Source organism: Oncorhynchus keta, chromosome 2 (genome assembly GCF_023373465.1).
Source record: "Oncorhynchus keta strain PuntledgeMale-10-30-2019 chromosome 2, Oket_V2, whole genome shotgun sequence".
Classification (NCBI taxonomy): Eukaryota; Metazoa; Chordata; class Actinopteri; order Salmoniformes; family Salmonidae; genus Oncorhynchus; species Oncorhynchus keta.
Window position 1 is genome coordinate 34,035,090 of NC_068422.1, and position 72,089 is coordinate 34,107,178.

Here is a 72,089-nt window from a genome sequence, read left to right on the forward strand (position 1 = left end):
GAAGAGAGGGCTGAGAATGCACACTTGTGGGGCCCCAGTATTGAGGACTAGCGGGGTGGAGATGTTGTTTCCTACCCTCACCACCTGGGGGGCGGCCCGTCAGAAAGTCCATGACCCAGTTGCACAGGAAGGGGTCGAGACCGAGTGTCTCGAGCTTAATGTTGAGTTTGGAGGGTACTATGGTGTTAAATGCTGAGCTGTAATCGATGAACAGCATTCTTACATAGGTATTCCTCTTGTCCATATGGGTTAGGGCAGTGTGATTGCGATTGCGTCGTCTGTGGACCTATTTGGTCGGTAATCACGTTGGAGTGGGTCTAGCGTGTCAGGTAGGGTCTCTGTTTCATCCCCGTGTCAGCATTATTGTCGTTTCCGTTTACTCTGTACAGACGCTGTCCGTATTCTGTTCCTGTCCATGATTATTAAATGTTCACTCCCTGTACCCGCTTCTCGTCTCCAGCGTCGATCCTTATACAACAGCCTGATCAACTCTATTTGAAGAATATGTGTTGCACTGCATGAGGCAAATGTTGGTCACACCAGATACTGACTGGTTTTCTGATCTCCGCCCCAAACTCTTTTAAAGGTATCTGTGGACAACAGATGCACATCTATATTCCCAGTCATGTGAAATCCATAGATTAGGGCCTGATGAATTTATTTCAATTGACTGATTTCCTTATATGAACTGGAACTCAGCAAAATCTTTGAAATTGTTGCATGTTGCGTTTATATTTTTGTTCAGTGTAAATTCAAATCTTCATAGTGTTTTGAGTAGTTAATTATTATTTTTGCACTGTAGTGGGGCAGCTAACTACTGGAACTTCCCACAAATAGTTTTGAGGAAAAAAACACTTTTTGAAAGAAACTTTATATAAACAAGCTATATTTCTCTTAAGGGTAGCTTTACTGTAGCTCAACTATGGCGCTTTCACATTGATTCAGAGAAAATACTTATTACTCAAATATAAAGCTGTGAATTTCTTACGTCTCAACCTCTACCTCCGGAGGTAGCACACAACATTTGCCCAACAGTTGCCGCCCTCTAAGCAGGGAACTGTACACAGAATTGTCTCGTTGAACACAGCACTCACACAGTAAAAATTGTAATAGTAGAACAATGTTTTTGAAACAACTGAAATGTATAGATACTTTCCTCATATTTGAGACTTGTTTTATTACGTTTTTACCTGAAAATGCATAGCTAACGTTTCACCTGACGATAATGTATGATAGGATGTAACGTTAGCCAGCTTGCTATCGATAATGTTTCAACTCGGACTCACTAGCTAAAAAGATCCCTGCTAGCTAACGTTAGCTAGCTAGCCAATTAATTTAAGCTCGGACAAAGATATTGATATAACTAACACAGATTTGCAAGTTAAGTAGCTAGCTACATTTATGAGAACAGGCAACTTGTTTGGGTTAGCACCATAACTCAGGACCTGGAGGCAATTTGCCTGTAATGCCTGTAATGACAGTAATGGAAATGGGAGTCATGATCAAAATCAAACTTTATTTGTCACGGGCCGAATACTACATGTAGACCTTACCGTGAAATGCTTACTTACAAGCCCTTAACTAACAGTGCAGTTAACCAACAGTGCAGTTAAAGAAATAGTCAATAAAATATTTATCAGATAAACTAAAGTAAAAAAATATAAAAAGTAACACAATAAAATACAATGATGAGCCTATATACAGGGGGTACCGGTACCGAGTCAATGTGCGGGGTACAGGTTAGTCGAGGTAATTTGTAAATGTAGGTAGGGGTGAAGTAATGATGCATAGATAATAAAGAGCAAGTAGAAGCAGTGTACAAAACAAATGGAGGGGGGGGGTATCAATGTAAATAGTCCAGTGGCCATTTGATTAATAGTTCAGCCACGTTTCCTTTGCAATTAGCTTTTACCACATGTAATGATTTTCATGACATTGGTCAAACTTAAGTTTGGTTTGTTCTAATGTTGTAAGGTGGGCTTATTGTAGTTTTATATTTGTATGAGAGGAGTAATCATTCATTTTTTGATAAGCTAACATTACTAGATGAAGCATATTCTTAGCTTTAGCTAACGTTAGCTAGCTAGCTAGCAGTAACTGTGCTTTTGTTGTCTCTAAGCAAACATTTTACGAGTGTACGGCTGAGAAAATAAACCCTTTAAATGTCTGCACATGCTTATGAATTGTGTGTGTAATGTGGTTTGGTTGCATTATTCAAGAGTATACTATGGTGAAGATGAAAAGTTGCTTGCATAGTTGAATAGTTGGTTGAAAGCATGATTACTGGCTAGTGGCTTTTCTGAGTTATTTACGTTAAATTGCAAGAATTTCTGTTGCCAAGCCCTCGAACACTCTCTCGGCACATGCCATTCCTTTGTTTGTAAGATTATTATTTGTATTTTTTTTAAACAATACAAAACATACACATACAAATGACAACATAGACAGACGCACACAAACATCCACACGATCACCCCTGACAAGACTCATCTGTTTACACCCCCATCTCCTGCACCATTTTGTTTCTCTCCGTCGCCCACACACTTTCAACATTTAGATAATAAATTATCTTTCCATTGTATTTTTAAGTATACATTTTTTCAAGATGATTAACGAGAAAAGTATCCTCCAACCCATTGGGTATTTCACGGCACCCTCATGTCATGTCTTGAAATATGCAGACAGACGGATTATAAGTACATTTACATTGTAATACTTCCGACAGACAACTACTCCGCACTTCTAGCTCCACCCAGAACTTTTTGACTTTATAGCATTCCCAAAAGACATTGATTAATGAGTTATTGTTAGCTCTACACTTAACACATGACTCTGCCGTTGTGCCGTTTGTCTCTTGTGTAATACATTCTATACATTAGGTTATACTGGATTAAGAGTACATTTTAGTTAACTGTCATTTCGTTAGTTATATTCTAACAGTCCCTCCATCTTTTAAAGTCTAATAGTTATTTTTTTTCTAATAGATTGTCAGTTGGATAGACTCTCTGCAAGGTTTTGTATATCTTAGCTATCATATGAATATCCTTGTCTGACTCAAATAGGATTCGCTCAAGATTGCTCTGATGTCCAAAAGATTTCAAATCTAAATGTCTTGATATAGTTAGCCCAAAATTGCTTTTTAATTATGTAATGGAAATACATATATTTCCTATTACCAAGTCATTTACAGTTTCAATGCCTTTAGTTTTCCATGTGGACCAATTCAGCTGTGAATTCTGAAAAACTATCCAAGGATTGTTACATAGGGTTGTGTTTTTAGGGAGTGATATTGGTTCTTGTAAAATATGGTTAATTTTCTTCCATATTTTTATAGTGTTCTTAACTATGAAGTTGTTAATGTTCTTAGCTTTATTCTTTGAAAATAGACACGAGAAAAGATTCTGGGGATGAGCATGCGCATCTTCAATATGTACACATGGTCCTCTTTAGTGCATTTGACTTTATATGTTGCAAGGAAAAGCCCTGGGTGGCAAGTTGATTTATTTCCAAGTCTGGAAGGTTAAAACCCCAGATTTAGGAAGATGTAAAAATGTCATTTTTATTCTAGGAGTTTAATTTGCCCATAATAAAGTCTGTTATGAACAAGTAGACTTTTTGAAAGAATGTCTTGTAATTGGTATTACCGAGAATAAATATGAAAACTTTGGGAGCCATGCCATTCTGAAGAGATTTATTCTACCTGTGAGATTCCTGGGAAGATTGTTACACTTAACCCTTGTGTTGTGTTAAGTGTCAGAAATGACCCACCACTATGTTTATCAGCAGACCCCTAAATGAAATTTTTTCTATTTGAAATTTGCTGACTTTTCCTGGAGTGACCTCAACATTAGAAAAAGTGAAACATCGCCTTCGTTCATATTTCCATGAAAGCTGTACACCACCAAGGTACAAAGATTGTTTTAGGGTCATTTGTGACCCGGCAGTTATAAAATCATTTACACACCACAAAAACCACAAAGACACACATACACACAATGAGAATTTGAGATTGTGTGCTACTGATTGAATTCAGACAAAACTAAAACTTTCTTGTTTTATTTTTTTATTTTTTTTATTTCACCTTTATTTAACCAGGTAGGCTAGTTGAGAACAAGTTCTCATTTGCAACTGCGACCTGGCCAAGATAAAGCATAGCAGTGTGAACAGACAACACAGAGTTACACATGGAGTAAACAATTAACAAGTCAATAACACAGTAGAAAAAAAAGGGGAGTCTATATACAATGTGTGCAAAAGGCATGAGGAGGTAGGCGAATAATTACAATATTGCAGATTAACACTGGAGTGATAAATGATCAGATGATCATGTACAGGTAGAGATATTGGTGTGCAAAAGAGCAGAAAAGTAAATAAATAAAAACTGTGGGGATGAGGTAGGTGAAAATGGGTGGGCTATTTACCAATAGATTATGTACAGCTGCAGCGATCGGTTAGCTGCTCAGATAGCTGATATTTGAAGTTGGTGAGGGAGATAAAAGTCTCCAACTTCAGCGATTTTTGCAATTCGTTCCAGTCACAGGCAGCAGAGTACTGGAACGAAAGGCGGCCGAATGAGGTGTTGGCTTTAGGGATGATCAGTGAGATACACCTGCTGGAGCGCGTGCTATGGATGGGTGTTGCCATCGTGACCAGTGAACTGAGATAAGGCGGAGCTTTACCTAGCATGGCCTTGTAGATGACCTGGAGCCAGTGGGTCTGGCGACGAATATGTAGCGAGGGCCAGCCGACTTGAGCATACAAGTCGCAGTGGTGGGTAGTATAAGGTGCTTTAGTGACAAAACGGATGGCACTGTGATAAACTGCATCCAGTTTGCTGAGTAGAGTGTTGGAAGCAATTTTGTAGATGACATCACCGAAGTCGAGGATCGGTAGGATAGTCAGTTTTACTAGGGTAAGCTTGGCAGCGTGAGTGAAGGAGGCTTTGTTGCGGAATAGAAAGCCGACTCTTGATTTGATTTTCGATTGGAGATGTTTGATATGGGTCTGGAAGGAGAGTTTGCAGTCTAGCCAGACACCTAGGTACTTATAGGTGTCCACAAATTCAAGGTCGGAACCATCCAGTGTGGTGAAGCGAGTCGGGCATGCGGGTGCAGGCAGCGATCGGTTGAAAAGCATGCATTTGGTTTTACTAGCGTTTAAGAGCAGTTGGAGGCCACGGAAGGAGTGTTGTATGGCATTGAAGCTCGTTTGGAGGTTAGATAGCACAGTGTCCAATGACGGGCCGAAAGTATATAGAATGGTGTCGTCTGCGTAGAGGTGGATCAGGGAATCGCCCGCAACAAGAGCAACATCATTGATATATACAGAGAAAAGAGTCGGCCCGAGAATTGAACCCTGTGGCACCCCCATAGAGACTGCCAGAGGACCGGACAGCATGCCCTCCGATTTGACACACTGAACTCTGTCTGCAAAGTAATTGGTGAACCAGGCAAGGCAGTCATCCGAAAAACCGAGGCTACTGAGTCTGCCGATAAGAATATGGTGATTGACAGAGTCGAAAGCCTTGGCAAGGTCGATGAAGACGGCTGCACAGTACTGTCTTTTATCGATGGCGGTTATGATGTCGTTTAGTACCTTGAGTGTGGCTGAGGTGCACCCGTGACCGGCTCGGAAACCAGATTGCATAGCGGAGAAGGTACGGTGGGATTCGAGATGGTCAGTGACCTGTTTGTTGACTTGGCTTTCGAAGACCTTAGATAAGCAGGGCAGAATGGATATAGGTCTGTAACAGTTTGGGTCCAGGGTGTCTCCCCTTTGAAGAGGGGGATGACTGCGGCAGCTTTCAATCCTTGGGGATCTCAGACGATATGAAAGAGAGGTTGAACAGGCTGGTAATAGGGGTTGCGACAATGGCGGCAGATAGTTTCAGAAATAGAGGGTCCAGATTGTCAAGCCCAGCTGATTTATACGGGTCCAGGTTTTGCAGCTCTTTCAGAACATCTGCTATCTGGATTTGGGTAAAGGAGAACCTGGAGAGGCTTGGGCGAGGAGCTGCGGGGGGCCGGAGCTGTTGGTCGAGGTAGGAGTAGCCAGGCGGAAGGCATGGCCAGCCGTTGAGAAATGCTTGTTGAAGTTTTCGATAATCATGGATTTGTCGGTGGTGACCGTGTTCCCTAGCCTCAGTGCAGTGGGCAGCTGGAAGGAGGTGCTCTTGTTCTCCATGGACTTCACAGTGTCCCAGAACATTTTGGAGTTGGAGCTACAGGATGCAAACTTCTGCCTGAAGAAGCTGGCCTTAGCTTTCCTGACTGACTGCGTGTATTGGTTCCTGACTTCCCTGAACAGTTGCATATCGCGGGGACTGTTCGATGCTATTTGCAGTCTGCCACAGGATGTTTTTGTGCTGGTCGAGGGCAGTCAGCTCTGGAGTGAACCAAGGGCTGTATCTGTTCTTAGTTCTGCATTTTTTGAACGGAGCATGCTTATCTAAAACGGTGAGGAAGTTACTCTTAAAGAATGACCAGGCATCCTCAACTGACGGGATGAGGTCAATGTCCTTCCAGGATACCCGGGCCAGGTCGATTAGAAAGGCCTGCTCACAGACGTGTTTTAGGGAGCGTTTGACAGTGATGAGGGGTGGTCGTTTGACTGCGGCACCGTAGCGGATACAGGCAATGAGGCAGTGGTCGCTGAGATCCTGGTTGAAGACAGCGGAGGTGTATTTGGAGGGCCAGTTGGTCAGTATGACGTCTATGAGGGTGTGCATGTGCAACATCTCTCCTCCACGACCCCACACATGATTCAAGTTCACAGACAAAATAAACTTTTTATGAAAGCATTGTTTACTAATGGGAAATGCAGTCAGAGGCTATAAAGGTTCTGCAGATGACAGTCCCCCCCATTTCTCTCTTTGCTGAAGCCATGAGTGCACGTTTCAGTGCCCAACAGGTCATAAATCAGATTTTTTCAGATGTCCAGGAGGAACAAGAGAACAATGATTTAGAAGAGGAGGAGGTATGGGAAGAAAATGGGGAAGAATACAACCCAGAGCACGATGCATCATCTTCAGATGAAGAAGAAATCCCCCAAGCTGAATTTTTTTTTCTCGTCAAACCAGGGCAGGATGGCAGCACAAAATGTCAATAGGATGTCCCCAGTGCCCAAAAGACATGCAGTTGCCCATGTCTAGAACATCGCCTCAACATTCTACATGTTCATCATACCAGCCATGGAAAAAATCCTCCTGGAAATGACAAATTTTGAGGGTTTCCGTAAATACGGAGACACCTGGAAAAGGACGGATGAGATTGACCTGCGTGCCTACATGGGCTGCCAATCTTAGCGGGTGTGTATAGGTCCCGAGGTGAGACTAAATGTAGTCTCTGGGATGCAGAGAGGGGAAGGGCGATTTTCCATGCCACGATGCCACTGAAAGTCTTTCACACTTTCTCAAGAATGCTACGACTTGACAACCGTGAGTCAAGACCTGCAAGACGTGTGAGAGACAAACTGGTGGCCATTAGAGAGGTCTAGGAGAAGTGGGTGGAGCGTCTGCCATACCTCTACAACCCTGGGCCTGAAGTAACAGTGGATGAGCAACTGGTTCCATTCAGAGGGACATTTTTATTTTCATATCTGTATAATGTAAGTGATTTTCACTGTTAATTTTATTATGTATTGCTGTAATATCATTGATTTATGTGATTGTTTTCTGTGACACTGGTACTAATTACTGATAGTAATCTCTTTTGTCAAAAGGTCGCTGTACTTTCCAGCAGTACATGCCCAGCAAGCCAGCAAAGTATGGAATCAAGATATGGGTGGCATGTGACGCACAATCCAGCTATGCTTGGAAGATGCAAGTCTTCAGGGAAGCCAAACAGTGGAGGCCCGGAGAAGAACCAGGGCATGCGGGTTGTGCTTGATGTGACCGATGGACTGAGGGGGCACAATGTCACGTGTGACAATATCAGTGCGTTTGTGTTTCGTGTTTATTTACCTCTTGATTCTAGCCACCCCGGATCCGGGATCGTGAATACAGCCTCAAGCTCATTACCATAACGCAACGTTAACTATTCATGAAAATTGCAAATTAAATGAAATATATTTGCTCTCAAGCTTAGCCTTTTGTTAACAACACTGTCATCTCAGATTTTCAAAATATGCTTTTGAACCATAGCTAAACAAGCATTTGTGTAAGAGTATTGATAGCCTAGCATAGCATTTAGCCTAGCATTCAGCATGCAACATTTTCACAAAAACAAGAAAAGCATTCAAATAAAATCATTTACCTTTGAAGAACTTCAGATGTTTTCAATGAGGAGACTCTCAGTTAGATAGCAAATGTTCAGGTTTTACAAAAAGATTATTTGTGTAGGACAAATCGCTCCGTTTTGTTTATCACGTTTGGCTACGAAAAAAACCTGTATCCAGAAGTGTAATTCTCTAGGCAAGCTCATTAGCATAACGCAACGTTAACTATTCATGAAAATCGCAAATTAAATCAAATAAATATATTAGCTCTCAAGCTTAGCCTTTTGTTAACAACACTGTCATCTCAGATTTTCAAAATATGCTTTTGAACCATAGCTAAACAAGCATTTGTGTAAGAGTATTGATAACCTAGCATAGCATTAAGCCTGGCATTCAGCATGCAACATTTTCACAAAAACAAGAAAAGCATTCAAATAAAATCATTTACCTTTGAAGAACTTCAGATGTTTTCAATGAGGAGACTCTCAGTTAGATAGCAAATGTTCAGTTTTTACAAAAATATTATTTGTGTAGACAAATCGCTCCGTTTTCTTCATCACGTTTGGGTAAGAAAAAACCCGAAAATTAAGTCATTAAAACGCGAACTTTTTTCAAAATTAACTCCATAATATTGACAGAAACATGGCAAACGTTGTTTAGAATCAATCCTCAAGGTGTTTTTCACATATCTATTCGATGATAAGTCATTCGTGGCAGTTTAGTTTCTCCTCTGAAGAAATGGAACGCGCATGGACCTGGAGATTACGCAATAATTTCGACGCAGGACACCGGGCGGAGACCTGGTAAATGTAGTCTCTTATGGTCAATCTTCCAATGATATGCCTACAAATACGTCACAATGCTGCAGACACCTTGGGGAAACGACAGAAAGGGCACGCTCATTCCTGGCGCATTCACAGCCATATAAGGAGACATTGGAACACAGCGCCTTCAGAATCTGGGGCATTTCCTGTATGAAACTTCATCTTGGTTTCGCCTGTAGCATTAGTTCTGGGGCACTCACAGATAATATCTTTGCAGTTTTGGAAATGTTAGAGTTTTTTCTTTCCAAAGCTGTCAATTACATGCATTGTCGGGCATCTTTTCGTGACAAAATATGTTGTTTAAAACGGGAACGTTTTTTATCCAAAAATTAAAAGAGCGCCCCCTATCTCGAAGAAGTTAAAACACTTACTCCCTGAACTTGCTTCCCGACTCTCAGCGCACTCATTACAGAATAACACCTCACCTAAGGGAAGTTCAGGGAGTGAGTGTTTTAATAAATAGCATGAACACGAAACACAAACACACCGACATGAAAACAGAGTCAATAACACCTGAGGAAAGAACCAAGGGGAGTGACAGATATAGGTAAGATAATCAAGGAGGTGATGGAGTCCAGGTGAGAGGTAATCAGCAGCCTGATGACCTAGAGGCCGGAGAGGGAGTATACGTGACAGTTATTCTTTTTATTTTTCCTATTGCCATTATTTAATTTTTTTGCACGTTCATTTTACATTCTGTGATATTGATTCTTCTGAAATAGTTTTCAATATTGGTCAAGTATATCAGATCATCTGCAAATAAGTTTAGCTTATATTCAGGTTTACCAATACTGGTACCTGTTACGTTTGGGTCCTGTCTAATTCCTCACAATTTAGAATTCCTCACAATCAAATGTAGACCGCATTATCTTCCAAGAGAATTCTCTTCGATTATAATCACAGCCGTATATATCCCCCCCCAAGCAGACACATCGATGGCTCTGAACGAACTTTATTTAACTCTTTGCAAACTGGAAACCATTTATCCGGAGGCTGCATTCATTGTAGCTGGGGATTTTAACAAAGCTAATCTGAAAACAAGACTCCCTAAATTTTATCAGCATATCGATTGCGCAACCAGGGTGGTAAAAACCTTGGATCATTGTTACTCTAACTTCCGCGACGCATATAAGGCCCTGCCCCGCCCCCTTTCGGAAAAGCTGACCACGCCTCCATTTTGCTGATCCCTGCCTACAGGCAGAAACTAAAACAAGAGGCTCCCACGCTGAGGTCTGTCCAACGCTGGTCAGACCAAGCTGACTCCACACTCCAAGACTGCTTCCATCACGTGGACTGGGACATGTTTCGTATTGCGTCAGATAAAAATATTGACGAATACGCTGATTCGGTGTGCGAGTTCATTAGAACGTGCGTCGAAGATGTCGTTCCCATAGCAACGATAAAAACATTCCCTAACCAGAAACCGTGGATTGATGGCAGCATTCACGTGAAACTGAAAGCGCGAACCACTGCTTTTAATCAGGGCAAGTTGTCTGGTAACATGTCCGAATATAAACAATGCAGCTATTCCCTCCGCAAGGCTATTAAACAAGCTAAGCGTCAGTACAGAGACAAAGTGGAATCTCAATTCAATGGCTCAGGCACAAGAGGCATGTGGCAGGGTCTACAGTCAGTCACGGACCAGGATGTCTTACTCCCAGGCAGACTAAATAACTTTTTTGCCCGCTTTGAGGACAATACAGTGCCACCGACACGGCCTGCAACGAAAACATGCGGTCTCTCCTTCACTGCAGCCGAGGTGAGTAAGACATTTAAACGTGTTAACCCTCGCAAGGCTGCAGGCCCAGACGGCATCCCCAGCCGCGCCCTCAGAGCATGCGCAGACCAGCTGGCCGGTGTGTTTACGGACATATTCAATCAATCCCTATACCAGTCTGCTGTTCCCACATGCTTCAAGAGGGCGACCATTGTTCCTGTTCCCAAGAAAGCTAAGGTAACTGAGCTAAACGACTACCGCCCGTATCACTCACTTCCGTCATCATGAAGTGCTTTGAGAGACTAGTCAAGGACCATATCACCTCCACCCTACCTGACACCCTAGACCCACTCCAATTTGCTTACCGCCCAAATAGGTCCACAGACGATGCAATCTCAACCACACTGAACACTGCCCTAACCCACCTGGACAAGAGGAATACCTATGTGAGAATGCTGTTCATCGACTACAGCTCGGCATTCAACACCATAGTACCCTCCAAGCTCGTCATCAAGCTCGAGACCCTGGGTCTCGACCCCGCCCTGTGCAACTGGGTACTGGAGTTCCTGACGGGCCGCCCCCAGGTGGTGAGGGTAGGCAACAACATCTCCTGCCCGCTGATCCTCAACACGGGGCCCCACAAGGGTGCGTTCTGAGCCCTCTCCTGTACTCCCTGTTCACCCACGACTGCGTGGCCACGCACGCCTCCAACTCAATCATCAAGTTTGCGGACGACACAACAGTGGTAGGCTTGATTACCAACAACGACGAGACGGCCTACAGGGAGGAGGTGAGGGCCATCGGAGTGTGGTGTCAGGAAAATAACCTCACACTCAACGTCAACAAAACTAAGGAGATGATTGTGGACTTCAGGAAACAGCAGAGGGAACCCTATCCACATCGATGGAACAGTAGTGGAGAGGGTAGCAAGTTTTAAGTTTCTCGGCATACACATCACAGACAAACTGAATTGGTCCACTCACACAGACAGCATCGTGAAGAAGGCCCAGCAGCGCCTCTTTTCAACCTCAGGAGGCTGAAGAAATTCGGCTTGTCACCAAAAGCACTCACAAACTTCTACAGATGCACAATCGAGAGCATCCTGGCGGGCTGTATCACCGCCTGGTACGGCAACTGCTCCGCCCTCAACCGTAAGGCTCTCCAGAGGGTAGTGAGGTCTGCACAACACATCACCGGGGGCAAACTACCCGCCCTCCAGGACACCTACACCACCCGATGTTACAGGAAGGCCATAAAGATCATCAAGGACATCAACCACCCGAACCACTGCCTGTTCACCCCGCTATCATCCAGAAGGCGGGGTCAGTACAGGTGCATCAAAGCTGGGACCGAGAGACTGAAAAACAGCTTCTATCTCAAGGCCATCAGACTGTTAAACAGCCACCACTAACATTGAGTGGCTGCTGCCAACACACTGTCATTGACACTGACCCAACTCCAGCCACTTTAATAATGGGAATTGATGGGAAATGATGTAAATATATCACTAGCCACTTTAAACAATGCTACCTTATATAATGTTACTTACCCTACATTATTCATCTCATATGCATACGTATATACTGTACTCTACATCATTGACTGCATCCTTATGTAATACATGTATCACTAGCCACTTTAACTATGCCACTTTGTTTACTTTGTCTACATACTCATCTCATATGTATATACTGTACTCGATACCATCTACTGTATGCTGCTCTGTACCATCACTCATTCATATATCCTTATGTACATATTCTTTATCCCCTTACACTGTGTATAAGACAGTAGTTTTGGAATTGTTAGTTAGATTACTTGTTGGTTATCACTGCATTGCCAGAACTAGAAGCACAAGCATTTCGCTACACTCGCATTAACATCTGCTAACCATGTGTATGTGACAAATAAAATTAGATTTGATTTGATTTGATTTGAATTCTTTCTGCAATCAGTTCAATTGCCAGTGCAAACAGGAGGCGGGAGAAAGGAGATTTGTAAAGCAATTTCATCAGATAATGTACTACTTGTGTATATTTTTGCTTTAGGACATTTTATATAATATTTGTATTACATGTATTATTTCAGCTGGAAAGGCCATTCAAGAAGATCCAAAGCTTTTTGGCATCAGTACCCATTGTTGATAAATCTATATCTAGTTTTTTAGTGCATCGTATTAAACTGAAACAGGTTCTTGTATTTGTTTTTTTTAAATGTGTCTAATTTGAATAAAAACCTGTTTGATTGATACAGTGCATTCAGAAAGTATTCAGACCGCTTGACTTTTTCCAGATTTTGTTGCGTTACATCCTTATTCTAAAATGGATTAAATGATTTGTTTCCTCATCAATCTACACACAATACCCCATAATGACAGAGCGAAAACAGGTTTTTAGAAATGTACCTTATTTACATAAGTATTCAGACCCTTTGCTATGAGACTCGATATTGAGCTCAGGTGCATCGTGTTTTCGTTGATCATCTTTGAGCTGTTACAACTTGTTTTGGAGTCCACTTTTGGTAAATTAAATGAATTGAAATTATTTGGAAAGGCACACACCAAGCCATGAGGTCGATGAAATTGTACGTAGAGATCTGAGATAGGATTGTTATTAAACTTATGTATCTGTAACCAGCAAGGACTCTCCAAATGTTCCTGGTTTTAATACAACTGAAATAACAGTTTCATACATGGAACTAGGAAGTACTGAATTGAGTGACGTCTGTTGTCATTTATGTAAAGAAATATATCGGAAAGCCGTCCATTCCTGCTGATTTTCTCCGCTCAAATGTTTTAACAGTGTCTAATATTTATTTTTAGGTGATCTCTGTTTTTAGTGATTATCTTTTGTCTGTTGATAATTGCTTCAGGGTTGTTGAGTCTAAGAAAGCTGTAGGATCAGTCCAACTGTTGTATAATTCTGATTTATATAGAATTTCATGTCATGTATTTGTGAACCCAGTAAAATGAAAATGTAGTCAATTCTTGAATAGGTTTTCTTACTTTAAGAAAAAAAAGAGTAGTGTTTTCTAGTTAGTAGTATAATTAGTTGTAGAGATGACATTTTTAGCCTCTTTGGAGGTTCCTTGAATGTGACTCTTTTATTGCTACGTCTGTCAATCTTATCGAATGTATGATTTAGATTGCATGCTAAAATAATAGGTCCTGTTTAGATTTTATGTAATATAGTTAGAATTCTATCTAAACACACCAGATTTGCCCCTGAAGGGATATACAGTGAAATCGATGTGTATGTTTCATCATGTAAGGTACAATTCAACATTAGAAAATGTCCTTCTGGGTTTGTGTGCTGGGATATAAGGGAAAATGGTGTATTCTTATTTATCAGGATGTCTTTACCTCTGATGTTACTACAGTAAGTGGCAGCATAGGCCTGCCTCTCTAACTCAGCTCCTCTTTAAATATTAAATGTATCCTTTTTAAAATGTAACTCTTGCAGGAAAACCACATCTCTCTTTAAATGTTCAAGAACAATATGTTTCCCCCCCATCATGGAGCCCGTGCACATTCCATGTAATAAGATGGATTTTGTTGGTCTTTAATTGTATAAAACCTAAGTTAAACTTGTCTGTCATTGAAGAACCAGATAAAACATTTTAGCAGACATGTCATATGAGGGCGGTGGGCTTTCCATGGAATTGGAGAATCATAGTATGAATATATAGTTATTGTTTACATTACATATAGTATAGAGTGTTTTTTAGCATGTGGGCTGAGTAGACTTTCAACAGAAAACACACAAAAACATAGTGCAAAGTACTCTACTAATGTAACAAAATTATGTGGATTATGTCATTGTACATACATTGGAGAAGAACTGCCAATTAATTATTTTGGTCAATTTGTATTACCTTGTAAATTAAATTAAAATATAGTGGCTGGTGGGGGTCCACTTGGGGAGAGTGGTTCCACCAAGAGACTGGGAGTGAGATGAGTGGAGGCCCCAGACACACTTCAGAGAAGTGTCTGATACCCTCCCTGTCACCCCGTCCCAATCCCTCAGATAGAGCCCTTCTCCACTCTCACCAATAACCACGACATGGATTATTCAATTCATTTCCATCTAGTTATCTAAAAGGGATTGGACAGGTTTAAGCAAGCTTATCATCCACTGAGTGCATGGTAGGTTGGGTTTTGGGACAGACTGAGTCTAGGTTCCTGTCCCAATACGTTAGAAATGCATCCTTCCCTCAATAATTTCCCCGCCATCCATCATTCCTTCAATTCTGACCAGTTTCCCAGTCCCTGCAGATGAAAAACATGGATGGATGGTGTTCTCGGGGTGATGAGAGGTGTTGGGTTTGCGCCAGCTATAGCGTTTTCCTTGATGGCCAAAAAGCTCAATTTTAGTGTCATCTGACCAGAATACCTTCTTCCATATGTTTGGGGAGTCTCCCACATGCCTTTTGGCAAACACCCAATGTGTTTGCTTATTCTTTTCTAGAAGCAATGGCTTTTTTTCTGGCCACTATTCCGTAAAGCCCAGCTCTGTGGAGTGTATGACTCAAAGTGGACCTATAAACAGATACTCCAATCGCCGCTGTGGAGCTTTGCAGCTCTTTCTGTGTTATCTTTGGTCTCTTTGTTGCCTCTCTGATGAATGCCCTCCTTGCCTGGTCCATGTGTTTTGGTGGGAGGCCCTCTCTTGGGTGGTTTGTTGTGATGCCATATTCTTTCAATTTTTTAATAATGGATTTAATGGCACTCCATGGGATGTTCAAAGTTTGGCATATTTTTTTATAACCCAACCCTGATCTGTACTTCTCCACAACTTTGTCCCCGATCTGTTTGGAGAGGTCCTTGGTCTTCATTGTGCCGCTTGCTTGGTGGTGCCCCTTGCTTAGTGGTGTTGCAGACTCTGGGGCCTTTCAGAACAGGTGCAAAAGATCATGTGACAGATCATGTGACGCTTAGATTGCACACAGGTTGACTTTATTTAGTTAATTATGTAACTTCGAAAAGTAATTGGTTGCACCAGATCTAATTTACGGGCTTCATAGCAAAGGGGTGAATACAGATTACAGATGCACGCACCAATTTTGTGTTTTTTTTTTTTTTTTTTTTTTTTAAACAGGCAATTTTTTTCATTTCACTTCACCAATTTGGACTATTTTGTGTATGTCCATTACATGAAATCCAAATAAAAATCGACTTAATTTACAGGCTGTAATGCAGCAAACTAGGAAAAAGGCCAAGTGGGATGAATACTTTTGCAAGGCACTGTAAATGGTTTGACCATCCAGATCTGTTTGCAGTTGATTGATATCCAGATACAATGAGTCCCTGACGACCTCCACAGTCAGTCAGGAAGATCTGATCACAAACAGATCATAATGCGCATTTTAATCGTTTACACCTGTCAAATAAATTGGGCACAATCAGAATATGGACAAGATCAGGACAAATAACTTATGGCATCATGATGTGTTTTAAATAGATACATATTATTTTGAAGGAATATGTCAAATAATGTGCATACAAGGAGAGACCAGGAAATTGGTTCTCTTGTTGTGAGAATGATTCTCAGTACATTACATCACCTCCTGTTCCTATTACTGCTTTACAAAAAGTACAAATAACTTCCCTTTTATAGAAGCACAAATATTGGCCAAGCACTCAAATATTTGGTTTAAGCATAACTGTTTTATTAATCAACTGAACATCCTTGCGCCAACACATTAAACACCCATAGTGGCAATGAGTGAAAATAAGCCTTTCGTCGCCTGTTGCTAATTGAAAAGTTTGTTGTGTTAACAGTTGATCACAACCAGGCTGATTCGCAAATGTCTGCCCACACCCACAGCTCAGTAGAAGATGCTTAGTGGCTCTGGCTGTGAGAGGAGTCAACAAACTGAGCTGGGGAGAGCAAACACTGGCAGCACTCTAACAGTCAGGTCATTAGCCAGGTAATTGGTGTTTGTTTAAACCACTGCTAGTACAAACAAACTAATTAGATTAAGTCAGTAGACAACTTTTAATGGTTTAGTTTATTTGAAGTGATTTAGCAGCACATTTGAATCACTGATAGATGTGTTAATAGAGGGTGGGTGTCTGTTTGTGATTTAACCTTCGAATGAACCAGAAAAATCTGTACTCTTGGATTTTCACACAACTGAACTTGGTAATGGTAATGTTTGTATTAGATTTACGGTGGATCATGTTATTACAACCACACAGACAGGAATAATGATGAGCATGATCTTACGTCAAAGACATGTGCATATTGGAAATGATGTGCTGGTGAAGATGATGAAGAAGAAGAAGAAGAAGAAGAAGAAGAAGAAGAAGAAGAAGAAGAAGAAGAAGAAGAAGAAGAAGAAGAAGAAGAAGACAGGGTTTTAGGGATAGTGTTCATTAAATGACATGACCATGTCTCATCAAGGAATCTTTGAATCAACTGCTGCTGAAGACTCAGAGAGTAAATATATGTCATGTAATTGCTTGTAACTTCTGCAATTAAATGGTGCAGCGAGAAGTTGAACAAAAAAGTGGGAAGAACTTTCCAGTATGGTGGAGTGAGTGAGTAGCATGTGTTTTTGAACTCCTAGTAGTTGTGAATGTCTGTGGTCTTCAGTGGAAATATGTGGCCTAGGGCATTCTCTGGCAGTTCCCTAAGAACCATGAGGAGATCTAAAACCTTTACAGAAGAACTGTATGTTTACCTGTCCTACTAGGTCATCATGATTCATGCCTCATTCGTCACCTCTTTAATTTACAACATAGTTCAATAGGGTTATTATGGATGTATGCTATTATCATATCAAGTTCAGAATTCTTGTGTCTGAGTTGAACTCATTACCACTTAAGTAATGAGAGATGTCTATTAGATGTAGGCCTATTGGCTGAAACCAAATCATTTTTGTCACACTCATCATCACACCCATCATACTCACTAACCATGTTTCTGGGATGAGTCAAAAAACACTTCTTGCACTGTAAGAGTACACATTTCGGTTTATGTGCCATCCAATGTTTTTACCATTAGACAAAAATAAACTCCACAAAGAGCTTGTTATGAAACATGTATAAGAATATTATTTTTGACTTATCCCGGAAAGACAGTTTGCTGTTTGATTTGAAAAGCCTTTGTCAGAACAGGAAGCGTTGCTGTTTGATATGATTACAGTTGCTGTTTGATATTATTACAGTTGCTGTTTGATATGATTACAGTTGCTGTTTGATATGATTACAGTTGCTGTTTGATATGATTACAGTTGCTGCAGGTACCATAACGGTTCACTGAACGGTTGCATGACCCTCCTAGGTGGCATTTAATCCTATTACTGAATTTGGGGAAGAGATAATTACACTTATTTAGACTGGTTCACTTCTCAGGTCTGCTTCTGCAGCAGATGTAAGTGCCCAAACAGGATAGAGACAGGGCTTAAAGAACCAAACACAGCTCATCACAAATTGTCTTCACAGGGTTTGGTTTCTCATCATATGATTCCACTCCTCTTGTCTTCACAACACTTCATTTGTTTTACATTCAACTATTTGGGATCTGAGTACTTGACTATGTGTTTTGTCAACTGTCTCCAGAAATGAGCAGGACATTTTAATTTATTTAAAAGTATACTGTGAACAAAATTGAATCCTTCACAAATGGTACACACTTATCACATACTCCACACTTCTCAGAGTGATGCAGAAGCATTTCCCTCTTAGATGTTTTATGTCATTTTGACTTGATTGTAGGGGAAAGTTAAATCAGCAGGTGAAACAATAATAAAGTGTTTTCCCAGTCCCTATTTTGGTATAAAGTTGAGGGATGGGGCTGGAGAAATGTAACTACTCTCAAATTCATAGACAGGGGTATGGATGCAAGGACTGACCATCCATCCATGATATCAAAATGACAGTTTTAACTATGTTTTGAGGTTATAGTGTTTGTTAACATTGACTTAGTTTACGAACATTGGGGTAAAACAAGCTTATATTTTGGGTACTGATGGGGTACAACAGTTGAACTAAGCGCATGAGGCATTTGTAAGTTATAATGTATGCAGCAACTTGTGATTGCCCCTTTAACTGTGTGCATGCATGCAAGAGTGCGTGTGTGCATGCATGTGTGTGCGCACATCTGTGTGAGTGTGTGTGTGGAGCAGGAGGAGGAGTGACCATTACTCAGCTGGAGGGTTAGGTGTGGGGGGTGGGGCAGGAGGCGCCCTGTTGTTCATTGTTGGTGTGATTGGCAGTTCGGGACCCCAGCTGGCACTGAAGTAGCCATGGTAGGAGAGTCTCCCCACACCATAACCCCTAGCTTCACACACACAGACACATACACAGCATCCCCCTCCACTATCCCCTGTCCTGTCCCCCACCAGCGAGATTGAAAGGATGTCAATCAGGGGCCTGGGGCTGGGAGAATGGGCCCAGTGGCCAGCCCAGGCTGATGTCACCTCACGCTGAGTTTGATTGGCACGGCCAGAGCAGGGAGGATGGATGGAGCTGTCACAGGGGCTTGGTAATGGTGCCGTTGCTTCAAGGCCCCAGAGCCGCCGTTCTTTTCTCCCTAAGTGGATCAATGCTAAACAAATTAGCAGATAGTAGTCATATTTCTCATTCAGGGAGCTCCCACTTCTCCCAATGCAAGACATAAATCATACTGACTGACGTTGCCCTCAATGATGAAAGCTCCCTGTCAGGCTCAACTTGTGGCAGTTAAGAAATCTGTGCATTCTTTTTCTCCCTCTCTCCCTCTCTTTCTTCTGCTCTTTCGTCTTTGTTTTCTCAAGCAACCAAAAAAGGGAAAGAATGCATTGAATGGAAGTGTATGATTGGCCCCTTCGGGAATGTTCTCCAAGAGCAAAATGTATCTTTGTTGCAATTGTCCTTCCATTTTAAAAAGCTTTTCAAGAGGCCCAAGAAAGGATTGACTGTGTCAGCAGATCTCCTTTTGAAATATAAGTTGTTTGCTAAGAGGTTCTCTTCTTCACTTAGCCTGCCTCTGCCGAAGGGTTAACGTGCACATGGATGATGGCAAAGTGTGAAATCTGGGGTATAGACCCTGGTAGGTCAAGACTTGGAATTCCCTGGAAATGCTTAGTGGTCAGTGTCCCAGTCCCACCAGATCTAATACCTATGACTTGCAGAATCCATTCAATCAAAGGTCACCTCAAAGGTAGGGATCCTTTCTTTAAATTTTCTGTGACCAATCTCATGAATATCAAGTCATTTTAGGTATTAATTTCTTATTTATAGTATATATTCAGATAGATGGAATTGGTGTCTTCCACTCGGTACAGCAAAACAAACACACACACACACACAAAGAAACACACACACACACACTGACCACCCATGGCCACTTCAAGCAATCCCTTTAAAGCACACCCTGAGCGTGTATGCACCCAGATGTAATGGTTGTTTGAACTCTCCTTGACAGACGATTAATCTGTCTGTGCTCTTATTGCATTACAGAGAGGCAGAATGAATCCGAACAGAGAGAGAAGAGCACTCCTATGCCATCCATTAGATTAAGACAACATTGGCTAATTAAGTATCTCCGACCTATTACTCCCTCATTTAATCAACCATTATTTCTCTGGCCAAACTTCCTTCCTCTCCCCTTTCATATTGATGGTGGCCCTCTTGGGTGGTGGGCTGGCATGGCTCTCCCAATATAATTACCATGGGAGGGGATTCTAAGGGGAGCCAAGGGGGACCAGGGCCCTCCATGCATGCTGGCCCTGCATTGTTCAAGGCATTTCTTTTTAGCAGCTCATCTGTTCCTGTCAATTTAGTTTGGACCACCCCTTTCCTTACTCCGCAGTATTCATTAAGGGGCAATCAGCAGTTGGGCAGTTCCACGGGAACAGAGTGATGCTGAGACTCACTTTTTTCACTTTAAAATGTAAGCCAAACAAACACTATTGATTGCAAAGTTTAACAAACCTATTATGCAAAAGTCTACTTTTAACAATTGCCACTGAACATTTTACTAAAAAACATTTACTTGAGGAACAGTGCAGATGCAAAGTCTGGTAACAGAATGAGAGTAAAATCTCCCTCTGTTTTTTATGTGACCAATTACTGTGTCGGATATCTACACCAAATTAAGATTCATAGATGTCTGCAGAAAGAACTGTGTCAGCAATGACAAGTTTGAACAACTCTCTTTTAGTTATTGAAGTAAGTGAAGTGGAACAACACCCGGAAACATAATAATGGTAACAGAATGACATCATGGGTCCTTGATCTGTACTATACAAAAATGTATAATTATGCATAATCATTCTCTTCATGGTGATGTATCCTGAAAGGTACAAAGGTATAAAAATGTAATATCCTCCTTTGAATGTTTGGCTATTATTCAACACAATGGGTATTAATAGAATGAGCTCCACCCCCAAACAAGACCAAATTTGGCTGGTCCAGACCAGATCAAATCTGTACCAATCATATACGTCTATGTTTCACAAGTTTGGACATCACAGTACAGCACAGTAGAGAACAGTAGAGTACAGCATAGTATAGTAGAGTAGAGTTCAGTTCAGTATAGCATAGTAGAGTAGAATACAGTACAGTAAAGAAAAGAAAAGTATAGTAGTGAATAGTTCAATACAGCACACTACAGCACAGTAAAGTAGAGTTCAGTACACTACAGTAAAATAAAGAAAAGTAGAGTATAGTTCAGTACAGCATAGCACAGTGCAGCACAGCACAGTACAGTAGAGTACAGTAGAGTACAGCAAAGTAAAGAAATGTAGAGTATAGTTCAATACAGTAGAGTCCAGTCCAGTAGAGTAGTGTAGAGTATATTTAAACAATAAGGCCCAAGGGGGTGTGGTATATGGCCAATATACCACGGCTAAAGGCTGTTCTTACACACAAGGCAATGCAGAGTGCCTGGATACAGCCCTTAGCTGTGGTATATTGGCCATTTACCACAAACCCTGAGGTGCCTTATTGCTATTATAAACTGGTTACAAATGTAATTAGAGCATTAAAAATAATTGTTTTGTCATACCTGTGGTGTCAGCCAATCAGCATTCAGCACTCAAACCACCCAATTTATATTACATTATACTGTACTCTACTCATGTGTACTCTAATCTACTGTACTGAACTATACTCTAGTCTACTTTTCTTTACTTCACTGAACTGTATTGTACTCTACTGTGCTCTTCTGTACTGTGCTGTACTGTACTGTGCTTTACTGCAACTGTGGTTTGTGACTGCTATGATTTCCCATCGGGGCCAATTCAATTGCAGTCATTCTGTTACTGATTTTCTGTTACCGATTTGGTAACAGAGTGACGCGTTTAAATTTAAAAAAATATATAATTCATAAATAAAATTGTTATCAGTAAAAACACTGTAACTAATTGGTAGGTCTACCTTTACTTATTACTTCTGTGAACTTTCCTAGTCCTCCCACTTCATGAGGGAGAGGAATTTGAAAACATCTTAAAGATATGTGGGTTTTTGATAATAGAAAGACAAGACACCAGGCAATATTTCTTAGACTTAAAGATGGAAAATAATTTCTGCTTAACTAAATATACAGTAAATATGGATTATTAGTTGTCAGTGGTCTTTACTTCAATGAAAAGTATGAGCTGGTGCACACCCAGAGAAAAGGATTTAGTGTAGAGGTGCTGACTAATGGAGAATAAACTGGAAGCTATAAAAACAAAGAGATGTTTCGGTATCACAGTGCCTTTGGTAAAGAAGGCACAGTGATGCTGAAACGTTGGTGTTTTTTTTTTACCCAATAAATGACTGGGAGGTTATACAGACGGAGTGGTCTTTACTTCAACATCATTGTGTTTTGATGCATTTCAAACGTCTTTTAAGATTTGACGTAGTAGCTGTTTTTTAAAGATGCCCTTTTCCATCTGTGTAACTAGAAATCAAAGCCTTTGCTTATTTCAACTTTTTGGGGGTGGAAAATGGTTGAAAAGCATATGCCTTCATTTCCCAAAAATATAGACTCTAAGCTTTTATTGGACACAGAAAATGTCTATACTCCTATAAACTTCACATGTTGGTGCTCATTGGTCCTTTGACAGGGAAATGACCAGTTGCTACATACATTTTAGGACTTGTGAAGTAATGTTATGTACCCATTGATTCTTGAATAATATACGCCTCATGACCTTAGTTTAACTGTACTCCATCAGAAAGAAAAATATACATTTGTTTTACTCCTTTGTCTGTAGACAAAGTAAATGTAAACAAACATTATATAGCTTCAAAACATGGTTAAAACTATTATTTTGATATAATGGATGGTTAGTCCTTGCATCCATAGCTCTGTCTATATATTTGAGAGTGGTTACGTTTATCCAGCCACATCCCTCAGCTTTTACCGAAACAGGGGCGGGGAAATGCTTTGTTACTGTTTCAACTGCTGATTGCCCCTTTAATGTATTGACAAGTCATATATGCCGTTTCCAAGGAGACCCTAGTGCTCTTTGTTTAATCTTCATTTTATAACACATTTGAATGAGCTCAGTCTTTGTTTCTTTCTTAAATTATCTTACTCACAAGAATCCGAAGGCTTTGACATTTCTCATCAAACACTCATTTACTTGCTACATTTCTATTTTAGTGCAGCTCTTAATTGTGTTGCGATATAGATGAAATACTTATTGAATTAAATTGTTTTACTTCTACCAGGGTTGGGGTCAATTCTAAATTGAGTTGTGTATTGCTCTTTAATTCCAATGAAAGACTTCAATTTGAATAGAATTTGAATTGGCAACACCCCACAGGAAGCATATTTTGAATTGTATTTGAATTGAAGGAAGTGGAATTTAATTGAATGAAACTCAATCAAATGTAGGGCTTTATTCAACCTGCATCGCAGAAGTTTAGTTTTATAGCGTGACTGAAATGTAAAGGCAATGTAAATGTATTTTTAATCTGTCTGCATATTTCAAGACATGTCATATGAGGGTGCAGTGAGATACCCGATGGGTTGAACGATACTCTTTTCATCAATTATCTTGAAAAAAACGAATGCTTAAAAAATGGAAATCAACACCAATCCTCCATTGTTAAGACAATGGAAAAATCATACGCTTCATTATCTAAATATTGAAAGAGCGTGTGCAACGGAAAGAAAATTGTGCAATTTGAGGACGTGGCAGAGAGTAGTGCAGACACTGTAGATAAGGGTGAGAACAGGTGGGTCTGGGCAGGTGTGATGTTGTTGATGTTTGTGTGCATCTGTATGTTGTCTTTTGCATGTGTATGTTTTGTATTGTTCGAAATGATTTATATTGTTTTTTTAAAATTACAGCAATGTTCCCCCGTTAGCGGAGACTCCATTCAAGGTAAGCGCTGCATATGTCGGCTCAATTACAAATGACCTTCAAATGTTTATTGCGGAATCTGTAACGCTTCCTCGTTACAGATTGAATAGAGCCCTTAATTGTTTTACTTTTGAATTTGACCTCCCTCATTTATTCTACACAGTATACCAATACCATGTATAATACAGTATTTTTAAAACTCATTCTCCTAAAACAGGTTTTAAATCATTACAGTGCACTCTGGAAATATCCCTTTGTCATATTTGATTATTTGATGTATTCTTTGCATTTATGTCCAATTTAAATGTAAATGTATGGGTTGCGAAATTCAAAATTGACCCCATCCCTGAGATCTACTTTTACTGTCTTCTCCCTATTTTACAATCAAACAAATGAGATCAATGACATGTTTAGTCTCATCCTTTTAGCGGGTGGTCGTGTTGCTTACATTACCTGCCTACTGCTGTAGGTGTAGTAACTCCATACCCTCCATCATACACATACAGTAGCCTAAACCCACACCTGCTGTCTATCTTCACCTCCATTAGAGGTGTCTCTGGTTATTGTCCTCTCTTGTGAGTGTCTGTCTCTGTCTGGCCCTTGGTGTGTGGGGAAGGGTTAGGACTACGACTGACCTTCCTTAGCCTTTACTGCTGTTACCTGGATTTGACATACAACTGTGCCTGAGCTCTGTTGAGGAGCAAGTGCTGAAATGGCCAGGCAAAGAACAAATCGAAAGTGGTGGATAATGCAGGTCGCTCTAGTTGCAAATGAATAAATAGGGGAGGCAGTCTTAAAATCACCATGGCTGTTTATACCTGGTGCTATAATGTGTCCTTTGTCCTGATCGTGCCCAGACATGCGTCTACACATGGTATAAAAATGTGGCTCTTATCTGTCCAATGTGTCCACATATTGACCAGATTTCCTGGTCCCTCCCTGTATTTGAATGATTTGAGACACATTCTTTCAAAATATTTTATTTTTATTTTTTTTAAACACATATTTATCCCCTGAATCAATGATTTTAGAAGGCTGAATAATGACGATTAAATGGTTCATTTTCTGGATCCGACTACACTTGCAAAACATCCCGACACAACGTGTGCCTGACTGCTTCTGGACGTGGTCAGGAAGATTTGATCACAATCAGATCAAAATGTGTATTTTAATCTGTACACCGGTCTCAAAATGTTGGATGCATGTTAGCACCAGGTATAAACTATTTAATAAGTTGAGAACTGGGGTGTATGGTCAATCAACATCACATAATAATATAATATTTACCATTTAGCAGACGATTTCATCCAAAGCGACTTATAGTCATGCATGCACACATTTTATGTGTGGGTGGTCCCAGAAATCAAACTCACTATCCTGGTGTTGCAAGTGCCATGCTCTAACAACTGAGCTACAGAGGACCAATTTTAATTGTATGGGTTTAGACGCCATACGACATGGTCATGAATGGAGGGTCGTTAGGACCTAATGGCATTCAGGAATAAAGTTAAAAATCCCTTGCTCGTTAATTAGAGAGGGACCAGGGTTCATGTGCATGGCCTTAGAATGATTGACAGGGCAATGGGGTAGTGTGTGAGAACATGCCTGGTAATGAATGGGAGGTCCCAGACTTTTCATAAGCAGGTGTGTCTATGGAGTCTACCAATGTAGCCTGCTGTGGTGAGCTCCAAGAATGCATCACAATGGTCCATGGCAGAGCTATCTGTTAACAAATAGATGCCTCTGGTCCATGTAAGTCAGACCTCAATTTGCAAATCAAATGTATTTATAAAGCCACAAAGTGCTTATACAGAAACCCAGTCTAAAACCCCAAACAGCAAGCAATGCAGATGTAGAAGCACGGTGGAGAGGAAAACCTCTCTAGCAAGGCAGGAACATAGGAAGAAACCTAATGAGGAATCAGGCTCTGAGGGGTGGCCAGTCCTCTTCTGGCTGTGCCGTGTGGAGATTATAAGAGTACATGGCCATTCAGGCCAGATCGTTCTTCAAGCTTTTCAAAGATTCATAGATGACCAGCAGGGTCAAATAATAATCACAGTGGTTGTAGAGGGTGCAACAGGTCAGCACCTCAGGAGTACTGTAAATTTCAGTCAGTTGGCCATAGCCAAGCATTCAGAGGTCGAGACAGCAGGTGCGGTACAGAGGGAGAGAGGAAGGGAGAGAGGGGGGGGGGGAGTCGAAGACAGCAGGTCCGGGACGAGGTAGCACGTTCGGTGAACAGGTTAGGGTTCCATAGCTGCAAGTAGAACAGTTGAAACTGGAGCAGCAGCATGACCAGGTGGACTGGGGAAAGCCAGGAGTCATCAAGCTAGGTAGTCCTAGGACTCAGGTCCTCCAGGAGGGGAGGGAGAGAGGGAGGGAAGGAGAGAGAGAGATAATTAGAGGGAGTATACTTAAGTTCACACAGGACACCAGTTAAGACAAGAGAATTTCACCAGATAGGACAGACTGTCCCTAGCCCCCCAGCACATAGACTATTACAGCATAGATACCGAAGGCTGAGACAGGGGGTTTCGGGGGACGATACCCACGGACAAGGCCAACCATGATGGAAATAACCCCACCCACTTTGCGAAAGCACAGTCCCCACCCCACTAGAGGGATATCAACAGAGCACCAACTTACTAACCTGAGACAAAGCTGAGTATAGCCTCTCAGTCTCACTGGTCATCCCCAAAGCCAACACCTCCTTTGACCGCCTTTCCTTCCAGTTATCTGCTGCCAATGATTGGAACAAATTGCAAAAATCACTGAAGCTGGAGACTTATATCTCCCTCACTAAGTTCAAGCATCGGCTGTCAGAGCAGCTTACCGATCGCTGCAGCTGTACACAGCCCATCTGTAAATGGCCCATCGAACCAACTACCTACCTCATCCCCATATTTTTTTCTGCTCTTTTGCATATCAGTATTTCTACTTGCACATCCTCATCTGCACATGTATCACTCCAGTGTTAATTGCTAAATTGTAATTACTTCGCCACTATGGCCTATTTATTGCCTTACCTCCTTACTTCATTTGCACACACTGTATACAGATGTTCTATTGTGTTATTGACTGTACGTTTGTTTATCCCATGTGTTTATCCCATGTGTTTATCCCATGTGTTGTCGTTTTTGTCGCACTGCTTTGCTTTATCTTGGCCAGTTCGCAGTTCTAAATGAGCACTTGTTCTCAACTGGCCTACCTGGTTAAATAAAGGTGAAATTAAAAAATGTAAATAGCCAACGAAGATCTCCTCCACCACACAAGCCTGAGGGGGCACAAGACCGGACAGGAATATCACGTCAGGGACTCAACCAACTCAGGTCAAGTATAGATTTTTAAAATCCTGGCACGACTTGACACACCCTTACTAGGGATAGCATGGAAGAGCACTAGTAAGCCAGTGACACCATAATATGGTGTGAGGCAGAGAATCCCATTCGTCAGTTATCCGGCGCCAACAGAGATGGCCGCCTGGCTTCGCGTTCCTAGGAAACTATGCAGTTTTTTGTTTTTTCACGTGTTATTTCTTACATTAGTACCCCAGGTCATCTTAGGTTTCATTACATACAGTCGAGAAGAACTACTGAATATAAGATCAGTGTCAACTCACCATCAGTACGACCAAGAATATGTTTTTCGCAACGCGGATCCTGTGTTCTGCCTTTCAAACAGGACAACGGAAAGGATCCCATGCAGCGACCCAAAAAAACGACTCCGAAAAAGAGGGAAACGAGGCGGTCTTCTGGTCAGACTCCGGAGACGGGCACATCGTGCACCACTCCCTAGCATTCTTCTCGCCAATGTCCAGTCTCTTGACAACAAGGTTGATGAAAACCCGAGCAAGGGTAGCATTCCAGAGGGACATCAGAGACTGTAACGTTCTTTGCTTCACGGAAACATGGCTCACTGGAGAGACGCTATCGGAATCGGTGCAGCCAGCGGGTTTCTCCACAGCCGTATATATCCCTCCCCAAGCAGACATATCGATTTCTCTGAACGAACTTTATTTGACTCTTTGCAAACTGGAATCCATTTATCCGGAGTCTGCATTCATTGTAGCTGGGGATTTTAACAAGGCTAATCTGAAAACAAGACTCCCTAAATTTTATCAGCATATCGATTGCGCAACCAGGGGTGGAAAAACCTTGGATCATTGTTACTCTAACTTCCGCAACGCATATAAGGCCCTGCCCCACCCTGCTTTCGGAAAAGCTGACCACGACTCAATTTTGTTGATCCCTGCCTACAGACAGAAACTAAAACAAGAGGCTCCCACGCTGAGGTCTGTCCAACGCTGGTCCGACCAAGCTGACTGTTTCGTATTGCGTCAGATAACAATATTGACGAATACGCTGATTCGGTGTGCGAGTTCATTAGAACGTGCGTTGAAGATGTCGTTCCCATAGCAACGATTAAAACATTCCCTAACCAGAAACCGTGGATTGATGGCAGCATTTGCGTGAAACTGAAAGCGTGAACCACTGCTTTTAATCAGGGCAAGGTGACTGGTAACATGACCGAATACAAACAGTGCAGCTATTCCCTCCGCAAGGCTATCAAACAAGCTAAGCGTCAGTACAGAGACAAAGTAGAATCACAATTCAACGGCTCAGACACAAGAGCCATGTGGCAGGGTCTACAGTCAATCACGGACTACAAGAAGAAATCCAGCCCAGTCACGGACCAGGATGTCTTGCTCCCAGGCAGACTAAATAACCTTTTTGCCCGCTTTGAGGACAATACAGTGCCACTGACACGGCCTGCAACGAAAACATGCAGACTCTCCTTCACTGCAGCCGAGGTGAGTAAGACATTTAAACGTGTTAACCCTCGCAAGGCTGCAGGCCCAGACGGCATCCCCAGCCACGCCCTCAGAGCATGCGCAGACCAGCTGGCCGGTGTGTTTACGGATATATTCAATCAATCCCTATACCAGTCTGCTGTTCCCACATGCTTCAAGAGGGCCACCATTGTTCCTGTTCCCAAGAAAGCTAAGGTAACTGAGCTAAACGACTACCGCCCCGTAGCACTCACTTCCGTCATCATGAAGTGCTTTGAGAGACTAGTCAAGGACCATATCACCTCCACCCTACCTGACACCCTAGACCCACTCCAATTTGCTTACCGCCCAAATAGGTCCACAGACGATGCAATCACAACCACACTGCACACTGCCCTAACCCATCTGGACAAGAGGAATACCTACGTGAGAATGCTGTTCATCGACTACAGCTCGGCATTCAACACGATAGTACCCTCCAAGCTCGTCATCAAGCTCGAGACCCTGGGTCTCGACCCCGCCCTGTGCAACTGGGTACTGGACTTCCTGACGGGCCGCCCCCAGGTGGTGAGGGTAGGCAACAACATCGCCACCCCGCTGATCCTCAACACTGGGGCCGCACAAGGGTGCGTTCTGAGCCCTCTCCTGTACTCCCTGTTCACCCACGACTGCGTAGCCACGCACGCCTCCAACTCAATCATCAAGTTTGCGGACGACACAACAGTGGTAGGCTTGATTACCAACAACGACGAGACGGCCTACAGGGAGGAGGTGAGGGCCCTCGGAGTGTGGTGTCAGGAAAATAACCTCACACTCAACGTCAACAAAACTAAGGAGATGATTGTGGACTTCAGGAAACAGCAGAGGGAACACCCCCCTATCCACATCGATGGAACAGTAGTGGAGAGGGTAGCAAGTTTTAAGTTCCTTGGCATACACATCACAGACAAACTGAATTGGTCCACTCACACAGACAGCATCGTGAAGAAGGCGCAGCAGCGCCTCTTCAACCTCAGGAGGCTGAAGAAATTTGGCTTGTCACCAAAAGCACTCACAAACTTCTACAGATGCACAATCGAGAGCATCCTGGCGGGCTGTATCACCGCCTGGTACGGCAACTGCTCCGCCCACAACTGTAAGGCTCTCCAGAGGGTAGTGAGGTCTGCACAACGTATCACCGGGAGCAAACTACCTGCCCTCCAGGACACCTACACCACCTAATGTTACAGGAAGGCCATAAAGATCATCAAGGACATCAACCACCCGAGCCACTGCCTGTTCACCCCGCTATCATCCAGAAGGCGAGGTCAGTACAGGTGCATCAAAGCTGGGACCGAGAGACTGAAAAACAGCTTCTATCTCAAGGCCATCAGACTGTTAAACAGCCACCACTAACATTGAGTGGCTGCTGCCAACACACTGACACTGACTCAACTCCAGCCACTTTAATAATGGGAATTGATGTAAATGATGTAAATATATCACTAGCCACTTTAAACAATGCTACCGTTTGACAAGCATTTCGCTACACTCGCATCAACATCTGCTAACCATGTGTATGTGACAAATACAATTTGATTTGATGTTACTTACCCTACATTATTCATCTCATATGCATACGTATATACTGTACTCTATATCATCGACTGCATCCTTATGTAATACATGTATCACTAGCCACTTTAACTATGCCACTTTGTTTACATACTCATCTCATATGTATATACTGTACTCGATAACATCTACTGTATCTTGCCTATGCTGCTCTGTACCCTCTCTCATTCATATATCCTTATGTACATATTCTTTATCCCCTTACACTGTGTATAAGACAGTAGTTTTGGAATTGTTAGTTAGATTACTTGTTGGTTATTACTGCATTGTCAGAACTAGAAGCACAAGCATTTCGCAACACTCGCATTAACATCTGCTAACCATGTGTATGTGACAAATCAAATTTGATTTGATTTGAGAGAGGGGAGCCGGCCAGGAAGAGGCAGCAAGGGCGGTTTGTCATTCCAGTGCCTTGCCGTTCACCTTCACACCCCTGGGTCTTCCACATTGTCATCGATAACCAATAGTACAACCTTAACGGAAACTTTAAAGATTTAACTTCACCAGAGCCTCTTACAACCATGCAGCCACATTCAGACTAGATACAGTACCTTCTATGCATAGCTACCATAGATAGTAGTCTGGTCTTCATTTTTACCATACTTTTTTTATTGGTCATTTGCACTGATATTCTGTCACAGTGACCAAGCTGACATACAACACAAACATCACAGACTGGGAGCACCTCATGGGCACTTAGGGGTAACGCAGTAGATAGTATGCAGAGATATTGTAGCTGGTAATCCTCTGGCTGACGGATCACTCCCTGCAGATTTCCCCAAAGGCAGCTCGGGGGTTCGAATATTGGCCTGCCTTTCTAACCTCGAAGCTACTGCCGCCCCTATTCATTTTGCTCTGTCCTCACTCCCTTGCCTTTGTTCAACCATTTGACTTGGCTTAGCAACCCTTCCCTCAAAGTATTTAACTTAGAAATGTGGGTGAAACTATCCCTTAATATCTCACCCCTAGCGGTTAAGCCTAGCAGTTAAGAGTGTTGGGCCAGTAACTGTTAGGTAGCTGGTACAAATCCCAGAGCCAGGTGGAAAAATATGACACATTTAGGTTTTTAATGCATTCAGTTTGGCAACTGATTGGCTACACGTTTTACTCTCTCTTTTGCAGTGGAAGAGATGGACCAGGAAACGCTCTTGCTTTTGAACGACTCATCTAAAGAAGACCATAAAAGCCTTAACACAGTGAGCATTCTGTATTCTTTTATACACGAGGGGAGGTCCAAACCTGTTTAAAGATTTGTTGTGCATTTTGAAAACTGATTGTTAGAAGGAATTTATAATTCATTGAATACTTTCTGCTCACAACAGAGTCAAATGTGAGAGGGCAGCCCAGGTGACCAAGTGGCTGAACAACATCTGGCCGGCAAACCAGGTTGCGGAGTACATGAAGGAGACCGCGATCCAGTGGGTTCAGTGGACCAAACAGAATGAGGCCAAGACAGTTGAGATAGTCCAAGAGTATCCACATCTGTTGGATACTCCAGGCGTGGTGGGTTCATTTTTTAAAACAAAAACATTAGACTTGATTTCTGTTTGCTGTGATTAACTAGCCTGGCTGACGCGGCCCACGTGACTCACAGCGCAGGGAGAGCTGTGACCACACTGGTCTGGAAAGGAGGCTTGTTGTTAATGCAATATTCGCAAAGAAATTGTGTGACGGGGTTCTCTCAAATCTGATTTTTCCTTGGGTTGAGACCTCTCATTGTTCGGATTTGAAAATCTAACCATTTTATAGAAGGGGGCGTCGCTGTGTGGCTGTGCCTGTTTGAGTGAGAGACACAGAGAGCCAACCAGTGAAAGCACAGCCCCCTTGATTATTGACACATTTCAGACTCTGAAGTCAGGAGGACATCAATAGTTAGGTGTTAGGTAGACTAGTGATTAACTGCAATTGAAAAGTCATTGTTTGTCTGGCTACAGCATAACACAATTTGAAGTCATATGGGGCAGAGTCTTACAAGCATTAGAAATAGCATTGTTACAAATGTTATATTTTCGGGATTGTGAAAAGTGCTTTATGAATGAAATACAGTTATTAAGTAATGAGTCATTAATCCATGTCCTTAGTAGTGACCTTCAAATGTGATATTTTACACTTGTTCTGTGTAACAATGTTTTAACTCGACCCAAATGTAGACCATTATTGCATGGCGAAACAGCATGATGTGTGTGTGTGCTGTCACCTAAGATAGCCGAAGTGTGCCAGTGAATGTGAATATCTAATGATTCGCTCTGGCACTGTCTGGTAGACAGATCTGTGTTAATACAGACACACGCACACATGTTTAGTTTTTCTCCAATTGCAATCTGAGTGTGCACATCAAGTTCAACTGAAAGGGAAAGGGAAGGGGGGATACCTAGTCAGTTGTACAAATGAATGTCTTCAACTGAGATGTGTCTTCCCCATTTAACCGAACCCCTCTGAATTAGGCTTTAGTCTGACGTATGGACTGTTTGGTTCATTAAATAATATAAATAAATTCTAATAATCTATATTTTATGAAATCTTATCTTGTGAAATAATACATATTTAGACAATAGGGCTTTGTTTCAATGTGCTATTTAAAAATATATATATTCTTGTAAATTCTCTGATGTTCTAAAATGCAGGCAATAGAAATTAATTATTTTAAATTCAATAGTGTACCTTGATTGTGAGTGTAGGAAAGGAAGGGGGTGGAATGGTAGAGAAGGCAAAAATATTCAAGCTAAATTGAAATTAGGATGACACTGACATAACCCAAGGATTACATAAATAATTACCCAGCTGCTGGGTCAATCCCCCAACCCAACACACCGGGTTGTTTTAACCCAGCAATCTAGTCTAATTTACCCAGCAGTTGGGTCAAGCGCTAAACTCAAGGCTCTGGCTTAGAAGCACAACCCAAACCTGCTGGGTTGAATTAACCCAATGCTGTTTTTTTTCCAATATTGACCAAGTGCTGGTTTATCGAAAATACACAAAATTGATTATTTTTAATCCAGCATTTTTTAGAGTAACAATAATGAATTTCGGAACAGTACTATGAATTGCCATATAATTAGGCATAACTCAATTCCTACCTTTTAAGATGCCAAAATGTTAATTGTTTTCAGTATCCTAATTTAGTTTTGTTTTCTGATTGTTTCAGTGCGTTCAACAAGCTTTGGACGAAGGACTTCCACAGGGCCGCCATCTCCAAAATTCACTCAAAAAGGCAACAATTATGAACTGGGTTTGATTTAATTTTTGTTGTTTTATTTATAAAATGTTTGTTAATTATCTTTTAAACTTCCATTGGTTCATATATTGCTCAGTTATCACTTGGCTCATGTAAATCATTCTGTATTTATCCCTATAAACTCCAACAACATCCCCATAGCGTTCACATTTCTCTCATGTAAATGTTGTAGCTACATAAAAAGAATAAACAATTTATTTGGGAAATATCCAGTCTTTGCTATTTTATTCATTACCATGCTGGATTTGTTAAAGACATTGAATACATGTTGCTTAGTATATTTACTACATTTTACATGCTTGGTTTTTGTCTCTGTGAAGTAAGTTAATTTAAAGTTATGTGATTTGGTTTATATAGATACAATAACCAAAAACCTGATGTAATTTGCATATTGTGCAACAGAATTTTCACCACAAGTTTTCCAAAATTGTATATATAAATGCAACACGCAACAATTTCAACAATTTTACTGAGTTACATTTCATAGGAGTAAATCAGACAATTGAAATAAATGAATTAGGCCCTAATATATGGATTTCACATGACTGGGCAGGGACGCATCCATGGGTGAGCCTGGGAAGGCATAGGCCCATCCACTTGGAGCAAGGTCCACACACTGAGGAGCCAGGCCCAGCCAATCAAAATTATTTTTTCCCCCACAAAGTGCTTTATTACAGAGAGAGATACTCTTGAGGCCGCAGATAAAGATGCCGGATGTGGAGGCCTTGGGCTGGCGTGGTTACACGTGGTCTGCGGTTTTGAGGCCGGTTGGATGTAGTGTCAAATTCTCTAAAACGACGTTGGGGGTGGCTTATGGTAGAGAAATGAACATTGAATTCTCTGGCAACAGCTCTGTTGGACATTCCTTCAGTCAGCATGCCAATTGCACGCTCCCTCAAAACTTGAGACATCTGTGGCATTGTGTTGTGTGACAAAACTGCACATTTTAAGAGTGGCCTTTTATTGTCCCCAGCACAAGGTGAACCTGTGTAATGATCATGCTGTTTAAACAGCTTCTTGATATGACACCTGTCAGGTGGATGGATTATCTTGGCAAAGGAGAAATACTCACTAAAAGGGATGAAAACAAATTTGTGAACAACATTTTAGAGAAATAAGCTTTATGTGTGTAACATTTTGAGGAATTTTTATTTCAGCTCGGGAAACATGGGACCAACACTTTACATGTTGCATTTATATTTTCGTTCAATATAATTAGCATGTGAAAATGTGAGCTTGCTGCAAATTTGCAGCAAATTGGCCAAAGGTTTGCCACAACTGTTTGCCAGAGCTCTGGCTTGCATTGTGACATCACTAAAATATTCCAAAACATGCATTTGCAATAAAGTAAAGTAAAGTAAAACTGCTAAAAATGTGGCAAAGAAATGTACTTTATGTCCTGAGTTGGGGCAAATCCAACTCAACACATCACTGAGTACCACTCTTCATATTTTCAAGCATGGTGGTGGCTGCATAATGTTATGGGTATGCTTGTCATCGGCAAGGACTAGTGATTTTGAATACTTTCTGAAGACACTGTAGGTGCCGTTGTGGTTTACCACCCCATAGTAGGTTCAAAAGACTAAGTAGGTGGAGGCCCCTTATTCATCACCATGCAGTATACAATTTCAAATAGCAGGTTTGCTATTAGTGGGTTTCCACCAGACAATGTAATTACACCTTTCAGCAATACAGAGTGATCTGATGCACATCTGAGGCAGGTGATACAGTGAGATCCATGGGGAGCTTCAGAAGTGGGATTCTTTCTTCTCTTATTTGGGGAAGGTCGCGCTGGACCTTGACGCAGAGAGGGAAACTGAGAAATTTCTTTAGGCCTGAACTTGAGGTGCTCTTTGGACATTCTGCTCAGAAACAATCTTTCATACATTCTGGTCTGCTGACTGCCAACAAGAGACTTCTGATATTGTTTATCACTAGACCAATGGCATACAGCATACACAAGGTACAAAGCTGCAACAATGTGAGACCGGTATTTTTTCTACATTGCACTTTAGGTGACTCTTGGGTTGAAATGAAAGATAATTGGGTTGACACACACACACACTCTTACAGACACACAAGTCGGTGCCGAGTGTGTCGACAAAGTGCCCAAGGGCAGAGAGAACCTGTGTGATGAATTAAGCTGGCAGTGCATTGAGACTGGCTCTGGTATGCAAGGGTGGCGGGTGGTGGTTATGGTGGTGGTGGTGGTGGGGGTGATACATTCACTTAAAAACCCTGTATCAGACATGCATTCTAGATACCAGGCCTTTTTCAGTTGAGTTCAGAGGGGGAAGATGGAAGTTGTGATTTATTTCCCCAGCCCAGTGTCCCTCCTCCGGCCTTCCTCCACGCCACCTCGGGATTGATGCTCTCTGCTGAGACATTTCCATTAGTATGGGTTTGTGGAGGTTGGAGGCTGAGGTGTAGATAACTCAGGAGTGGCAGGTAGCTTCCTACTGTAAATGATAAATGGATTAGGGAGGGATGGGGAGGAAAGGGGAGGGCTCTGACTGCTGAGATAGGTGTGGAGTTTTCTCCCTGTTTCTCTGTCAGTGGAGGAGCAGGATGGACGGTTTGAGAGGGTACTTTAGTGTTTGATTCATGCAGTGTTATTGGTGCAGTATGCATATGCAAGCAATCCCAGGGGGAAGACTCATGCATATATTTTCTCTAACATGCACAGACACCTCTCGAGTTTCAAAGGCCGCTAAGAGCAGGAAGGGAAGTGTGCTCTTCAGGTCCGAACTCAATGAGCGATATTGGGTTGGCATAACTGTCGCACAGTGCTCACATACTTGTTGTTGTTGTTGTCGTCGTTTTGAGAGGATGTTGGGCTTGGCTACAAAAGAGACACGGATTGAAATGAATTCATACCTTCGTTAAATCCCTCTTGACTACTGCAACAACCTTCTATCAGGCTGTACCGCTACCAATGAAAACAATCTCCAACTCGTACAAAATGCTGCTGCCACACAGTTCCTAACAGGAACCAAAAGGCCTTAACACAGCACACAAATACACTGTGTATCTGCTGTTTCTGTTTTATTTTTTGTAAAGTGTATTGAGACTTGTTAAATAAAATACGACTTGACGGATGTAGAGTGGTGACGCAGTGGTCAAGCAAAACATATTTTCTTGTTCAGCAATTGAGGTGAAACTGCCGGAGAGGGGCTTTGGAATTAAGTCAATTTAAGATTACAGATATTTTAATTAAGCACCTGTGCACTCAGATCCGCAAAGAAGATCCTCAGTTTGGAGAAATCAGCTCACATAAAGTAATGGGCAGGCCCTTTTCCATACCTGTGCCCTCACATTTGTTGTTGTCGGGGGTGTGGGGGCATTCTGCTCCTCTTCTGCGAGTTTCCAGAATCGCCGCCCCCCCGCCCCCTTACCCCTCTGCCCTGAGGCCCATCTGTAATTGCTGTTTGGCTAGAGGTAACGTTAAGGGGGTTTTATTGAGCAGATGCTGGGACAAAAGCAGATGTTTGAAGCACGCTGACAGGGATGGAACCTGTGTCCTTCACTCTGAATATTCCTGTAATAATCCTACCCCCAGGCTATGAAAACACACAAACAGAGACACTGTAAACACACACACAATCTCTCCCTCTCTGTCGCTCTCTCTCTCTCTCTCTCTCTCTGTCTGTCTGTCTCTCTCACACACACACACACTGTAAACACACACGCACACATAAAAACATACATAAACACACAAACCACAGTCAAACTTCCCTCCCTTAATTTTCCCTATGAATGTCATGTCTCGCAAATTGTAAACGTTATACAGATAAACTCCACCAAATTTGTATAATGAAGATTGTGCATAATTAATCTGGGGATGTCTGAGATGTTTATGGCTTAGGGTGTGTGGTGGGAAATGCGTAGACATTCTGATTGCACTGTTTTGGTGTGGGGGCTCCGCCTCTCTGTATCAGCTGGAAGACTAGCAATGACACCATGATGGGCAGAGCCGGCCAGCCCACAAAGCAACATTATCCACCACTTGGGGCCCTGCGGCCGTTAGGGGGTCCCCAACCAAACTCTGTTGGGGGTTTGAATAGTAGAATAGACATGCTGCAATTTCAAAATTTGGCAGTGCATCCAGCAATTTTCCTATTGTCAGATCATGTTTTAAGATAGCTAGCCAGGTAAATTAGGCCAACCAGATATCTAAACCTTGTAATGATAATGGCTGGATTATCAACCGGGCATGCAGGGCATGTGCCAAGGGGCTCAAACCTCCAAGGTTTTTTATTTCTTTAAACAAAGCATAAGCCATATAATAACACAGTAAACTACATCAAAGCTTATCTGCTCAGAGGAAATGCAGGTTAATTTGACCTTAGTGTTACGAAACCATTAACTAGCCTACGGATATTGTTGCACTCGCTTAGTCTAAGGGTCCTAAGCCTAGTTACATGGTCTGTAAACTGAATGAATGTGGGCATTTATGTGATAAGTGAGTGTTTGAGGACCATGTTGAATGCACATGTGCCCAGGAGACAGCAATTTACAGAGTCCAGGGCCAGCTCCATCATTACCTCTTGGTCGGCCAGTCCAAGCGGATCGTTATGTGTTCAGACGGTGGTGAAAATAAATGTATTCAAAAAGGAAACTACAAAAAGGCATGACAAAACTAAAGATTCAAACCCAAATGAAAGATCTCATGGCCAACGACACCATCTCATTCCTTCATATCTCTCTCCCCTTTCTTTGTAGAAGTGATTATACTGACCTGCCAGAACAGGACATGTGACAAGGATCAATTCCCACCAACAATGACACCACAACTTGACACACTGCAGGCCACTCTCCAGGTCCTGTCACTCCCACCAGTCTCTGTCCTTTATCCGCCTTTGTCTGTGAGAGAGAGAGAGAGAGAGAGAGAGAGAGAGAGAGAGAGAGAGAGAGAGAGAGAGAGAGAGAGAGAGAGAGAGAGAGAGAGAGAGAGAGAGAGAGAGAGAGAGAGAGAGAGAGAGAGAGAGAGAGAGAGAGAGAGAGAGAGAGAGAGAGAGAGAGAGAGAATGCTGGTAGGGGACTTAATGGATTATGGCTTTTTGGGAAGACACCCCTTTTGAAAGAGGCTCATCAATTGAAGATGCCTTTTCTGCCATTGTCCTCCTCTTTCCTCTCCTATGTGTGTGTCTGTTTTGTGCTGAGCCACGACTGACCTCTTAATCGCTGCCTCAGGTGGACTTTTCACAGGTAATGGGTTTCACAGACAGCGGCCTCTGAGCCTAATGCCCACTCTTCCTTTTAATAAAAGGACTTCCTTCTTATTGTTGATTCACTTAAAACGTAAACATTACACATCTTCCAACACTCATTGTCACCAAGGTTGGGAACCAACCTTTCCTCCCGAGAGTTTGAACCCTCAGGAAAGAAAGCCTGCCGCTGCATCACACTTAAAACACCACGCCACCCTTCTCCTCTTCTTTGTGTTCAGTCGTTATCAGACACCATTGTCATCCGAGGCAATGAAATTCCAACAAAATACATGCACAATTGCAAACATTAAAACACATTGTAAATGCCAGAGAGTTATTCATTACTAATATAATAATTCAGGCAGTAATTCTAGCATTATAAGATCTAATAGCATATAATAAAGTAGATAAGTAGATATAAAGTAGATAAGTAGATATGTCTGGAAGATATTTATCCTGCTCAAACAGCCACAATCTGTGACACTGTCTGACTTGTCATACAAGACTCTTGATTAAAAGTGCCAAAAACAAGGGAAGGGATCCGGTTGCAGCTTCTCAAAAGACATAGTTAGCTGGCCTGTCTGACAGATGTCATCTGTATTTCCTGCTCTGTGAGAGAGACCTGTCTGTGGAACATTCCTCAAACAGCCCAGACAACTGACTAGCAACTCTCTCTGAACTGCCCTCATAGGTGACGATTTTTAATGGTGTGTGCATACAATGTTGAAACTGTGTATTGTCAATCCTCCCGTTGTCAAGAGAGAATGTGACTTAAATTCAACTGATTGTTCAACTTCAATAGCTATAGCTAACTATGAATGGATTATTAGACTATGTGGTATTTGTTTTTGTGGGAGATTGATCTTAATTTTTTCAATGGGATCTTGATCTTTTCTAATGTTGTCACACATCTGTCCTCAATGATGCAATATGTTCATCAGGGCTGAACAAAAAATATTGTGCGGGTGGAGGAAAGGTCTTAAATGTTGAACTTTTACCACCGTTTGTCAGAAACAGGCCCCCTTTCTAAAGGAGGAACAGTGGCCCTTGTTCAAGGAGCACCTCCGCTGAGGTCATGACACTGCACCTCGGCCCAAATTCGATACCCTGGTCTGCTCACTACGCGGGCCCATGAAAGATAAGGAAATGGGGTCCGGTAGTCAGGCGTTACCCCCTAACCCTGGCTCTGCCCTGGGGGTCAGCCACACACCCATCCCTTTCCACTACTCCCCCAGGGACGAGCTGATGACAGGTAGCTGCTCAGACGAGGGGAAAGGGTCTGCAAATCAAAGCGATGTGGTGGGAGACACAGGGAGGAAGGAGGGGGAGCACTGTGTGCGATGAGAGACGGTACCTAACAGACAGGATCAGTGAGATGGAGAGAATCTCCTAAATCCTAAGCCTGGTTAAAAACCGAGACCGCTTATCTCTACAACCGTTATCTTATCAAGAATATGGCTCCCCTCCCGATGATCCCTAACACGTGTCTGTCAAGTGTCTGGCAAATGGAGACTCCTTTATTATTTGTATTTGACCTAATGAGGCCAGGATATTTGGTCAGTAATGTCTCAGGTTTCAAATTGTTGCATTTCCCCGCTGTTTTGACCAACGTGTTATGCTGAACATTCTCATTCAGTTTGTTTTGAGCCTGTGACAATCACTTATGTTTGAGAATCTGAGCCACTAACAGAACTTATTGTGAAACATGTCAACCTGGACTCAGGGGTAGATGTAACATAGTAAATGTAAATCTAGGACACTCCAATTAGTATGCAATGTTATATTACGTATGCTATTAATTTGTGGATGCCAATCCAATTCGTATGATATGTTACGAATTACAATTCATTTAATATATTTTAAGAATTGCAATTTGTATAATTTGTTACGAATTTGGAAAATGTATGCTATATTACGAATTCCAATTTGTTGTCACTAATGTTAGCTAGGTGGCTAATGCTAACATTAGGTAGGTGGCTAATGTTAGCTTGGCTAGGGGTTAGGGGTTAAGGTTAGGGTTATGAGCTAGGTTAAAGGGTTAAGGTTAGGGTTTGCTAACATGCTAAGTAGTTGCAATGTAGATTTTAAAAAGTAGTAAGTAGTTGCTAAAATGCTAAACTTGTCCATGATGAGATGCGAACACACAACCTTTGGCTTGCTAGGCGTTCGCTTCCAACCTCTTGTCATATTTACCTTAAATAACCATCTGTCTTATGTAACCATTCCAAACGTAACGTAGCATACTAATTTTAGTGTCTAGGATGTACGTTTACTTTGTTACATTTAGTCCATCTGACCAAGCTGAAAATATTGTCAATCTTCTTCATCTCCGACATTTAAATCAATGTTGACATGTGGAAGCCTTTTAACTTTTTTTAGGATATGTATTGTATCCTGTCAACTCTGACTTGCAGCTCTTTTCTCACTCAGGGTGGTTGTTTTTGGAATGTCAACAACTTTCTTTTTCTCTAGCTGGAAGTTTCCCTGATTGACAGCTTGCGGATGTTGATTGAGAAGTGTTAGATTTCAGGACAGAGTGCTATAGAATAACCTCCACTGTTTCCTCTTCAAACTGACTGCAGGACCACTAAATTTACTCCGAGTTCACTAGGTCGAAATTATCTTATAGTAACACCAAAAATATGTCTTTGGATTGGATTCAATGGATACTTCATTATTTAGATAACAAATCCCATTACATTTGCAGAAGAACAAGAATGAACGTGGAAAGCAAAGCTCACAGAAAACCAGACTATTATTTAAAAGGGAGAATTTGATATTCACATAGGCAACTGTTTTATCAACTGCAGTAGGCAATTCCTTATCATATGTTACTTTAGAACTTATATTTACAAAACAATCTGTTCTGACCTTTTACACTGGATTACAAGAGATATCCATCTTTCTGTTTTTTTAGGCTATATTGTACCTCATATGTAGGCCATATTGTACCTGCTTTTTAGGCCATATTGACTGAAAGCCAACTTAAGCCCCTATGTCGTAACAATATGCTAACACAAAGGTTGCCATGGTGAACACAAGCATTCCATAACACAAGCATAATGTCTATCACCATTTAGTGTTACCACAAATACATAACCAACATACACATATATACAGCATACAAATACATAACAAACTATATATATATATATACAGTTGAAGTCGAAAGCTTACATGCACCTTAGCCAAATACATTTAAACTCAGTTTTTCACAATTCCTGACATTTTATCTTAGTAAAAACTCCCTGTCTTAGGTCAGTTAGAATCACCACTTTCTTTTAAGAATGTGAAATGTCAGAATAAAAGTAGAGAGACTTATTTATTTCAGCTTTTATTTCTCTCATCACATTCCCCGTGGGTCAGAAGTTTACATACACTCAATTAGTATTTGGCAGCATTGCCTTTAAATAGTTTAACTTGGGTGAAATGTTTTGAGTAGCTTTCCACAAGCTTCCCACAATAAGTTGGGTGAATTTTGGCCCATTCCTCCTGTCAGAGCTGGTGTAACTGAGTCAGCTTTGTAGGCCTCCTTGCTCGCACATGCTTTTTCAGTTCTGCCCACAAATGTTCTATAGGATTGAGGTCAGATCTTTGTGATGGCCACTCCAATACCTTGACTTTGTTGTCTTTAGGCCATTTTGCCACAACTTTGGAAGTATGCTTGGGGTCATTGTCCATTTGGAAGAACCATTTGCGACCAAGCTTTAACTTCCTGACGGATGTCTTGAGATGTTGCTTCAACGTATCAACATAATTTTCCTGCCTCATGATGCCATCTATTTTGTGAAGTGCACCAGTCCCCCCTGCAGTAAAGCACCCCCACAACATGATGCTGCCACCCCCGTGCTTCACTGTTGGGATGGGGTTCTTCAGCTTGCAAGCCTCCCCCTTTTTCCTCCAAACATAATGATGGTCCTTATGGCCAAACAGTTCTATTTTTTGTTTCATCAGACCAGAAGACATTTCTCCAAAAATTACAATCTTTGTCCCCATGTGCAGTTGCAAACCGTAGTCTGGCTTTTTTTATGGCGGTTTTGGAGCAGTGGCTTCTTCCTTGCTGAACGGCCTTTCAGGTTATGTCGATATATGACTTGTTTTACTGTGGATATAGATACTTTTGTACCTGTTTCCTCAAGCATCTGTTTTGGGATTGATTTGCACTTTTCGCACTAAAGTACGTTCATCTCTAGGAGACAGAACACGTCTCCTTCCTGAGCGGTATGATGGCTGCGTGGTCCCATGGTGTTTATACTTGCGTACTATTGTTTGTACAGATGAACGTGGTACCTTCAGGCGTTTGGAAATTGCTCCCAAGGATGAACCAGACTTGTGGCGGTCTACTATTTTTCTCTGAGGTCTGATTTCTTTTGATTTTCCCATGATGTCAAGCAAAGAGGCACTGAGTTTGAAGCTAGGCCTTGAAATACATCCACAGGTACACCTCCAATTGACTCAAATGATGTCAATTAGCCTATCAGAAGCTTCTAAAGCCATGACATAATCTTCTTCTCTGTGGACTGCCCTTGCATCACTTTTCATTTAGCTGCTTCTTCAACTCTTTTCCATAACAAAAAACACACAAATGTCATGCAATTGTAATTTATTAACCATACTCTGATGTTATGTTGGTAGAAATAATATAAAGTATAATTTATTCTTGACATCTTTTTGTGTTGGGACATAATCATCATTCGATGAAAATGAACTATTGAAAAAAAAACACAAAAAAAAAACAATAAGGTTTATCGATCATTGTAATAGCCTTATAAACTACGGTAAGGAATCAAATATTGGTTTTTTAAATCCCCTTTTGAGATGATGTTGGTGGTGAAACATTTATTTTTCACATTCATTTGTCATCCTAATATTGAGTGTTGTGTTCTTGTCTGGATGAAAAGCTCCCTCCACATGTCTAACAAGTTCCTACTTGTCTCCCACAGCAATAGCTGACAGCTTCTGCTTTGGTATTCCCTGTCTCGGCTGTTAAAATTAATAATGGCATTTGGTAAATATCTAGACAAGGGAATGTCTCTACCCCCACTCTCTCTCCCCCACCCTCCCTTCCCCTGAGTTGCCTGAGTTGTTGTTTCTCACACTTCAAAGTGAGACTGGGTCACAGTGACTACACTGATCGCTGTTAGAGCTTTCTCTCAAGACACTGCAGAGATTTGCTTGTCTAGCTGGTCCACCTGGCCTCACTATTTTTTTTCTTTCACCATTTTGACTCCTACTAAAGCCAGGACGGAGGTCTGTTCACTGATGGATTTGATAACTAAGTCAATCATGGGAAGTGGTTTCCATCCCAATAAGTTGGTATGTGATGCCATCATTATGTAAAGATTGACTTAGTTATCAAATCAATCAGTGAACAGACCTCTGACCTGGCTTTAGTAGTGGAGTCGTATGACAGCTCAGTTATAGTGGCAGTGAGAGGAGAGGAGGGGAGGGGAGCTGCTTCTGGGTCTCTGGCAAGTATTCTGCCCCATGGGAGAGATTAGTCTAAATCCAAATAACTACTGGCAAGCACTGTCTGTTTACCTGCTGCCTCCCACTCGGGGGCTCCTCCACATATCTCTCTGATAGAGCAATAGCCCACTGTAGTGCACAGGGCACCAGGGGGCACAGGGATGGGACTCGCCTCTCAATCACTTTGGGACTTTCCATGTAGAGGCAGCATTAAACTGGAAGTATGAATCATATGTCAAACGCCAATGTGTGGCTTAGCATGCCGATTACATTACACAGTAGCCATGACCTCGTCATGCTGTTATTACCATGACAAGCCTGTTGTCACTTCACTGACCCCCTTCTCTGTGAAGACCTATGATCACACACAGCATAATGACATCCCTGTTGTGACATTGCGTGCAGACTTGCAGGAGTTTTATCAACATCAGAGCAGGAGGAGGGTGTGGGCTAGGTTATGGGCAGGTAATCGCTACAACCCAACATGATGAGGAAGGCTATAATATGTGTGAATCCTCTGCAGCATTTCAAACACAAGCTGATCCATGACCAAACGCCCACTGAGGGAAGAGAGGGTACGAAGCAGTGGTAGTAAAATTTCCACTGAGAGCTGAAAGGAGAAGTCAAAGCCGAGTCTATCACAAGCTCCGAAGAATCGTCTTCCCTCACAGTAACTGCAGCAACAGAAATATGACATGGCTGGCCGTTTTAATTGTGGCGGGTGGGGCCGTCTGTGGTGCTGTCTGTACACTGTAAAAAATATACAGTGGGGCAAAAAAGTATTTAGTCAGCCACCAATTGTGCAAGTTCTCCCACTTAAAAAGATGAGAGGCCTGTAATTTTCATCATAGGTACACTCCAACTATGACAGACAAAATGAGAGAAAACAAATCCAGAAAATCACATTGTAGGATTTTTTATGAATTTATTTGCAAATTATGGTGGAAAATAAGTATTTGGTCACCTACAAACAAGCAAAATTCCTGGCTCTCACAGACCTGTAACTTCTTCTTTAAGAGGCTCCTCTGTCCTCCACTCGTTACCTGTATTAATGGCACCTGTTTGAACTTGTCATCAGTATAAAAGACACCTGTCCACAACCTCAAACAGTCACACTCCAAACTTCACTATGGCCAAGACCAAAGAGCTGTCAAAGGACACCAGAAACAAAATTGTAGACCTGCACCAGGCTGGGAAGACTGAATCTGCAATAGGTAAGCAGCTTGGTTTGAAGAAATCAACTGTGGGAGCAATTATTAGGAAATGGAAGACATACAAGACCACTGATAATCTCCCTCGATCTGGGGCTCCACGCAAGATCTCATCCTGTGGGGTCAAAATGATCCCAAGAACGGTGAGCAAAAATCCCAGAACCACACGGGGGGACCTAGTGAATGACCTGCAGAGAGCTGGGACCAAAGTAACAAAGCCTACCATCAGTAACACACTACGCCGCCAGGGACTCAAATCCTGCAGTGCCAGACGTGTCCCCCTGCTTAAGCCAGTACATGTCCAGGCCCGTCTGAAGTTTGCTAAAGAGCATTTGGATGATCCAGAAGAAGATTGGGAGAATGTCATATGGTCAGATGAAAATAAAATATAACTTTTTGGTAAAAACTAAACTCGTCGTGTTTGGAGGACAAAGAATGCTGAGTTGCATCCAAAGAACACCATACCTCACACTCAACGTCAACAAAACTAAGGAGATGATTGTGGACTTCAGGAAACAGCAGAGGGAACACCCCCCTATCCACATCGATGGAACAGTAGTGGAGAGGGTAGCTAGTTTTAAGTTCCTCGGCATACACATCACAGACAAACTGAATTGGTCCACTCACACTGACAGCGTCGTGAAGAAGGCGCAGGAGCGCCTATTCAACCTCAGGAGGCTGAAGAAATTCGGCTTGTCACCAAAAGCACTCACAAACTTCTACAGATGCACAATCGAGAGCATCCTGGCGGGCTGTATCACCGCCTGGTATGGCAACTGCTCCGCCCTCAACCGTAAGGCTCTCCAGAGGGTAGTGAGGACTGCACAACGCATCACCGGGGGCAAACTACCTGCCCTCCAGGACACCTACACCACCCGTTGTTACAGGAAGGCCATAAAGATCATCAAGGACATCAACCACCCGAACCACTGCCTGTTCACCCCGCTATCATCCAGAAGGCGAGGTCAGTACAGGTGCATCAAAGCTGGGACCGAGAGACTGAAAAACAGCTTCTATCTCAAGGCCATCAGACTGTTAAACAGCCACCACTAACATTGAGTGGCTGCTGCCAACACACTGTCATTGACACTGACCCAACTCCAGCCATTTTAATAACGGGAAATGATGTAAATATATCACTAGCCACTTTAAACAATGCTACCTTATATAATGTTACTTACCCTACATTATTCATCTCATATGCATATGTATATACTGTACTCTACATCATCGACTGCATCCTTATGTAATACATGTATCACTAGCCACTTTAACTATGCCACTTTGTTTACTTTGTCTACACACTCATCTCATATGTATATACTGTACTCGATACCATCTACTGTATGCTGCTCTGTACCATCACTCATTCATATATCCTTATGTACATATTCCTTATCCCCTTACACTGTGTATAAGACAGTAGTTTTGGAATTGTTAGTTAGATTACTTGTTGGTTATCACTGCATTGTCGGAACTAGAAGCACAAGCATTTCGCTACACTCGCATTAACATCTGCTAACCATGTGTATGTGACAAATAAAATTTGATTTGATTTGATTTGATTGACCTACTGTGAAGCACGGAGGTGGAAACATCATGCTTTGGGGCAGTTTTTCTGCAAAGGGACCAGGACGACTGATCCGTGTAAAGGAAAGAATGAATGGGGCCATGTATCATAAGATTTTGAGTGAAAACCTCCTTCCATCAGCATGACAATGATCCCAAACACACCGCCCGGGCAACGAAGGAGTGGCTTCGTAAGAAGCATTTCAAGGTCCTGGAGTGGCCTAGCCAGTCTCCAGATCTCAATCCCATAGAAAATCTTTGGAGGGAGTTAAAAGTCTGTGTTGCCCAGCAACAGCCCCAAAACATCACTGCTCTAGAGGAGATCTGCATGGAGGAATGGGCCAAATTACCAGCAACCGTGTGTGAAAACCTTGTGAAGACTTACAGAAAACGTTTGATCTCTGTCATTGCCAACAAAGGGTATATAACAGAGTATTGAGATTAACTTTTGTTATTGACCAACTACTTATTTTCTACCATAATTTGCTAATACATTCATTAAAAATCCTACAATGTGATTTTCTGGATTTTTTTCTTCTCATTTTGTCTGTCATAGTTGAAGTGTACCTATGATGAAAATGAAAGGCCTGTCTCATCTTTTTAAGTGGGAGAACTTGCACAATTGGTGGCTGACTAAATACTTTTTTGCCCCACTGTATATGTTGATTCAATGTACAATTGTAAAGCAACCAGCTACAATAGGATTGTGAGTTTGCTCAACATTTGGGTATATAACGGAACAAACATATGTTATTAAGTTGAATTGTACGTCCGCTAAACTTAGAATTTTAGGTTGAGTGAACATACAATTCAACTTGAGAATTGATTCTACCTTATTTGCATATTTCCCAGTGTAAAATGTAACTCTTTATGACAATACATTACATGTATCATAAGGCCTTTCTTGGAGTGCTTAGTTACACCTAAGGCAGTGGTCTGAAACTCCTGGTTTACAGGCAACATCAAGCCTGCAAATCACATTTTGCTGGCTTGCAAAGTGATGTGAAAGGATATCCAACAATTTGAACTTTTAATCACTCGCAACCTGCTTTGAGAATGACTGCTGGGGTAGGGAAGATTGATTATTGAGATCACCCAAATCATATAAACTGTAAAAAAAAATGTTATTTATGTTTGTGTAGGATAATATTATACAACCAATCAATTTACATGCAAAAACACAGGTATTGAAACAAACAATTATAAGAAAAATAAACCAGCAATAGAGCATACTGGGAAATATGATAATGAGGCCACTTAACTCACAGAACAACGCTGATTAAGCAATTGGTTAAATTAGCCTTTTTACAGGGTAGATTATGGACTGTGTTGCCGTTTTAATTGCGACATACATTATTTTCCCATGTGTTAGCTGTCAGTCAAACCGTGCAACAGTTAAACCAAAACGAACCGAAGCTAACTAACGGTTAAGGTTAGGTATTAATTAAACATTGTTAAGATAAGGGTTAAGGTTTAGGATAGGGTTAAAACAAGTGCCTGGCATTGGGATTAAACCTGTGATCATCAGAGCCATAGCACCCTCAACCCCAACCTTGAGACGAATAGATGGTAAAAAGTGCTAGCGTTGCCCTATAGTGGACGGCAGGACATTTCCATGGAAATACAAAACATTTAAATGACACCCCAGGCCATAATTTCACAATTTCAATGAATTAGTCTTACTCTATGTCATGGAATTTTGAGTCAAAGAGAACCTATTTTTAAAAACAGTAATAAAGTCGTTTTTTGCATAAACTGGGAATGTGATATTTTTTGACTGATATTATTATTGTATTTTTTTTATATATATCTGCAAAGTAGTTAAAACGTTGTCAGCAACACTTTAAGGGGCACATACGCACTATGACATAGCTTTCGCCATAGAAGGCTCAATGAAAATGTATTAATAGTGCATCCTTCTACTGGTGCCCTCCACATAGGGTGTGTAACAGGCTTATGAGAAAAAATGGGAAATGGTTAATATAACTGTTACAACATCCGTTATTAAGGCTAACTGTTAATAGTTTATTGGTACTTAACAGGTCCTAATGGTGAAAATTACGTGACCCTTGTTGGCTATACAAAAAAGTGTCCAAACATGTTCATCAGCCATATAGATTTAGCTAGAATGGGTCATAACACACCAAATTACCGTAGAGAGTGACAACGTTGGATAATTAACTGTTTACAATGTGAGGCCAAAGTCTGAAATTATACTTAAAATCCCCCTGAAGATAAAATCACAGTTTTCATCTCACAATAAAAAACACAAGACAGACTTTTTTGCAACGCATTTATCTATTTTATAATGTCATCATTTATCCTTTTTTTCGATTTCTTTCACTAGATACAAATATTTGCAATTAAAATGATGAGACTTTAGGCTACCCTCTTGTATTGAAATACTTTGTTTTACCATTCAGGTGGCGAATTTGGCCTCCAATCCAAACTGTGCAACAGGTGTTCCTTCTTTTCCATGAATGGAAAAGGAACACACCTGGAAGAACTGAGGTAACCGGGTGATCGGCATCTCTGGGGAACGCTTCCACCCAGCCATCACTCATCAACAGTGAATATGAGAGGAAACCCATTTATAATCAGAAGAATGTTAACTCAACCGCGCCTAAAGCGTTCTCCGAAGTTTTTATGGAAAGTTAATGTGTCTTACATTGACATTTATTTGGACTTTTTTTAATATAGTATCTAAAATGGTCAATTGTGCCTTTAAATTAACACGTTTAGTCTGTGATTTGACCATTACATAGGAAGATATTCAACTGCGTAAAGTTACAGGATAAATCATCCCGAAACCTAGATTTGGTTAGATTAAGTTTTTAGATTAATATTTTTTCTCGGATAAATAGTTATATGATTGTGTAGGTTTAATTCATCTTGAAAGTATGACAAATTGTTCAGGTTATTGTTAATGTGTTGGCCTACATCTATTATTTTTCACGCAGGCAATACAGAGGCATTGCACCATGTCCATACCTATTGAAGATTGGTCTATGTGAACTGAAGAGTCAGTCAAACTGAGGGATTTCAGCGATTGGTTGGTTACCTGTCTCCTCAATCCGCTGCCATTCGATCCACATACCCTACAAGCTCTTTCAAAGACGCCCCGCTCGCGTTCACTCAATCTCCGAGTGCTATATGATCACAAACTTTTCTCCAATCCTGGCGATGTGTCAAGCTCTTTAGATATTCAAAACAACGTTATACGTCATCTGCGAAGGTGGATCATGTAGTGTTCCAATATTTATAAAGCGCAGTGCGAACCATACATTGTGGAGGAAAACGTTTGGAGTTTCTCGCTGCTGTCAGCGACTTGGTTCTACATTTAAGACGAGGTAAGACAAGGTACATCCCCTTCTTCAATATTTGAGTTGTTTTCTGTGGTGTTTTGGTGTTTTCTCACGCTTCAAACACTTTTAATCTAGGCTACTTTTTTAAAGGTATAGACTATTATTCATAGTCAGCATCCGCCTTGGATGCGTTGGCCAACTGTACTGTATTTCAATCAATGTGAATTTATCCCCCGCTTTTGTCTGATTTATTACCTACCATGCACTGTAAACGCGGGACGCCTTGGGGTTATTGAGCCCCCTGGACTGTATAAACGCACATAAATAGACAAGCCGGCGCATGTAACCTGTAAAAGTTTTGGGGCATACTTGTCCGTTTCTCTTCATTCAAGGGGGAGTAAATGGAGGAGGAATGAAGGAAAGTTCCAGTAGATATAGCCTATTTCATTTCGTTAAGCTTATTTCAACAATTTATTCTGCATAATTATCAGAAACCAGGCTTGCCTATAAAGATGTGTCTGACATCTTACAAGTGAAATAAATTGTATTAGAAACAATTTCAACCTAAAAGCTCTATGAACGTTTTTTGTTTGTTTCCAATGAAATGTTTTCTCTCTCCTGGACAGAGAAAAGAAGCACGCGTCAGAGTTTGCACAGTAGCACGTGGATGTTTGGAAATGTTCCTTCTGGAGCTCAGTCACTTGTCAGCGCTGCTCACAGCGCTCATGTCAGTGCTCTCCGCCCTGATCCTGCTTGCCGTCTCCAGGCAACTGTGGACTTTCAGGTGGACCATTATGCGGGACAAGGAGTGCAAATTCCCGCTACCCAATGGATCCATGGGCTGGCCGCTGGTGGGAGAAACTTTCCACTGGCTCTTTCAGGTATGAGGAATGTTGCGTTTTTACTAGCGTTCTAAGATAGGCTATCGGCCTTTACGCGACATATGTCACCATGCATGTTTTGAGATAAAGAATTTGTGTAAAAAAAAAGTTGCTTTATGTCATGCAATTAGTGTAATTAAAAGATTATGTAAACAAAAAAAACAGTACACAACGTATTAAAAAAAAACATTGGATCTCAGTTCAGTAGGCCTAGATAATGTGTCCATGGAACTATACATGTGTGGACTTGATGAGCGCATGTAATTCATTCTTGCGGTGAAAACAGACGTTTTCACTTCACTTCCACACCGCTTTCCTGTAGGAATGTATTATGCTTCCAGACTGGGCGTAAACTAAGAGACACGGGTATAGCCATAAGGCTACGCGCCCTCTATAGTACACGTGAAATTAACACCCCTTTATACAGCTTTTGTGTGTGTTTGTGTTTTATGACAGGGATCCAACTTCCACATCTCCAGGAGAGAGAAGCATGGCAACGTTTTTAAAACTCACCTTTTAGGAAAGCCTGTTATCCGGGTAACTGGTGCAGAAAACATCCGTAAAATATTGCTAGGAGAACACAACTTGGTCTGCACGCAGTGGCCCCAGAGCACCCGCATTATCCTGGGACCAAACACCCTGGTCAACTCTATCGGAGAGCTGCACAAGAAGAAGAGAAAAGTAAGGATGAAAAGAAGATTAGTAAAAACGATTAGTAAAATCGATTACATCAACATGTCTCATAAGCGTATAGTCTGCCGGAGACAACTTGGTGAGGCATGGTCATCTTCTAGGCCTGCAAACTGAACGCATCTTCAAAGGAAATGCAGAATAGGCCAACTTGCCAGAGAGAAATCAAGGAAATAAAATATGCATTTAATTTCCTTCTGTTGTTATTGAGTTTTTACATAGAGTATTGGTAATAAATATATAAGTATAGGGATAATTAATTTCGTCTCAAGTATTATTCAATTGTTGTCTGGAGTACCTTGTGCCAACCAGGTGCTAACTTTTTATTATGCTTTCCTTTCCTTTAAGATCTTAGCAAAAGTGTTTAGCCGCGGGGCCTTGGAGACTTACCTACCCCGCTTGCAAGATATTGTCAAGTCTGAAATTGCAAAGTGGTGCTCGGAGCCTGGCCCAGTGGATGTTTACGTCGCAGCCAAATCTCTCACATTTCGCATTGCAGTCAGAGTCTTGTTGGGACTGAAGATGGAGGAAAAACGCATAGTATACCTTTCTAAGATCTTTGAGCAACTCATGAACAACCTCTTCTCATTACCAATTGACGCACCTATGAGTGGCCTCCGCAAAGTGAGTAAAGCCTACAGCCAACAATGTTATAATGCTGTAAAATTATTCGCATATGTTATTTATGTTTTAATCATTGTTAAACGGTTTGGTTAATGCAGAGAAATTATTACCCCGAAATTATAACTCTTATATATTATCAATATCTTTACATGTTATCAAAAAACAATTGTAGCCTAAGTCATATTGTATGGTGTGGCATGACGAACTATTTTGCTTTAGTTAATAACTTGCATGGAAAACAACAAACTTGCACATCCAAATGTATTATTACAACCGAATGGGCAAGTATACATATAATAGAATGTCAAACACTGGATGGAAATGTCTCATTAAGGCAGATAAATATCGATAAGACTATGCTGATTTTTGTTTTCTTCTCAGGGAATTAAAGCCAGGGAAATCCTACATACGTGCATGCAGAAAATCATAGAGGAGAAAATGCAGAAACAACAGTCTGAGGAGTACTATGACGCTTTCGATTACATGTTGAGCAGTGCCAAGGAAAACGGACATGAACTGAGCATGCAGGAGTTGAAGGTAAATTATAGTTTTAAAAAACAGCCCAGTTTATTCATTCTGCTTTGGCTATATAACTGTAATACACAACATCCCACATTTTCCATTGTATAGTCTTAGTTGGAAGTTTATAGCCTAGTATTTTGAAATCACCAATTATTTACTTTGGATCACCAAAGCAAATGCCCAATATTGTAGCCTAAATAAAAGGTTAATTGTGTTCTGTCTCTGGTGTCTAGGAAACCGCGGTGGAGTTAATATTTGCTGCTCACTCAACTACGGCCAGTGCTTCCACTTCGCTTATTCTTCAGCTCCTGCGGCACCCCGCTGTGGTGGAGAAAGCCCAGATAGAGCTGGAGTCAGAGGGTCTCGGCAACGACGCACACAGCGCCCACAGCTGCTCCAGCAAAGAAAATGGTCTGAAATGTCCTCTTGCGATCGAACAAGGGGAACATCGGTCTCTAGACACAGAGGCCACCCCCTTGATGAATGGGAACGGGACTTTTCATTGCGCATCGGATGAAAATGAAGAGGCACCGTGTTCTCGGTCTCATATTCCTTGCTTAACTATGGAGAAACTGAGCCAGCTCCGTTACATTGACTGTGTCGTCAAGGAGGTGCTGCGATTTCTCCCGCCAGTATCTGGAGGATACAGGACGGTGCTGCAAACATTCGAATTGGACGTAAGTATATCATACGCGAGCTTCTTGAGCACGGCGGAAGCGCACTATGGAAGCTGACCTTAGAAAAACCCCATGAACAGGCTACACACCATTATGATACATTCGATCTACTGTGATATCGGGAAATTAGTCCCTCAACTGGCTAGAACATAAACCATTATTCGAAAGCATATTACAACGCTATTTCAGTATTTTAATTGGGTACAATGAGATCTATTCTAGTCGGGTTATTACAACTTGATTAATACTTATTAAATTACAATGGATTTATGTTTATCGTCTATGTGATATGTTGTGAGATACAGATGATACTGCCTTAACATTTCAGAAAGTCAAAGAGCATTAAATCTGACCATAAAGAGGTTTTCACTTGCCAATAGCGACTTTTTATCTTGTCAGGATTGTGTTGAAGTTTGAATTTTTGTTTTGTCTCTCTTCTTCCAAGGGCTACCAGATTCCTAAAGGATGGAGTGTGATGTACAGCATCCGAGACACACATGAGACAGCTGCAGTGTTCCAGAGCCCTGAGATCTTCGACCCAGACCGCTTCGGTTCCGAGCGTGAAGAGAGCAAGACTGGGCGCTTTAATTACGTTCCATTTGGTGGCGGAATAAGGAGTTGTGTCGGAAAGGAACTTGCCCAAATGATATTAAAAACCCTGGCCGTTGAGGTGATTGGCACGTGCAAATGGACCCTCGCCACGGATACATTCCCCAAGATGCAGACGGTGCCAATAGTCCATCCCGTCAATGGACTGCATGTGCATTTCAATTACGATAGCCTACTCCGATAGAGTTTAGATAAGTAATTGTGTTATTAAAGACATTAAGCTCATGAACTTTTCGCAATTACAATATTAAGTTATTAAATCAGAATACATAGTCAAGAAACATTTCCTCTTCGTTCCGAATATCGTGGAAATGGTAGATACATGGTGGTCATTGAAGAGTGGAAGCAAGGCATGGTGCCAGTGACCTTCGATGACCTGCTTATCGCCAAGATCGCCTTTTTTCACCCACTGGGAAAGGTGACGGGAAACTTTTGCTATTGTTCACGGACATCCGGGCGCTCACTTTATAACATGGCAAATCGAAAGATTATATATAATTTTTAAGCACCCTAATGCAATATATAATGGACGAGTAGGGCTTTCTTCTCAGAACAAACATTATCTGTGCTCAGGATGTGCGTCTATAATGTCCGTCTATAATGCGAAACTGTCTTACAGATCTTGCACTTGGTCTCCACGAAAAACATTTAGAAATACGTTCAAAATGTATGTGTTTATGTGCAGTAGGCCTATGTGAGTAGATATAAATGAGATATAGGCCAACATATAGGCCAACAGTAGGCTATGTGTGTGTATAAAGTTAAGTGTGTATAAAATGAAGTAGTACCAATAAGCTTTATTTATAGAACATTTCGGCTAAGTCTGTGTTAAGATGGAATAATTATGAATAGACCTAGTGATTTAGATATCATAAGACATTAACTAATGTAAAGCTTAGACCGTTAAAACAAACCATATAGGCCTAGAGCTTGTATTCGATTATTTAGAGGCTATACATCAACATGCAATTATATAACGTTACCTAGAGAATATAACCAATTATTATTATTATTATTATTATTATTACATGTGTCATCTTTATAAATAATCGCTTGTTGATTTTGAAGCATGATGGAAGCGCTGTGAAATGACTCAGTTAATTAAGATGGATTCATGGAAGGAGATAGCACTTTTTCTCCTTTACGGAGTGTGTATATACAGTATTTGTCCTATTGATTCAATATGTGTATTTTTTTGTGTATTGCTCGTATTATCTATAGAAAGATGTAAAGATTAGATTGCAAAAAGGTGTATTTTTTGCCATTGGATAGGAAATTCTACCATGACAAAATGTGCAATTGTTGCCATCATGTTAACCACAATGAATAGATTCCCGTTCTATTAAAAGAAAAATATGAACTTGTTCATAGATAAAATGGTTAAGGTTTTAATCATATGACATTTGAAAGTGTGCCAGTATTATCACAGTATAAGCCTATTCAATCGTTCATGACATATTGTATGTTTTTAATTGGATATGCCGAAATATAGTCAATTGTTAGCGTAAAGTGTAAAGTCTTATTCTTAATTGGGTCTGTTTTCATTCACCAACTCATAACATTAAATTCCATAACCAAAAGGAGATTTGCATATCATCTGACAGGCTCCGCCCTCGAAGATGAACTGAACCTGCAAGAGATTACACCTTCAGAGTGAACTCGGATGGCAGTGTGACCCTCTAGTGAACCAGTTAACTTTGCCCTATTGACCCTCAATTTAGTTGACGGCTTTGTTAGCTGCACTCCACAGGCTGTGATCACAACACCAATGATATTTCACAGCATCATTTTCACAGCAAAGAATGGTAAACCAATAGCTCACTATCTGAATTTCCTCTATAGATTACGGAAAGTATTTACCCCCCCCCCCACACACACACACACACACGCACACACACACCACACACTCTTACCAAGTTAAAACCAACAATTAAAATGACCCTTCTCAAATTATTTTCAAAAAGGTTGAAATTATGCTAAATTGTAGGCTATATTCCCTATAGGTTGATTGAGACATTGGAAAACCTGTATGAAATTCTGATCTCATTTGGCCTAGATTGAGAGATGGTATATTTATGACCTCAATTTGATTGTCATGATAGACAGAATAGATGACTGTCAGACTGTAATGACGCGAACCCCTCTCTAATTATGTGTTCTATAGGGCCCTGTAACTCGTTATTTGATGATGGACAGTGAACTTGGCGACATTTTGGCGCCGGAGTTCACACGGATGTCACCGTCCGTGTTGTAGGTCACATGCAGGTCAGCGCATGGGAATGGGATAGAGCGTCACTGCCCCCACCTCTGTTGGAATCGCGCTGCGGTCATGGGTTTTAAACAGAGGGTCCAAAGAGGACGGTGATTTGTAGAGTGTTAGATGGCATCGAAATTTCAAAGTAATATAGTAATTAACTGTAAGCCCATTGAGTAGCCTAAACTAAATACAAAACATTAATTCATTGCCGTTTGAAAAATATAAGACAATACATTGATATGCCTACACAGTGAACACAGAAGCAACGCTTCTCATAGCCTACTGACGCATGCGTCAAGCCTGGGTGTCCTCTTCGTGGGAAGTATAATTCATTTTCTAAAGTAATCGAGACCGATTAGTCTCATACTATGTAGACCCTAACACAACTACAGTGATGCGTGCACGCTGTAAATTAAGAACACGATATATTGGGTAAACAAAGAGGTCATTTTCAAAGCCAGAGGCTTGCATTCTGTTGTGGGGCTACTGTGTCAGTGGTAGCCTATGCGCACCCAAGAAATGGTTAAACATTCGGGCCTTTCCGCTGTGGGCGGAGCACGGGGCGCGCGAGCAAGAGCTGCACAATTAAAGATGAACTCTGAGTGAACTAATTTGTCTGACCCAAGGTAAGATGGGGCAACTAGTTGGGGGGAAACGGGCGTATAAAAGCGCAGAATGGAGGGTGAGACATACCAGTCCACTCCTGCGGTCCATCCGTACACTTCTCCTCGAGATGGGTTTCTACACGTTATTCGTAACATGTCTTTGCACTCTCCTGCTCCCACTCCTTCTGATCGTGACCGCAATGAAACTGTGGGAAATGTACGTCATTAGTGGAAGTGATCCAACCTGTCAGAGTCCTCTTCCTCCGGGTACCATGGGACTGCCCTTCCTTGGCGAGACGCTTCAGATGGTCCTACAGGTAACTGATGATGGAAACAAACTGAAAACTCAGTTCCTCCCTATATTTGCAGTGCAAACTCAGTTCCTCCCTATATTTGCAGCGTGCAGCAGGCTGCTATTGATTAGTTATTGTTGGGGTGATGCATCAGGCTCAAATGTCCTACCAGAAAACAGAATGCTATTGAATAAATTGAAGGATTGTTATGTAGCCTCATTCAAGCCATTTATATGAATGACATTTACAGTATCTATTCATCCATTTATTCTTCTTATTTATATTTCTAGAGAAGAAAATTCCTACAAATAAAACGTCAGAAATATGGATATATTTATAAGACGCATCTCTTTGGGAGTCCCACGGTGCGGGTAAGTGGTTCAGAACATGTGAAACAGATTCTGATGTCGGAACACAAATTGGTCGCGGCTCAGTGGCCAGCATCAGTGCGACTCATTCTCGGGTCGCACGCCCTCTCCAATGCGCACGGCGCGCTCCACAAGAGCAAGAAAAAGGTAGGAAATACGTAGAGTTGCCTACATGTCTGTGTAGGAAGCTCATGGTTTATGCTTACGATGAAAAACAAAATTGTAATTTACCTTGCCTTTTTACAGCGGTGTCCTTATAACGTGCCCTTAAAGCGCTCTCTCCTGTTTGCCTGCAGGCGATCATGAAAGCCTTTTCTGGAGAAGCCCTGAAAGAGTATATTCCTGTGATCCGGGAGGAGGTGAGATGTGCAGTGCATAGCTGGCTGCAAAGCGACTCTTGTGTGCTAGTGTACCCAGAGATGAAGCGCCTCATGTTCCGCATCGCAATGAGGATTCTGCTTGGCTTCGAGCCCGAGCAAACAAAGACCGATGAGCTGGAATTAGTGGAAGCGTTCAAAGAAATGATAAATAACCTTTTCTCCCTACCAATCGATGTTCCTTTCAGCGGCTTGTACCGGGTAAGTTGTCTGTCGATTGATTGATTAAAACAGCCCTGGCCTGCATCACATGGGGCTTCAGTGTGCGCGCAACATTTTTTTTTATCGATATTTTTCACCATTCAATTTAGGGTCTGAGAGCACGCAACATCATCCACTCAAAGATAGAGCAAAACATCAAAAATAAGCTGTCCAATATTGATAACAACAATAACTACAAAGATGCTCTGCAGTTATTGATTGAGAATGGAGAGAGGAACGAGGAGCGACTAAGCATGGAGGTAACCAGATGCCTTTCATTTAGCTATTTGATTCTATACACTGTCATTTACTCCATGAACCGTTCTTTATTTGTTTCCCTCAGGAGATAAAAGAGTCTGCCACAGAATTGCTATTCGGTGGCCACGAGACTACAGCGAGCACTGCGACCTCTCTGGTGATGTTTCTCGGGCTGCATGCACATGTCATGCGTAAAATGCGCCATGAGCTTCAGGAGAAGGTTGGTATCACTCTGTATCACCAAAAAACAACATGACAACATTGTACATGACACTTGATTCTTGTTGTGCCAATGACATGGCATAATATTTATTTAACATGATTTGAAACCATAAATAATTTGTTTACAAAGTCTTCCATGACAACCAAAGAATAGTCAATGGAGGCCCATCTTTTTTTTGGTTATGATGAGATTAAGTTGAGACACAACTCTCATTAAAGTATTTATACATTATATTCTTCCAAATCTAGGGCTATATTTAATTGATTGAATTTGCTGTACATCTCACTTGCGAGATTTATGTCCCCCTATCTATGTGTTTATAATATATACATATTTTTACAGCATTTGTTGGGAGCCCAATCTGAGGACAAACCACTGAGTATTGAGTTGTTGGAACAGTTGAAGTACACCAGCTGTGTCATCAAAGAAACTCTCCGTATAAACCCTCCTGTCCCTGGTGGCTTCCGTGTGGCACTGAAGACGTTTGAGCTCAATGTAAGTAAACCTATGTTGTAGCATCTGAAATTACATTTACACAAGATTTTAGGCTAAAAGTTTGAAGGAGGCATAATTGATTATGTTTTGAGAGCCACAAAATGGAAACCATGTACTGTTATAGTATATGCGTTTTTCTACAAATATATCATCGCAACATGGTAGCAGCTCTATGTATAATGATTGGAAGAAAATTGTTGGAAGTCATTGCCATTCCCACCCCACCTAACAACCTAAAGTGCGTTTCCTCAGGGATACCAGATTCCCAAGGGTTGGAAAGTCATCTACAGCATCTGTGACACACACGATGTGCTGGACACACTTATGAACAAGGAGGAGTTTCAGCCAGAGAGGTTCTTGGACAAGTCACCAGATGACTCCTCCCGGTTCGGTTACATCCCATTTGGGGGTGGTGCGAGGACGTGTGTGGGTAAAGAGTTTGCTAAAGTTGTACTTAAGGTGTTCCTGGTCGAGGTGGTCACCAGATGCGACTGGACTCTGTTAAACGGACCCCCGACAATGAAAACAGGCCCAACCGTTTATCCAGTGGACAATCTGCCCACAAAGTTCAGCAGATATGGTGACAAATGTATCCAGAACAACTGATAGTGAAAAATTCACATTTATGTAAATACACTTGTTAATATTTAAGATAGACATATCATGTATATTACATATATTTTGTAATAGAGATATTTATGTAAACCCCACTAGCATTGTAAAAGCAACATTTTTAGAAGCACTTCAGGTTGATGCACTTCGATAAGTTTTGAAACATAATTTTATGTATATTTTGAAATGTAATTGTTTTTCATCTGTACTTGATCTTTTTCATGCAGCTTAACTGTGTTGTTGCATTTGGAATGTTTTCAATAAAAGAAATGTACTATTATTATGAATAGTTGATTTTTCACTTTAAATCTGTCTATCAAAACCATTTAAATTTTCCCACATGACATTGATAGAGCTCAATGTTTTCATGTCAAATGCTCCTCTATCCCCAAATAAATCACTGTTGGTTCAATTGCTTGAAGAAATATACATGCGTAGTTATTGGCACCACTTCCTGTTATTGTATCACTCTATGGATCTAGTTGTATGCCTATTCATCTAGCACACGTCGGTGTACATTCACTCCATGCTACAATAACTATTACACTTACGCATAATAAGACCCCAAATGACGTTAGACAATGTCAACGGTGATGAATTTGAATCCAAAGGCGACACAGAGAGGGACAGGATGTTAGACCCTCCAGATGAGTGTGGAGAGGATAGGTATGTGACTTCATGGGAAGCCTGAAGGGGGAGTCTTAAAATACTAGTAAATATTTATCCCTCAATGTTGATTTAAAGTATTTTTGTGCTCTCAGGATGTTCTTTAAATGGCTTTGCATATACTTGATTTATTGATTTGTCCTTTTCTGACCATGATTAGACCGTCATAACAACCCTGCCTGGCTGCACAGTCAAGCCGAATGCACTGTAGTCAAGCCAGCTAAGCACGCACACACGCACGCACGCACGCACGCACGCACGCACACACACACACACACACACACACACACACACACACACACACACAGAGCTAATAGGCTGAACCAGGCTTTAAATAGGGCAAGTGTGGCAAAATAGTGGGCATGAAAATACAAGAAAAAGGAAAATATCCCTTAAACAGATACCTTCCCCCACTTGCTTCTCCTCATGTGGGTGAAAATGTGACTTTTCACTTTGTATCGGGGTGGATGAAAGCACTTATAATGTCATTTGCATGTCTGGTGCACTCTTGCCCCCTCGTTGAAACATATCAGTCCACCTAACTCTCAATCAGATTACCTATTAGCAGCCCATTGGTATTATTTATAATCAAGAGGGAGAGGCTTTTCAGAGGACGCCTCAGGGTCAAGGAGAGTTCAGTGATAAGAAAAGGGCCCTGGGGTTACAGTGATGAGGTTGGGGGTGGCCTTTCATCTGCCTGTTCAAATAGTTTGCTGATCAGTAAAGAAAAGTAAAACAATTGTCAGCAAGAAGGTTAATAGCGATATTTCATGCATTTCACATTTGAATTTCATCTTCTGTAAAAGGCTTTATTGGCCAATAAAAGTCACACCGCAAACAAGTATGTTCATGCTCTCTTAGAACTCTTGCTCTCTACTCGTGTGGGCTTTGGTTCAAAGACACTTTGAAAGCAATAAGGGACAACGACTTGTGAAATGAGAGGTAGCAGAGAGGAAAAGGCGAAGCGAGAGGCGAGAGGTTTTACTCTGCCTAAAATCTGTACACTAAAATAAGCCCACGAAGTGAGGAATTTTTGTATGGTCAATTAGTTTTGAATTTGGTTAACAAAAATTGTAATTGCTAATTTGCTGCATGAGGCTTATTTGATGGAATATAAGTTTCTCAGTTGTTGAAGCTTAGCTTCTTACAAATTCACTGATATAAGTGGACGCATGTGTAATTTCGTCAAATTTATATACAACATTAAATATCGGAGTTGTGCCTGTTGTCACCGAGATAGACAGAGGACTCATCATGTAAACTCAGCAAAAAAAGAAATGTCCCTTTTTCAGAACCCTGTCTTTCAAAGATAATTTGTAAAAATCCAAATAACTTCACAGATCTTCATTGTAAAGGGTTTAAACACTGTGTCCCATGCTTGTTCAATGAACCATAAACAATTAATGAACATGCACCTGTGGAACAGTAGTTAAGACACTAACAGCTTACAGACTTACAGCAATTAAGGTCACAGTTGTGAAAATGTAGGACACTAAAGAGGCTCTGAAAAGAGACTCTGAAAAACACACAAAAAAGATGACCAGGATCCCTGCTCATCTGCATGAACGTGCCTTAGGCAAGGCATGCTGCAAGGAGGCATGAGGACTGCAGATGTGGCCAGGGCAATATATTGCAATGTCCGTACTGTGAGACGCCTAAGACAGCACTACAGGGAGTCAGGACGGACAGCTGATCGTCCTCTCACATGGCAGACCACGTGTAACGACACCTGCACAGGATCGGTTCATCCGAACATCACACCTACGGGACAGGTACAGGATGGCAACAACAACTGCCCGAGTTACACCAGGAACGCACAATCCCTCCATCAGTGCTCAGACTGTCCGCAATAGGCTGAGAGAGGCTGGACTGAGGGCTTGTGGGCCTGTTGTAAGGCAGGTCCTCACCAGACATCACCGGCAACAACGTCGCCTATGGGCCAGACAGGACTGGCAAAAAGTGCTCTTCTCTGACGAGTTGCAGTTTTGTCTCTCCAGGGGTAATGGTCAGATTCGCATTTATCGTCATTGCAGGCAATCTCAACGCTGTGCGTTACAGGGAAGACACCCTCCTCCCCCATGTGGTACCCTTCCTGCAGGCTCATCCTGACATGCTCTTCCTGACATGTCCCTCCAGCATGACAATGCCACCAGTCATACTGCTCGTTCTATGCGTGATTTTCTGCAAGACAGGAATGTCAGTGTTCTGCCATGGCCATCAAAGGGCCCAGATCTCAATCCCATTGAGCACGTCTGGGACCTGTTGGATCGTAGGGTGAGGTCTAGGGCCATTTCCCCCATAAATGTTGGGAACTTGCAGGTGCCTTGGTGGAAGAGCGGGGTAACATCTCACAGCAAGAGCTGGCAAATCTGGTGCAGTCCATGAGGAGGAGATGCACTGCAGTACTTAATGCAGCTGGTGGCCACACCAGATACTGACTGTTACTTTTGGTTTTGACCCCACCCCCTTTGTTCAGAGACACATTATTCCATTTCTGTTAGTCACATGTCTGTGTAATTTGTTCAATTTATGTCTCAGTTGTTGAATCTTGTTATGTTCATACAAATATTTACACATGTTAAGTTTGCTGAAAATAAACGCAGTTGACAGTGAAAGAATGTTTCTTTTTTTCTGAGTTTATATCACCCATTTTAACATGGATATTAAAATTGAGGGCTTCCACCATTTTAAAGTAGTCAACTGGGTGGGAATTCCTATGAGTTGGGTGCAATCAGCCAATGCAGAAGAAAATTGAGATAGCCTCAATGGCGCTGCCCATGCTGTCACAGACGCTATAATGCACAGATAGAAAGATGAGTCCTCTATTTATCTCAATGGCCTGTTGTTCACATGCGTATTTGCCCTCTCATTGTCTAGAATGGTCCCACCTGATTTGGCTTATTCCTGCCTGCCTTCCATTTTTGAGGACGTGTCTTTCCATTGTTAGAGAGGTCACTTGACTATCATGTCAATATAATAGGCCATCTCTGGAGGTAGCCAGTGCAGATGGAGGATATGATAGGGCTCCTAAAACATCAAGCCCAAAGTTAGGTAATGCCACCCTTTAGTCCCAAAGGAAATTATAACTGACCCTGTAACCTCCCTCTGAAATCATGTCACTTGTATTCTAGTATGGTACAAAAGATATACATCAATAATGATTTCTTTATATAGCCGTTCCAGGTCATTGAGAGTTAACAGTTAATTACAATAATGAGGTAAGAGAGCAGTCTTTAGAGAAATTTACCCGCCCACAGACGGATTACACAAATCCACTCGCTTGTTGCCTCTTTTGGAGATGTCAGGGCTAGGGATTTGACTTTGTGTTTGAGACTTTCTTTTACAGCATTCAAGAGTCAAAGGTTCTCAAAAAAATAAACCAATAATTCAGAGGAAATAGAAACGTTACTGTAACAAAGTTTACTAAACTTTACAAGAAGCTGACAGGAAATACCTTCAGAATAACAAGCTGCCAGGAAAAACTTTCAGAAGGACAAACATCTTAAGGATGTAAGCAAATGTTGTTCAGATTTCAAAATGTTATAAAGACCATGTTGTTTCATATGTATGAAAATGATGAGGTTCTCAAACAATGAGGTTATATCCAAGCCACAAACAATGCTCTAATCATGTGACCCAGTAAAAGGGAGATATAGATAAACAGAGAGAGACAGTAAGAAAGAGAGAGAGAGAGAGAGAGAGAGAGAGAGAGAGAGAGAGAGAGAGAGAGAGAGAGAGAGAGAGAGAGAAGAGAGAGAGAGAGAGAGAGAGAGAGAGAGAGAGAGAGAGAGAGAGAGAGAGAGAGAGAGAGAGAGAGGAAGAGAGACAGCATCCTGCTGTGACCTTAAACAGAAAAGGACACAAGCTGTTCACACAGGAGGAATAAGGCGCAAATTAAACAGGGATCTGCCAAGGTGAGAGATAATTATTGGCTATGTCAGACAACATCTGTTATTGCAGCATTCCAGAAGTCAGCTTCTCTGAGGACAAGCTGAAACCTCCTCCAGAGTTCATGACTGACAAAGGCCTCTGGCTGTTCCCACTGGAGTTCACCCTCCTCCATTTCCATCATAATATAGAGCATCTGGCATGATAGTGGAAGAGAGGAGAGATTAAGAGATGATACTCCACACATTTGTATGTGTGTGTGAGGGTGTATCAGACAGGTGTGTAGGGGTTCGTATAGGGCACGTGTCAAACTCATTCCACAGAGGGCTGAGTATCTGCAGGTCTTCGCTCCACCCTTGTACTTGATTGATAAATTAAGGTCACTCATTAGTAAGGAACTCCCCTCACCTGGTTGTCTTGGTCTTAATTGAAAGGAAAGAAAAAAAATCTGGAGACTCTCGGCCCTCCGTGGAATGAGTTTGACACCCCTGGTATAGGGAGGACAGGCTCATAGTAAAAGCTGGACCAGCATCAATAGAATGGTATCAAGCACATCAAATGCATGGTTTCCATGTGTTTGATACCATGCCATTCACTCCATTCCAGACATTATTATTAGCTGCCCCCCTTCACTGGCCTCCTGTGGTGTGGTGTGGTGTGGTGTGGTGTGTGTGTGTGTGTGTGTGTGTGTGTGTGTGTGTGTGTGTGTGTGTGTGTGTGTGTGTGTGTGTGTGTGTGTGTGTGTGTGTGTGTGTGTGTGTGCATGCATCATGTGTGTGTTAGCATATCTTATGATCTTGTACATATTTGTAAGGAATATATGTTGTTTACTTGTGAAATGGCTAAAGTTATTGAGCTACAGTTTTCAACATTTTCATGTTAGCAGTTTACCCATAAAGACTCACCCTGTAAACTTTTGGTATTTGTTGCTTACAGTCAGAGTGAACTCCCAGCCCTGAAGCATGGTAAAATGAGATGGGAAGCATGCATTTCATCGCCAAATAACTGCAAAAACTTGTTTCGTGGCAGCCTGTGCCTCAAGGTCAGGCAGAGTTCATTGAAAAGTAAAAACAATCCAAGCTAAATCAACTATCTGAGGGTTACTGTTTTTGTTTCCTAAAGTTTTGCACATGGAGGACAAAATAAGAGCTGTGAACCCTCTTTGACAAAGCAGAAACAGAGTGGGAGGATGAACTGCAAGAGCCCTCATGAACTCTCATATCCATCAGAGCAAATAAACACCTTGTGTCTCGGACGGGGTTGTTTATGCTATGAAATCCTGTGTGGGGTTGATATACACTGTACTACCGTGTGCCACATACCAGCAGAGGTTCAAAAGTTCATCTAAACCATGAACTCTGTCAGGGCACAGCAGGCAGTTCCACCCATGAGTCAAATAAAAGAGAGACAGAGAGGCTCGAAGCAGCATAAAACAACCCGGAAAGTGCTGCACGCCACATTCAAGGGCAATGACAGGTGAGAGGTGTCACAACTCCTGCCCCCTTCCTCCCTCCCTCCTGTCCTGTCCATCCCCCCTCATTGGTTCACTTTATGACCCTCTGACGCCCCTCATGCCCCCTTTAGGAGCACAAATACAGTCACTGTGAATGAAACTCAAGCGTGGCTGTTTGATCAGTCCATTCAGTTGTGTGGCGTGTGTGTGCTTTAGGAGAAGAGGGTCTAGGACTATGCTATGGTGAGGGACAGACATTCTTTCCTAGGTTGTGTTCATATGTGCGTCTGTGTGGTGTGTGTCTGTCTAGGATGGGCCAGGGAATCAAAACAGAGGGGCTATGACCCATATGTATTTGTTTAAAGATGAGATTTGTGTCACCTCCGGGCCCAAAACGCAGCCTAGCAGTGCAAACCAGCGGCAGGCATAACTGGTTCTGGAATGAAAACAAACCCTTTGCTGTTGTTACAGCTAATTTGCTAATGTTTATACCGGCTTATCAAAGAATACAGAGTGTTTAACTCGATCAGTGTACCCTACAGGTTTTCACATAACATGTTGTTCATAGCTGACCTCGTCCTATAACGTCTTAATAGGCCTTTTCATTTGCTTAAAATTGTTTTTGTTTTTAAGAGGGTTTATGGTTTATTGCCTTTCACATAAGAGAGGAGGGGCCACATAAGTGAAGTTGTCTATTCTTAGTTCAGGCAGGGGTTACATAAGCTTTGATCAACATTTTTACCAGAAGTCTTAGTCTACCAATTGTTTTCGTATATGTTGAAAGAAAACCCAGACTGCTTGCCTTTGAAAGCATTTAGCAGATACCACTGATGGTCTAAGTGCAATGACCTGAAACTGCCCCTGCATGTTCGCTGTTTGGATAAATATCCCTCTATTAGGAATATCCCTCTATTAGGAACAAGTGCCTTGAAAGCTGCATTGCTTTCTGGGGAGATCTCTACTCAGAGCTTTTAAGAAAAGGTGGTGCACTTGACTGGCAGGTAGACTCTTTAAGAAGCCTGCCTCATCCATCAGGTACACAGTATGACGGACAGTTATATTTAGCCGTTGTGGTATGTGAATCTGTGTGCATGAAGAGTGCTTCCAAAAACTCCTCTCTGTGAAAAGGTTAATTTGCTTTTCCTGGCAGGCGTAGGCAGCCTGATATAACAGCAAGAGGGGTATTTTAAACAGTCTGCTTCCCTCAGACAGCTGCCATGGTGGGAATTGAACTGCAGCAACGCAGCAGCAGAGCTGCAAAGGGAGGGAGGATGACCAGGTCACACAGCGGGCACGGGGATACGCCTGGGACACTGCAGCGACGCTTCATTCCCATACTGTAAATACAGACAGACAGTCTCTGGCACACATACACGCGTTAATGCACAGGGGGAAACCATGGACAGCCATGCACACATAAGCTTTGTATGGTTTGTTGTGGGCTGATATGTTAGATATAATGTGCATTAAATATTGAAATGATTTATAGGTCACTACGTGCATTGTATTTTTTTATTCATACATTGACAAAAAAAGCTGGAGACTAAAAGCATTCACTCCAGTGGTTTGGTACATCCACTACACTATTTTCCAGCTTCTTCTGTTTCTCATTGCACTAAAATCCAGGTTAATACACATCACCACAATCCATTAGAGGGAACCCCCATCTCCTCCAGATTCTGGCCACACATTCATCATCTGATTTCACTTGTTCCAAGGCCGAGCAGCAAGTCATCCATCATTGCCATGTGCTCGTTTCATTATCACCAATCTCTCCTTTTCACCCCCAGAAAACATCTAGCTTGCTGTAAAGCTGAGAGAGAAAGAGAAACCAGCAGCTCAGTGAATAGTGAGCTACCTTCCATCTTCATTTGTCAGAAAGGAATAGTACTACGTTCCAGACCCTTTTGAGGGTCTTGCCAAAAATCAGGAAAATTAACACTGTTGAACAGGTCATGTTACAGCAGGTATTGCACTTGGCTTTGGCCTTGTCAGTACATATCTCATTTAGGTGTGAATCAACAGTCAGTGTCATACAGGTGTTTCTTATCTTTACTGAATCTGATAGATGAATTATACATTTAATGAGAAATGTTATCAGAAATGTCATGATGGCACAATATGTTTGCAAGCAGGGTGGTGTGAGCTGAAACTGGTGAAGTTGATTCATCTCAAAAACAGAGCCAAGTCCAATAAGTTTCTCAGGGTCAAAATGAGAGGCAGGGGATGCATAACAGAAAATAATCTCTGCAATACATTCCCAACACATAACAAAACTGAAAATATGGTATTTAAGAATATGAAAGGAGCATTTTCTCACAGGTCAGACTTGGCTTACTCTCATCATTGCTCTCTCCATCTGTGGAAAGTTCCCCAACCCCCTTCCCTTCTTTCCAACCCCCACCTGCACATGTCCCTCCTTCCTTTCCTCCCCCTCTCTCAAGAGCGGAAAGGCCTCGGTCTCTGAGAGACTCACGGCAGGATGCTCTATACACAGTGTAATTACAACCAGAAGCAGCGGTGAGTGTGAAAGCAGCAGATAACATCAGGTCACCCAGCGTGCAGGAGTTCACACAGAGCCCAGTGGAGTGGCAGCAGCTGAGTTATGGCTCCGTATTTTAACTGCTCCAGCCTGGTCCAGCCCTACGCTACATCCCCATTCACTGCCCACACCCACTGTGATACAGCAGCAGGGAGCAGCATGGTGTAGGGTTAGAAACGTTAGTCACAGATTGCAATGTCATACATAGACAAAGAAAATGTTCAAGGATTTGGGGATAGAGATTTATGTTCATTGTAAGATAAGAACACAGCCGGACGCACACATACGCAAGCACGCGCACATCCACGCGGTCTAGTATAGCAGGTCTGTATCTATTTGCAGAACTCTGACAAATTCAAAATAACTTAAACTTGTCCTCTCTGGTAATGCTCAACCCCAATTGTCGTCTGTCCCCCTAGGTGGTTGGAGGTTGAAAAAGGTTGGGAGAAATGACGGCTGTGGAGAGCAGTGACCCTGCACTGTTCCCTGTCAGACTGCTGGATTTATGGCCCATCACTGTGAAGGGGAACTGTTTGTTTAGACACCACAAATCCTTAAAATGTCCACTTCTGGCACTTACTCACTGATGTCACAACAGTCAGAACTGTTATACCTGTGTACGCGGGAATCTACTGTAATTATGTATTTGCCCTTTAACCTGTTACCTGAGAAATGATAGCAAGGAACCAGCAGAAAGTACCATACCAGATTATACTGGGTGCTAGATAGTTCAGTTGACCATAAAGCGACCATAAAAAATCTGTGTGCTACTAATAGCGTTTTACTTGAATAATTGTCTGAATAAGACTATTAATCTTTATTTTTTAACCTTTATTTAACTAGGCAAGTCAGTTAAGAACAAATTCTTATTTTCAATGACGGCCTATGAACAGGGGCAGAACGACAGAACGACATATTTGTACCTTGTCAGCTCAGGGATTTGAACTCGCAACCTTTCGGTTCCGAGCCCAACACTTTAACCACTAGGCTAACCTGCCGCCCCTATTAACATTACTCAAACTTTTAACACTGATAAAATCTTAAGTAAACACATAAATCTGGACTGAGAGCACATTTACTGCTAGCAATCCACCCAATAGGCTACCACAAGTACAAATACACACATGCTCCCTGGCACACACTCTCACTCACGCACACTGCCCCAATCACGCACTCTCCCCTCTAGAGATGTGACAGAGTTGTTCCTCGAAAGTTCAGCAGTGGGTCAGTGTGGACATTACTCTCCTGGCTTCCCCCACACACTCACAGGCTCAGTGCTCACACACCCACTCAAACATAACCACACTCTCATTCCCCTCCTCATGCCTCATCAACTTGACTGGAGGTAACTATAAATATCAAGATATCAGTGCCGTTGGAAAATGTTTTTTTGGGAGTGTTAAGTGAGGAATTGGGGGGTGGGGTTAGCTGGCGTGATCCTGAACTTTTGATTTGAGTGCATATTGGAGGGTGTGTGAACAATATTCTGTGTTTCCCCGGTCTCAAGTGGCAGTTTTAATAAGCAAACGAGGTCACCTTGAGGCTTCAGACTTTCCTTTTTGTTATTTAGTTTACACAACCATTCAACTGAATCATCTGACATGCCTTTCAATTGGCTTCTAATTAGACAGAGAATGGAAGTAACCTCACCCAACCCCATGTAACACATCTTATCTACCTCAGGTGCATTGCCTTCAATCACCCATACACAAAATATTCTGCAGCAAGAGCTTGTGTGACAAATCTACTGCATGCTGAAATATCATCTGACACGCTTGCTGTTCAGAGTGAAGAATAGCAATTCCAGGACCTCAAATCAATGGTGGGTGAAAGCCTCCAGCTCAAACATACAATAATGATGGAAGCAGACCACAAAACTTTATTTCAACTAGGCCAGTCAGTTAAGACCAAATTCTTACTAACAATGACGGCCTACCGGGGAACAGTGAGTTAATTTGCCTTGTTCAGGGGCAGAACAACAGATGTTTACCTTGTCAGCTTGGGGGTTCGATCCAGCAACCTTTGGGTTACTGGATCGTTCTAACCACTAGGCTACCTACCGATAATTACTTTAAGAAGCATAAGCACTTCAGCTCGCATTAGGACGTAGAGTTATAAAATTGAAGTGCATTCAAGCTGTTTTGAGCTTGATATTAGGCTAACCCACATACTGTATAAATTATACATACATTAATTCAATACATTTTCATTTCAATTCAACACCTCATTTCCACAAACATTTGTTGGAGATTGTTTATTTACTTCAACAGGGAATTTCTGTGCTGGCAAGCATACAGTGTCAGAGGAATATAAATCAAAACAACGATTAAGGTTTCAACTCTTCAACTCACTCCAACTGTTTGCTGAACCGGTGGTACGGGCCAACTGCCATAATTATAAGTGATGGGGGGAAAAAAACATTATGCGGTTACTTCATTCTTTGATGAGAGCTTCTGGACGATATGGTTGTTCGGGGCCTCTCCTGTCTGCGTCAATGGTGACACAATCACCTCACTAGTGTAAAAGGCCAAATGTGACCTGAGTTTAGGCAGTGACCACTATAATTACTTATAAACAGTATTAAGATATAAAAGATTCAAATGTCGATGAACATTACAATGCAACCCTGTTCCATGTCATTCTCATAATGATATTATTATGCAAGCTACCATTCACAATTGGTGTTACTTCCCGCCATTAACTATTTATAACTCCGGAATCAACACAATGTAAACCAATTACCTTGAATACTGTACACATCGTCAACAATGTCAATATAGATATTTACACATAATCTGTATTCACATTCTAACTAGCATATGATCTGTCCAGCAGAACACATAGAAATTATATTTATATGGAAACTGAAACAAGCCCTTTGAACTTCAGTGACTTGATTTATAAACGTTGCGTACACACAAAATATGCATGCCTGTTCTCACACAAAAGTTGGTATTTATAAAAACTGAACTTTACATGAGAAAGTGCCATCCTTCCGCAAACTTTAGACCATGCAGTTTCTAGTGGTTGAAGTCCTGCATTGCAAGAAAGCAAAAGTAGCCTAGTCGTAGCCTTATGAATATGTGTCGTCATATTTTCACAACAAAAAACAGGTAGGCCTAGCTAAATAAGCTGCTATCATTTTCCATTAGTGATAACAGAAAAAAAATCAATGCATCATCACATTCTAAAATAATTTGAAATAAGGCATATATATATTTGCTATTATTTATTTAATTTCCACAATCATTTCACCTTTGCTGGTTTCGAAATAGCCTACAGGCAGACAAGTTAAGATGGGACGAATGGTAGTTTATCACTCATTTAAAATTGTACCCACTTCCCAGTAGTAAATAGATAAGCGATTTCAAGCAGCCTATTTTGCTCTACGCGATCTGAAGCGC

General features: G+C 41.6%; 3 protein-coding genes and 1 long non-coding RNA gene across 6 annotated transcripts in view; 2 read left to right on the plus strand and 2 right to left on the minus strand.

Annotated features, from left to right (window-relative positions):
• Positions 1–23,436: 23,436 nt before the first annotated feature.
• Positions 23,437–58,315, minus strand: LOC127910809 (uncharacterized). 2 transcript variants are annotated; one of them, XR_008076272.1, is made up of 4 exons: positions 58,202–58,315; positions 51,839–51,985; positions 38,419–38,543; positions 23,437–26,778 (listed from the first exon to the last, which is right to left on the minus strand). It is a non-coding gene; the product is annotated as an uncharacterized LOC127910809 (long non-coding RNA). The 2 variants fall into 2 exon arrangements; XR_008076271.1 differs by lacking the exon at positions 58,202–58,315 and adding an exon at positions 57,398–57,515.
• Positions 50,300–55,699, plus strand: LOC118399531 (cytochrome P450 26B1-like). Its single transcript, XM_035795686.2, has 7 exons — positions 50,300–50,489; positions 51,071–51,325; positions 51,782–52,006; positions 52,364–52,639; positions 53,021–53,176; positions 53,395–53,838; positions 54,284–55,699. The coding sequence occupies exons 2-7, from the start codon at positions 51,122–51,124 to the stop codon at positions 54,629–54,631; spliced, it is 1,653 nt and encodes a 550-aa protein (XP_035651579.1). The 5' UTR covers positions 50,300–50,489; positions 51,071–51,121; the 3' UTR covers positions 54,632–55,699.
• On the plus strand, positions 56,830–60,548 carry LOC118399536 (cytochrome P450 26A1-like). Of its 2 annotated transcripts, none has more exons than XM_035795699.2 (7): positions 56,830–57,626; positions 57,893–58,117; positions 58,267–58,548; positions 58,659–58,808; positions 58,892–59,026; positions 59,372–59,524; positions 59,777–60,548. In XM_035795699.2, the coding sequence occupies exons 1-7, from the start codon at positions 57,336–57,338 to the stop codon at positions 60,128–60,130; spliced, it is 1,590 nt and encodes a 529-aa protein (XP_035651592.1). In that variant the 5' UTR covers positions 56,830–57,335; the 3' UTR covers positions 60,131–60,548. The 2 variants fall into 2 exon arrangements, with proteins under 2 accessions (XP_035651592.1, XP_052331712.1); XM_052475752.1 differs by having other exon boundaries at positions 56,834–57,626; positions 57,893–57,973.
• A 4,176-nt stretch (positions 60,549–64,724) lies between these two features.
• The window catches only part of slc22a15 (solute carrier family 22 member 15), a 15,045-nt gene continuing 7,680 nt past the window's right edge, over positions 64,725–72,089 (minus strand). Inside the window, exon 12 of the mRNA XM_052475734.1 lies at positions 64,725–64,886. Coding sequence (XP_052331694.1) covers positions 64,740–64,886 — 147 coding nt within the window. The 3' untranslated portion in view covers positions 64,725–64,739. The remainder of the gene's footprint in view (positions 64,887–72,089) is intronic.

Excerpts from the sequence above, each read along its gene's own strand:
- LOC118399531 (XM_035795686.2), top strand. The coding sequence starts at position 51,122 with ATGTTCCTTCTGGAGCTCAGTCACTTGTCAGCGCTGCTCACAGCGCTC. Across the intron at positions 52,640-53,020 it reads CTATGAGTGGCCTCCGCAAA|GGAATTAAAGCCAGGGAAAT; the intron begins GTGAGTAAAGCC and ends TTTTCTTCTCAG. Across the intron at positions 53,839-54,283 it reads TGCAAACATTCGAATTGGAC|GGCTACCAGATTCCTAAAGG; the intron begins GTAAGTATATCA and ends TCTTCTTCCAAG.
- LOC118399536 (XM_035795699.2), top strand. The coding sequence starts at position 57,336 with ATGGGGCAACTAGTTGGGGGGAAACGGGCGTATAAAAGCGCAGAATGG. Across the intron at positions 57,627-57,892 it reads CGCTTCAGATGGTCCTACAG|AGAAGAAAATTCCTACAAAT; the intron begins GTAACTGATGAT and ends TTATATTTCTAG. Across the intron at positions 59,027-59,371 it reads GCCATGAGCTTCAGGAGAAG|CATTTGTTGGGAGCCCAATC; the intron begins GTTGGTATCACT and ends ATATTTTTACAG.